At 48.6% G+C, this 70,958-nt stretch overlaps 1 protein-coding gene across 4 annotated transcripts; it reads right to left on the bottom strand.

Annotated features, from left to right (window-relative positions):
* Positions 1-15,754: 15,754 nt before the first annotated feature.
* PHB1 (prohibitin 1) lies at positions 15,755-27,236 on the bottom strand. Of its 4 annotated transcripts, none has more exons than XR_011247084.1 (8): positions 27,131-27,231; positions 25,782-25,896; positions 24,164-24,325; positions 20,737-20,879; positions 20,485-20,601; positions 18,250-18,345; positions 16,133-16,903; positions 15,755-16,049 (listed from the first exon to the last, which is right to left on the bottom strand). XR_011247084.1 is itself a non-coding variant. In XM_069543175.1 (7 exons), exons 2-7 carry the CDS (start codon positions 25,867-25,869, stop codon positions 16,691-16,693), a joined length of 819 nt encoding a protein of 272 aa, XP_069399276.1. In that variant the 5' UTR covers positions 25,870-25,896; positions 27,131-27,236; the 3' UTR covers positions 15,755-16,690. The 4 variants fall into 4 exon arrangements, 2 of the variants coding, with proteins under 2 accessions (XP_069399276.1, XP_069399277.1); XR_011247085.1 differs by having other exon boundaries at positions 26,966-27,173; XM_069543175.1 differs by having other exon boundaries at positions 15,755-16,903; positions 27,131-27,236.
* Positions 27,237-70,958: the final 43,722 nt, after the last annotated feature.

The raw sequence follows: 70,958 nt of genomic DNA, 5'->3' as shown, positions 1-70,958 counted from the left end.
GGTATCAGCCCTCTGGTGTCAGTCCCTCCGGTATCAGCCCCTTTGGTGTCAGCTCTTCTGGTATCAGCCCTCTGGTGTCAGCCCCTCTGGTATCAGCCCTCTGGTGTCAGCCCCTCTGGTGTCAGCCCCTCTGGTATCAGCCCCTCCGGTATCAGCCCTCTGGTATCAGCCCTCTGGTGTCAGCCCCTCTGGTGTAGACCTCTCTGGTATCAGCCCCTCTGGTACCATCCCCTCTGGTGTCAGCCCCTCTGGTGTAGACCTCTCTGGTATCAGCCCCTCTGGTACCATCCCCTCTGGTACCATCCCCTCTGGTGTCAGTCCCTCCGGTATCAGCCCCTCTGGTATTAGCTCCTCTGGTATCACCCCTCTGGTGTAAACCCCTCTGGTATCAGCCCCTCTGGTGTAGACCCCTCCGGTATCAGCCCCTTTGGTATCAGCTCTTCTGGTATCAGCCCTCTGGTGTAGACCCCTCTGGTATCAGCCCCTCTGTGTCAGCCCTCTGGTGTCAGCCCTCTGGTGTCAGTCCCGCTGACATGCCTCCGCGCCTCTCCCAGCAGCCCCCTGGTGTCTACCGTGGCCTCTGGCTTCCTGTCCCAGCTTGCTTGATTCAGGCTGAAGGGAGTCTTCTGCAACCGCACCTCATTTCCATCACTGAACTACCTTTTCTTCCATCTCCAAGCCCCTCCTGGCTATCTCAGCCACCTCAAGCTCACCCTTTTCTTTTCCTTTTTTAGAAAATTCTAGTTATTTATTTTTGGCTGCCCTCAGTCTTTATTGCTTCAGGTGGACATTTTCTAGCCGTAGCTCGTGGGCTCAGTAGGTGTGGCACACGGGCTTAGTTGCTCCACAGTTTGGGGCATCTTCACAGACTAGGAATCGAACCTGTGTCCTCTGCACTGGCAGGAAGAGTCTTAATCACTGGACCACCAGGGAAGGCTCTCTCTTTCTTTCTCTCTCTCTCTTTTTTTTTTTTGACTGTCCCATGGGGCTTTCAGGATCTTAGTTCCCAGACCAGGGATTGAACCTGGGCCCTCTGCAGTGAAAGCGCTGAGTCCTAACCCCTGGACTGCCAGGGAATTCCCTGAAGCTCACCCTTTCTAAACCTCCTCTGTCAAGCCTGCTTTGTTCCCTTTCTTCCCCATCTCTGATAAGGACACCACTAAACACTCAGACTAGAAACTACAGGGGCGTTTCTTCTCTTTCCTCCTTGCCATCCTTCCAAACTAGTCCACTTTCTTTCGTTTTCTTGAGCAGTATTTTTATTTTATTATTATAATTGTATAGTTGTTGTACAATACTATATTGGGTTGGCCCAAAAGTTTGTTCAGGTCTTTCTGCAACATATTACCTAGTATGTTGTTGTTCACTCACTTAGCCATATCTGACTCTTTGCGGCCCCATGGACCGTAGCACGCCAGGATTCCGTGTCCTTTACCATCTCCCAGAGCTTGCTCAAACTCACGTCTGCTGAGTCGATGATGACATCCAACCGTCTCGTCCTCTGTCGTCCCCTTCTCCTTCTGCCTTCAATCTTTCCCAGCATCAGGATCTTTTCTAATGAGTCAGCTCTACATCAGGTGGCCAAAGTATTGGAGCTTTAGCTTCAACATCAGTCCTTCCGATGAATATTTAGGATTGATTTCCTTTAGGATTGACTGGTTTGATCTCCTTGTATGTTATAGGTGTGCAATATAGTGAGTCACAGTTTCTAAAGGCTATTCTCCATTTATAGTTATTACACAATATTGCTGTATTCCCCATGCTGTACTATATTTTTTATTTTCTACGTTTTTACATTTATTTTTTATTTTATATTGGAATAGAGTTGATTTACAATGTGTTAGTTTCGGGGGTACAGCAACGTGATCCAGGTATATATATACCTATATCCATTCTTTTCCATATTATTTTCCCATATAGGTTATTACAGAGTATTGAGTAGAGTTCCCTGTGCTCTACAGTAGGTCCTTGTTTTTTCTCTATTTTGCATATAGCTGTGTGTATGTGTTAATCCAAAACTCCTAATTTATCCCTCCCCACATTAGCCCACTTTGCAAGGGTCCTCCTTTTGGTGTCTCTGGCCCTTACCATTGCTGGGCCAATAAACCAATTGGCCTCCCTGCCACTGATCTGGTCCTTTTCATTTCCCCTCCACTTTTCTGCCAGAGACTTCCTTCAAATACATGAGTCTGATTTGGATCTCTCCCTTCCTAGCCTCTCCACATGCCTCAGACTTAAAGGATGAAGTTCCACCTCTCAGCAGAGGATTGTATGGCTGGGCCCTACTGACCCTTCTAAGCTGGTCACTCCCAGCTACTTTCTCTGCTCCCGACCCCCAGGCATTCACCCAGGAGCCACACCTTGAATACCATGCTCCCTTCTCAGCCTGCTAATTTACTCTACTTGACCTCTAAGACCAGTATACCCAGCACCTTCCAAACACTGAAAGCAGGGAAGTCACTCCATCTTTGTGCACTCTAGCACTTGGTACGAAATACTTTTGTTTTATGCTGAAATGTGATTGGCTGTCTGTATCCTCTGTTGGTTCCTGAACGCTTAGGTTACATCTATCTTAGTTCTATCCCCTGCTTCCTCCCCTTCCTGCCTAGCCTGGGGTGGTGCGGGCTCTCTGCGAAGCGCTGTCTGCTGGACAGGAGGCATTGGGAACTCCTTCCCATTCGTCAGCTGCACCATCTCCTACTTTAGTCCCCAGTGGCTAATGCTGAAAAAGCAATACTCGCTACCAGGTACTGTTCTAGAAACCTTGGGCAAACTAGCTCACTTAATCCTTCCCACAACAGCATGATGTTGTCCCTTTTGGCATCTCCATTTACCGATGAGGAAGTTGAAGCACAGAAAAGTTATTTGTCAGTCCCAGGTGGTGGGGCTAGTAAGCGGTTGAGTTAGGAGTCAGACTCACATCCTGGATACAAGGGCTGATGGTCACCTCTGGCCAGTGGCGTGCCACCTCACTCAGCCCTCTCGCTGTTCTCCCTCCCCTGCACAAGAGTGGGTGCTGTTCCCAAGGCCAGCTGAACCCCCTTACACCCTGTCCAGGGGTAGACTGAGGGTTTGTTGGCTCAGCTGGCTCTCTCCCCACAGCGGGAAGGACCGACATGACAGTCTCCCGCTGGTCACCCCTGCCCCACTGTCCCTGGGGGCACTGCTTTCCTGGGCCAAGGCTCTTTGCAGGGGATTTGAGCCCTGGTCTCAGTGGATCCAAATCATTTCTCTGGGAATGTCTGCCTGAACCCTGCCCACAAGCCTCTCGGGCACCTGGGGAGCTTTCCCCACCTGCTTTACCTGATCAACTTCTGGCCATTACTAACATCTCATTCTTCTTCTCTGGGGCTTTTTTTCTATTCTGCCTTGCTTCCCCACACTTCCTTCCTGTTCTTCTTTCTCTTTACAAGAAGACCGTGTATTTTTAACCTGAGGTTTCCACTCACCTCTTGCTGTCCGGTTGGGGCTAGGTGGGGCTGCTGGCATGGTTTGCCAACCATGGGGGTTACAGTCTGTGGCCTCCCTGCTGAGCCCAGCTTCAGCCCTCACCCTTAGCCGTCTCCCTAAGCTCTCCCTTCTCCACTTACAGAGGAAACACCCTGAATGGGCTGTTCATCAAAGCTTTGGAAATTGTGCAGGTCAGGTAGGGAGCTGACTCCCCCCACCTCCTGCAATGCTGGGAGGCTGCTGTGGAACCAGGCAAGGATCACTCACACTGGAGCCTCACCAGGCCTCCAGGGTCAGCTCTCGGTCCACCCGTGTGGCCCTCACTAGGAAGCATCAGGGGACTGCTGGTCCCTGGTCTGTGTTGTCTGCGCATTTTCAGAGAGGCAGCTCTGACTCCCTCTCTGCCCTCCTGTGCTGTCTGACATCTCTGCCTCCTGGCAATGCTTCCTGCTTCACCTTCTGCCTCAGCCCCAGCCTGGTCCCCCATCGCTCTGTCCTCACCAGCCTCCAGCCAACCCCCCGCCCAGGCTTCCCTCCCCTGCCTGTGCTTAAAAGAGAGACTTTTATTTGAAGACCAAACAACCGCAAAGGGAAGATAACTGGGCTTTTAGAGTTTCCCAGTTATTGTTGTTTATTTTCAAGTTTGGTTTCTGCTTTCTTAAGTAAGAGAATAGTGGCAACTAAATGAGTTGATAGCTGAGATTCTCTTGTAAGCAACTGACAGTGACTCACTGCAGGCTGCTGGGCCCACGGCTAATGTTCTCTAAATAATTGATAGGCGTAAGGACCGCCCCGGGCAGCGCAGTATCCCACTGTGCCCTCTGAGTCACCACGAAGGATTAAAAGTATATTCAGCATTGTTTTTATGTTGTGCATGTGTGCGTGCTGAGTCGCTATTAGTCGTCTCCGACTCTTTGCAACACTATAGACTGTAGCCCGGCAGGTTCCTCTGTCCATGGCATTTTCCAGGCCAGAATACTGCAGTGGGTTGCCATGCCCTTCTCCAGGGGCTCTATGTGACCCAGGGATCAAATCTGCCTCTTTTTTTTTTTTTTACCACTACCGCCACCTGGGAAGCCTGTTTTTATGTTGACTGTGCTTTAAAAATTTGAATTCCTTAAAAAACAGGCACTCTAGCCCCCCAACCCCCACCCCGCCCCATATAACCTATATAGTAACTAGCTGATTACTGATTGGAGATGGGCTTTCGGGCCTTGTAGACCTGACAGAGTGCAGCCCTCATCCCTGGCCTCGGCCCCAACCGCTTCTCTGCTTCGCACTCTCTTAACTGACCCCCTGGTCAGCTGCCCCAAGGTCCACTCCAAAGCAGTGATGCCTTCAGGCTCCACCATGATCTGGGACTGCAACCCTGTCCTGCGTCCCCTGTTCCCTGGCATCCCTTTTGGAGTTGGTCAGTCATTCAGTCTACAGACACTTATTGGGCATCCCCCATGAGCAGAGTGCCATGCTGGGTATGTGCTGGGAAGAGACAGAAGAGGTTGGTGCCACCTTCAAGGGGAAAGCACTCCCACCACAAACACCCAGAGAGCTGCTTACTGCAAGTTCACAAGAACTCTGTCTCACAGTCAAAGGAGAAGGGGGAGTCAAACAGGGGTGGGCTTTATCAGAAAAGGCTTCTTGAAAGGGAGAAGCTGGAGTCTAACTTTGATTCTCAGTAGGGCTGTCCCAGCTAGGTGAGTAGATGCACAGGGCTGCAAAGCTCATCTGGGAGTGGGACCAGAATTCCCTACCACCCCTGCCCAGCAACTAGCTGCCTTGTGAATCCTGGGCTGCCCCTTCCCCCTGGGCCAACTGGGTGATAAGGACGGGGGACCAGCCCCAGCAAGGAGGAAGTGGCCTGGCTTCCTGTTTGTTTGTAAATCTCAGAGCAGCACCATGGAGCCATGAACCTCAGCTAAGCAGAGCAACCCCAGCCTGAGCCAAGAGCTCTGGGAGCTCGCCAACCAATCCAGCAAGCCCTCAGCCAGCTGGGACTCCAGAGCAGGGACCCATCCAGGGCAGCCGCGCTTGGATGGCCAGCCTGGTAGCAGCCATGCCAGCTTGGCAGGGACAGGAGGTGGAGTAGTGAATTCTCCAAAGAAGTTAGAGTCACACACTCACAAAATGAAGCCTCTGGGCAACTCCAAGGGCTCAAGTAATACCATCTCCCCACCCCAAAGATTATTTCCTAGGACCCTGGGCACTTTCTTTTGCCTGAGAGGGAAATTTTGCGCAAAGATCATTGGACCCTTTGAAAAAATGGAGATGCGTGCATTGTGGTTTTGTTTGCAACAGCAAAATACATGAAAAACCACCACCAAGTCATACAAAAGCCAACTGGTGACAACCAAATATGATAGATTCAGGGGAAACGCTGCAGCCATTCAAAAGAATGGGGTGGATTTGTTTGTGCTACTGTGGTGAGATGTCCAAGATAAGTTCAGTAAATGAAAGCAGTCAGATACGGAAGAGCATGATCCCTTTTCTGTAAATAATCACAGAGGACATGTTCATATAGGCATAGAGATGGATGTGCTCCTGAATGCTTGACTTTTTGTTTTCTGAAAGGAAATTTAATGACCTAACTGATTATTTTGGGAAAAGCAACTGTGGGAGAAAAGTGGTGGAAAGGTATTCAGTGTTCACTATTTATTTTCCTGTGCTATTTTCATTTTTAAGTGATATATATACAATATTAAATATAATATTTTAAAAACACTACCTGTGGGCACTGGGGTTGTGGTTTACTCTGTTTAATTCTTTATACTTCTCTGTATCATTTAAAATAAAAAATATTTGGCTTCCCTGGCAGTCCAGTGGTTAGGACTCTGTGATTCCACGACAGGACCCCTGATGGGGGAAGATCCCACATTCCATGTAGCCAAAAAAAATAAACAAAAGAAATTAAAAGATCAAAACAATAAGTATTATTTTTAAGCCAATTTAAGGAGTCAGGCAGTGTGTATTTGCAAGATTAAACAGAGTAGAGCTAGGATCACACATTCTCCAGAAAAATTGACCAGAGGAGATGGGGAGAATGTTTTGCTTTAAGATCTGTACACATCGGTAAGAGTGGAGCCAATTCAATGCTTCACTTTATGGATTCCTACTTTGACTGTGTGGATCACAATAAACTGTGGAAAATTCTGAAAGAGATGGGAATACCAGACCACCTGACCTGCCTCTTGAGAAACCTATATGCAGGTCAGGAAGCAACAGTTAGAACTGGACATGGAACAACAGACTGGTTCCAAATAGGAAATGGAGTACGTCGAGGCTGTATATAGTCACCCTGCTTATTTAACTTCTATGCAGAGTACATCATGAGAAATGCTGGGCTGGAAGAAACACAAGCTGGAATCAAGATTGCCAGGAAAAATATCAATAACCTCAGATAGGCAGATGACACCACCCTTATGGCAGAAAGTGAAGAGGAACTAAAAAGCCTCTTGATGAAAGTGAAAGAGGAGAGTGAAAAAGTTGGCTTAAAGCTCAACATTCAGAAAACGAAGATCGTGGCATCTGGTCCCACCACTTCATGGGAAATAGACGGGGAAACAGTGGAAACAGTGTCAGACTTTATTTTGGGGGGCTCCAAAATCACTGCAAATGGTGATTGCAGCCATGAAATTAAAAGACGCTTACTCCTTGGAAGAAAAGTTATGACCAACCTAGATAGCATATTCAAAAGCAGAGACATTACTTTGCCAACCAAGGTCCATCTAGTCAAGGCTATGGTTTTTCCAGTGGTCATGTATGGATGTGAGAGTTGGACTGTGAAGAAAGCTGAGTGCCAAAGAATTGATGCTTTTGAACTGTGGTGTTGGAGAAGACTCTTGAGAGTCCCTTGGACTGCAAGGAGATCCAACCAGTCCATTCTAAAGGAGATCAGCCCTGGGATTTCTTTGAAAGGAATGATGCTGAAGCTGAAACTCCAGTACTTTGGCCACCTCATGAGAAGAGTTGACTCATTAGAAAAGACTCTGATGCTGTGAGGGATTGGGGGCAGGAGGAGAAGAGGACGACAGAGGATGAGATGGCTGGATGGCATCACTGACTCGACGGATGTGAGTCTGAGTGAACTCCGGGAGTTGGTGATGGACAGGGAGGCCTGGCGTGCTGCAATTCATGGGGTCGCAACGGACACCACTGAGCAACTGAACTGAACTGAACTGATGGCAAATGTTTGAACTGTCTCTGTTTTCCTTTTAACCATTCCATTTCCCTGTTTCTCCTCCCATTTCATGGCCTCATCATTTAACTTTTTACCTGAAACAAACAATAAGAAACAGAAATCTGAAGGGAGAAGAAGATACACAATATGACTTCAATACACACGACCCGATCACTTGTCATTTGACTTAGTTGTATTCACTTCTTTATAAAAGATCTGTGTTTGACTCATCTTTTGGTCCCCTGAAGCATCTAACCCAGGACTGTACCCAGTAGGCACTCAGTAATCATTGTTGGATGAGTAGATGGACCAGCTTGTGTATATGACACTTGTCCTTTTCAGGTCTACTCATTCACGGAGCATCCACGCAGTGGAAGTCCAAACTGTCCCTAAGACTATCAGATTTTATTTTGCTTTTCCTCATGAGTGTTTGGGGAGTTGGAGGGAAACTCTTGGTTTCCCAGAAGGAAATGTCTCAGAAGGAGAATGTAATGTCCCCTCTGTGTCTCACTAATTCATTAAAAACTGGTTAATTCCCCCAAACTGACCTCAGGCTGCCAAAGCCTGAGTATCCAACACAGTAAGAGCCTGTCTGGTTTTAGAAAGAGTTAAAGCTGAATTAATGGCGATCTCCCACCTGGCGAAGAGAGGGGTAGCACCAGTTTGGCTGGTGGTTGAGGCAGAACATTTGGTATATTTACAGTCACAGATGCCCAGGGGGTTCTATATCAGGAAGTTGACTGCAGAGGGTCACCTCTATCTATTTACTTACCCTCTGGTTAAGGCTAATGTTAGCTGGTGCTAACATCCTCCTGGTCCTTTCCCTGGGATCTTTTTCTGAACATTTTGTACTTGTCAACACAGCCTGGCACCTGCAGCAGCAGGCAGGTTGCTGCCACCTGGTGGAGAAGAGAGGCCACAGCCTTGCAGGGCTGGGCCTGAAACAGACTTGAGAGATGGAAGTGAGTGAAGTCGCTCAGTCGTGTACGACTCTTTGCGACCCCATGGACACCAGGCTTCTCCATCCATGGGATTTTCTAGGCAATAGTACTGGAGTGGGCTGCCATTTCAAACAGCTTCCACAGGATAGTGGATTTCAAAATTTTGTAGCCATGGATCTCTTCCTTTAAGACCACTAAGTGACTGAGGCCTTCCTGTAAGACTGCTAAACTCAACACTGCTGTGGCTGTATGTAGCAGGGAAAGGAGGGACTCAGAGCCCCAGGGGACACGTTCCACACTCCCCTGAGCTCAGCTGGCAAACAGCTGTTTACTCCCTCATTGCAAGGATGGGGAAATGGAGACTTGGCGATATAATGAGATTTGTGCAAATCCTTTGTATGAAACACATTTTGGAATATGTGCAGCCAGCTTGTACCCCCAATCTCAAATAAGGAAGGTCTGAACGCAGCTTTCTGAGTGCTAGATCAAGCCTCCTACCTCAAGACATCTGGGCTCTGAGGAGGAGGAGCCTGGAACTCAACTCCTCCAACATCTTCTTGTTTGAATCAATCCAGGGGCAGACCCATGATGGTCCCTATGCCCCCTCTTCAATAACTGGCCTCGAATCAGGGGCCTGTAGATGCCCAAATAAGTTTTTTGATATCTGATATTAGGGAGAGGCAGGCAGCACCTTCAAACACAAATAGGGATAGGAACGAGGAGATTTGGGGCATCTCCTGTGTGCTGAGCATTTTCACATCTGTCATCTCACTTATTCCTCAACAACCCTGCAATGTGGATATTTGTGTCCTTAGTTTTAATGAGACAAAAAGGATGGTTAAAGTTGTTGAGTAATTTACCCAAGGTCTCCCAAACTAGTAAGTGGCAGAGTCAGAATCCCAACACGAATCTTTCTGATTCTAGAACTCATATTCTTTTACAAACGTAGTTGTCTTCTGGGGTGAGAAACCTGGGACTTCCAGGCCAGCTCAGAGTTTCAGTGTCAGCAAGGCTGAACGTAGTGCCCTGGCATGAGGGCCTTAGAAGGCATAAGTGCTGTCTCTGCCTCCTAAGTGCTGAGGTCTAGCTGGGGATGGAAGTGCGCCCACAAAGGGAATGAGGACCCCACACGCACTTGCACACCCACGAGTGCCAAGGATTTACAGGACAGGGGCTCCTGGGTATAGAATCCTGGAAGCTGAGAGATGGGATGGAAACAGTACTAGATGGAGGGTGGACGCCGGATTCCACCCTTGGCCCTACCACCTGCATCCTGTGGGATGTTGGGCAAGTCTCCTCCCCTCCTCCCCCAAATGAAGGGGCTGTTCCTGAGGCCCTGAAAACCTTCTGCTCAATTCTGTGCTGTTGTGACTGCAGTGGAAATTCCCGAAGGAAGTGAGTGAGCTGGAGGGTTGTGGACGTGGGAGAGGGAAATAGCATTTCCCACTGAGAGGCCGGCGGAGGCAAGTAAGACAAAGAAGCCATCGTCAGCCAGAGACGGCAAGCTCCTCTGCTCTTGAATGTTTGGTGGAGAACAGGGTTGGCACAATCTACAGTGAGGAACATCTGTGGGTTCTTTTGGGGTCTCTGATTGTCCAGGATAGACACCGTCTTAACCAAGAGACTCTCCCACCCACTGGCTAAGTGTCCCAGAGGCCCCATCTCTGAAGTCATTGCTGCACCAGGCTCCCTTCCTTGGCTGTGGCCTCGCCTGGCTTGGAAAGGACAGTCCAGCGGCAAACCCTCCTGGAGGGCAGACAAATGGAAAAGAAGTGGTTTTACCCCAGGCCTGGAGATCCTCAGACCCCTCAGTGGCTATGGGGTCACCTAATTCCCATCTGTCTCCTACCCCATTCCCACTCTGCCTATTCCAGAACCATGTGCGGCCACGGAGACAGCTGGTGTTATAAGTCTGTGTGCCAGGGCCTCAATGTTACTTTTCTTCCCAGTTCACTGTAGCCTCGGACACAGTCAGGGACTTGGGTGACAATTACATTGTATCTGACATAAAGCCCTCAGGCCTGAGACTTCCAAATTTCAGGGTTCACCCCATATTTAAGGCTATCTAATCTCCTTAAGTCAGAGGTCAGCAAACATTTCCTATAAAAGGGCAGAGAGTAAATACTTTAGGCTTTGCAGGCCATATAATCTCAGCTATAAATATGCAAGTCTGCTACTCTAGTGGCAAACATGCATAGTTATTTTCCAACAAAACTCTTACTTATGAACACTGAAGGTTGATTTTCATATCTTTTTCATGTGTCACAAAATAGTATTCTTTTGATTTTTTCCAACCATTGAAAACCAGTGAAAACCACTGTTAGCTCATGTGATGTACAAAAACAAGCCGTGGGCTGCATGTGGCCTGCATGCCAGACTTTGCCAGCCCCTGACCCAAATGTTTACAGCTCATTCAGGCAAATTTAGATGGTCCAAGCCTGTCATCAATAAAAGGCTTTTCTGGCTAATCCAAGTGGTTTGTCTGATCTTCCCTGGATGACAACAGCTTCCAGTTCCTTCAAAGCAACATTGCCCTGTTAGTTGTACTCTCTCTTCCAACGTAGCTTGATTGGAGGATGCTGGAAATACACCCTCCTCCTTCTCCACACAGCGTCCTGGGCAAAGTCGTCCTCTTTCAAATCTAAACTAGCTTCCCCAGGCCAGTACATTTCCATTCTCTCTTCCAGCCGTGTGCATCTGGGCCTTGCCAAAGCATCCCAGCCTCTACCAGCTGGGACAGGCCTCTTCACTCCTTTTTTGTTCAGTCCTCAACCCCTCTGTTGCCAGAGTTCCAGAGCTAAAGTCTTTTGAATAAAAGGAGACCTTCTGTGTAAAGAAGGGTGGGAAGAGGTCAGCCACAGGCAAATTCCTGGAGAAGAAGGATTTTAAGTTGGGCTTGAGACAAAAAGGGACTGGGATTGAAAGAGGGAGGTGAGAGAGGAGAGGTGCTCCAGAGAGAAGCAAGGGAGGGCAGAGGAAAGCGAGAGGAGAGTCCGCACATGCAGGCCGCAGGAAGTGAGAGGGTGGTGGCACCTTTGTGGGTGGATCGGTCTGCAGGACTGTGAGCCCTGCTTCAGAGCAGCCTGAGGCGACCTAGAGAAAAACGCTCACCTCGCCTCTAACCTCAGTCCTGTACGTCTATTCTTCATCTCATCTGACAAACATTCAGTAACTCCCACCGAGAGGCAGGCATGTTTGACTTGGGGGGAAAAGGTCACGGGGGTTGGGGGAAAGAAGAGGAAGGGGAAATGTTGACTCACAGAAACATAGGGCTGGAGGGAGGACACACACACCTGCAGCCCAAATGAGCACAGAGTGCCTCCCGGGACTGTGGATCGGGGAAGTTTTGTGTGTGTTAGAGAAAGAAGCTGAGCTAGCACTCAGAGGACGTGAAGGAGGAAACAGAACAGGCTGCATCTTGAAAGCAGGACTCCATCTTGGGCTGGACTCTGGACTTTGAGCTCTATGCCCAGTATCTATGGAAATGACATACCAACTGGAAAACCAGACCCCCTGGATGGAAGGGCCCCAGGGGCTCGTACCTAGACTCTCTGTTGCCTGAAAGAATATCCTAATTATCTGTGTAACCGAATAGAATCATACATTCTCTTGTGCTTATTGGGGTATGACCACAGGCCTATTGATAATTGTCCACTGTTAACTACCTAGGCTTAAGGCATATGAATCACGGGTTAACTTTGATTGTATCTTTCCTTTCCTTTGTTCAGGCTAGTTTCAGGGAATTTGGGGAGGTGGGTTTGGGCATGTACACTTAGGGTATATAAGGTTTTCACAAGAACTGGTCAGGGTCCTTGGCTAAGAGAAGACTCTGCCTTGAGCCTGCCGGTGTAATAAACTGCACTCCACTATCTGCTTTGTCCTTCTGAGTGAGTTTGTTTCCCAAACACGTGGCTACAACAGATGGGGGGCATCTGGACTTGTGAAATGTGGGGGAAGGGCTGACTGGAGGAAGTGACTCTGTGAGCAGAGGGGTTCAGCCAAAGTGGGGGGTATGCCGACAGGAGCAAGGAACTCAGTTTGGCGTGTGTTTTCAAAGGGGGGTTTCACTGGCATTACATTTTGAACAGCTTTTGTCGTGTGAGTCTGTCCCATACGAGGTAGGCCTCCTAGTGTCCCCGCCATCTCCACTCGCCATCACCTGAAGCTAGTAGCAGCTGCCCCTCTCCACTTGCATTTTCAAACAGCACTCCCCATCCCATGGGAGCCACTAGGTAGGTATGCGATAGTAAGCAGTCAAGTATGTTGGACTAGAAAGGCAGCGAGGGCCTTGAATGCCAGAATAAGGTATTTGTACTTTATTAACCAAGGGAGGCCTCCCTGGTAGCTCTGCTGGTAAAAGAATCCGCCTGCACTGCAGGAGACCCCGGTTCGATTCCTGGGTCGGGAAGATACCCTGGAGAAGGGATAGGCTACCCACTCCAGTATTCTTGGGCTTCCCTCGTGGCTTAGCTGGTAAAGAATCCGCCTGCGATGCGGGAGACCTAGGATCGATCCTTGGGTAGGGAAGATCCCCTGGAGAAGGGAAAGGCTACCCATTTCAGTATTCTGGCTTGGAGAATTCCATGGACTGTGTAGTCTGTGGGTTGCAGAGAGTCGGACACAACTGAGCGACTTTCACTTCACTTCAATCAAGGGAGGAGTAGCTGCTGAAGGTTTCTCAGGAGAAAGGGGAAGAGATCTACTTAGAAAAATGAAGTTTGTTGACATATACTCATTACTAAGTATAAAATAGAAAACTGATGAGAACCTGCAGTATAGAACAGGGAACTCTATTCAATGCTCTGTGGTGACCTAAACGGGAAGGAAATCCAAAAAAAGAGGGGATATATGTATATATATATACACACACACTTATGCATGCTAAGTCACTTCAGTCGTGTTCGACTGTTTGTGACTTTATGGACTGTAGCCCACCAGGTCCCTCTGTCCATAGGATTCTCCAAGCAAGGATACTGGAGTGGGTTGCCAGGCCCTCCTCCAGGGATCTTCCCAACCCAGGGATTGAAGCCATGTCTCATTATGTCTCCTGCATTGCAGGAGGTTTCTTTACCACTAGCGCCACCTGGGATGTGTATACATATAGCTGATTCATTTTGCTATATAGCAGAAACTAATACAACATTGTAAAGCAACTATACTCCAATAAAAATTAATAATGAAAAATGAAGCTTGGAACAGTGTGCAGGATGAACAGGAGGCCAAGAAAAGGCAGGGACATCAATTACAGCTTCCTGTGACTGTCTCACCCACGTTATTTTCAGTCAGGATGGGCTGCTTTGCCCACAGTATTGGCAGATGGGAAAGGTCCAGGGACGGCCTAAACACTCTTCCCTGCTGATGGCTGGACCACTGGCTCATTAGAAGAGCATCTGCTACACCAAGCTTGGACAATATTCCATTCTCTCTCTCTTTCAATTTGACCCACCTGGGGATGGGAGGAGCGGCACAGCTCCTCCCACTTCGGTCCACACCAGCAGAACGCATATAAAATACAGCAACCTTTGAGGGTCTTCTTTCCTGGCTCCCCCAGTTCAGGGCCCAAACAAGGGAACTATTCAGCCTGACCAAAGGAGGCAGGGATGGAGACACTCCTGCTTGGCCCCTCCCTGGGCAGGACAGGACAGGGCTTCTGATCCAAGGCCAAGAGAATCCCGAGCTGATAAAAGCCCATTGTGGCAGTGTCTGGAGAAACCCGCAGGCCTTCAGGGGACGCTGGGGCTAAGCAGTCAGTTAACAGCCCTTGAACATTTGTGAAAAGAATTACTTGGCGGAAGTCAAGGCAGAATGAGGCCCCGGGTTACCACTGGCACCATTCATGGCAGGGAGGCTACAGACAAAATCAGCAGGAACTGGCCTGCCTGCTGCTGAAGGGCTGACCTGGAGGCAGAAAGAACCCAGAAGCTGGGGAGGGCTCCCCTCACACACCTGGGTGGGAAATCCAATCTCCTGCCAAATGCAAGAAACAAGCTGCTCTTTTAAAAAGGGCCTGGGGAAGAGAGGCGCCTCCTGCACCGCGGCCCCCCCGCACCCCCCACACCCGCCAGGGTGTCCGGAGCAATAAACAGCAGGAAAGGAGGAAGGCCGCTGAGTAGAAGCAGGTCTGGAACCTATTTAGCAGTCAAGCTCTTTCTGCTCCAGTCTTCCATGCATTTTGAGTTCAGGCACCTCCCCACTTGCAGGCCTCGCTATTCTATCAGCAAAAAACACAAGTAGGAAGAGTTATTCTGAGATAACTGATGCCAGGGAGGTGGTGAGGTGACGGGCTGAACGAGGCTCGCTCAGCATCAGAATGAAGCTTTGGTGGGAAGTTCAGCTCAGGGTCACGAGCCCATCACACTCCTGTTGGCACGTTCACAGTGGTGGGAAGGGACGTGATCCCCGCGGAGGGGCCCTGGAAGGGGAGCAGGGTGTAGTGCCGGCAGAAGTCAGGCCCCAGCCCACCCTGAATCAGTGCATCTGTCCCCTTTCCCAGCTGACAGCTGGCCCTATCACTCTGGGAGAGGAAATGCAGAATCCAGGTCACAGACCAGCCTGCTGAGTCCTCTTAAGAGGCTGCTCTCCTTGGCCAGGTGGTGAGCCTGGGATTAAACCAAGAGCAGAGGTTAAAGCACAGTCAACGTGGGTGCTGACTGCATTGTTTTTCCCGTTCTGTTCCTGAAAGGATCTGAGGTGGGTGATCAGCACAGCTCATTTCTCAATCCTATCCCCTCTCCCCCCGCCCTTCAAAGACCAAGGCCTTTCCACAGCAGAGTAAAGCGGAATAAGCAATACAACCCCATGACAGGCAAGGCACCTGAAGCCGTCTACTGTGTGTCAGTCTAACCAGAGCACACTGCGGGCTTGGCACAGTGTATTTCACGTCAATCCCTCTCTCAGTAAATGCGCCTACAACTCCCAACTCAAAGACAACAAAGGAAGTTAACAAGCCTCCATCCAACCTTACCTCCTAAGTACCCATGTCATGATAAACCTCACTTGACACCACTGATTAATTTCAGGCTGGGGATGGATCTGGACGGCAACCCAGTGTTTTCTGAAACCAAAGCATTTCCTGCCCTGCTGGAGAGTCTGTCCTCTCTGGTGATACAACTGTGCACACAAAGACTACTGGAATGTTCTGTCCTGAGCCCATGGCTCCCACAAACAAAACAAACCCACAAGACTGAGCTGGAAGGTCTGGGTGTCATTTATTGATAGTTTACACACATTTGTCGTCTTCTCATGGTCATTTCCTTCAAGGCACAGGCACAGAGCCCTCTAGAAGGGCAGTCTCTGAACCAGGGAGCCAGGAACACGGGATGCACACGTCTTTGGCAGGCCTGTACAGCTCTGGCCGGATGCAATCCTTCAAGCTGGAAATCCGCCGGGTATTTGAGACGCGAAGGTGGGAGGTGGAGAGGAAGGCCACAGGACTCTCATCTCAGTCCAGGCCTGCTCTCTCTATTCAAATCCATTCCAGAACTCTGAGGCGGGGGGAGAGCAAATCAAATCAGGCCCACCCACCTTCACGGAGGCAGATTCTTCAATCCGTGCCGCTTGTACACACCTGCTTCCGCTGGTCCCGCAGTTAAAGAGCATCAGCTTTCTGGTAAGAGATGGATCACTTCCTCTCTGACCCTCCCCAGTACCTCTCTTCAGCTGGGTCTGTGCAGGAGCCACTGGAGAAATCCAAGGCCTGTGTTCACCATTCATCTGCGTGTGCCATCTTCCTCAAATCCTGAATGAAGGGTTGGTTGGAGGCTACAAGTTTACTCAGGCCTCCCACTGACTCCCAGCTCATTACACACAAGGCCCTGCCTTTCTTCTGCCAATTCTCAGTGCCTGGGCAGGAGTGCCAGCCGGCCCCAAAGACCGGAACCAAGCTGTCTGTGTAGGCACTTAGCAATTTTGGGTAGGAAGGTAAATTAAAAAAAAGGGGATGGAAATGAGAAGAATCAAAGAGCTCCATCTGATTGAGTAATTAAGAGATCTGAAGTGATTTTACTTTTATTTCCTTCACTTTAAGCCAATCATGAAGTTTCACAGTGATTTCTGGGGCAGGAGAAGGAAGGTGGTGCTGAGCAACTTCGGGGCTGTGGTCCAGCTGGCCCAGGAGGTGTAGGCCTCACTGGGGCAGCTGGAGGAGCACCGACTGCCCGGCAGGCAGGTAGGTGATGTTCCGCGAGCGCGACAGCTGGTACGCGATGTCTTCTGCGGCCTCCAGCTTGCGCAGCTCGATCAGGCCATCGCCTGCAGTGGCGAGCGAGTTGGCGATTAACTCGGCCGCCTTGGAGTCGCCCTCGGCGGAGATGATGGCTGCCTTCTTCTGCTGCTCAGCCTGCGAGGGTGGAGGCAGAGACCAAGAGGACACCCTGGGGCGTGATGGCGGGTTACAGCCTCAAAAGCTCTGTGTTAGGCACCCTCTCTGGATCCTGAATGAGCTCTGGGATTTTACCTCTCCCTTCAGAAGGGCTCAACAAACACTATTCACTCAATTCTCCGTGCCCTCATCATGCCCACTGCTCACTACTATAGGGACATGTTTCTGTTGGCTGTATAGAGAGCTGTCTTATTTCAAAGTCCTCAATAACATTAACAGCAACTGAGGCCAGCCACCTACTCTGAGCCTGGAGGATCCCAGGCCAAGGAAAGCAAGAGAGAAAGAAAGGTAGACTCAACCTTCATCTTTCCCTTCAGGCCCAAGTCAAAGCGACTTTCATCAAAACCAGTGCAGCCAAGTAGGAGCAGCAGGCACAGGATGCTCCTTAGACTGTGGGCTGAAGGGGTTCCCAACCAGGAACTTGGGCACCCAGTACAAGACCTCCTGGCTTTCCCAGCTTGTATCAACAGGAAGACGTCTATCTACAATGTATGACCTTCAGAAGGGTGGAAGGAGAGCACGGCGCAGGGCCTCCCTGAGATTAACACACAGCTACTCAACTGAGGCTCTGGGGCTGTTCACTCAACAGATGTTTACGGATACCTAGTATCTACCTGAGGCATGGTTTTGGCTATGTTCTAGATGCTGGAGAGAGGAAGAAAAAAGAAAAAAAAAAAATCTCCACCCACATGGAGTCTATATTCTCTAAAGTTAAATGTCTACCCATATATCTTTCTTTGGTTGATTCTAAGGACGAAGGAATCTTGGATTAGGAATAAAAATCCAAGTGTATTAGTGGTGGGGAGAAGGAGATACATGAAATAAATACACCTTTGCAAAGACTGAAAGACCAGGCCCTGTGCAAATCCACTGCATCCCAGCACACTCTGACACATCTGGATGGATTTAGTGCTTGAAAAAAAATCGTGACAATAGTGTATCTGGTGCAACGTTTGATCCTTTAGGCTTTCAGCTTTCACTGTGTAACTAAGGTTAAAAACAACTTCTCAGTGAAGCTGAAAATATTCCAGAAGAAACATTTTTATTTGTGGGAGAGTGTTTTTGATCTTAGGGATGTGGAAAAGAAATTACTCTTCAATGATTTAGGAACATAACCTCACATATCCCTGACTAGACCCTAAAGACTCTGGAACCAATTGCAGGAGTACAGTCTTTTCAATCCCCTTCCGATGATCCCGGAAGAAGAGATGACAGATGATGAATTTCCAGGCCACCCAGCAAACGGGGCGGCTGAGCAGAGGAGAAAGGGGAGAGAGACTCCTGCCATCTGGTTGAGCACTCACCTTTTCCACCACAAATCTGGCCCTCTCTGCTTCCTGCTGAGCCACCTGTTTGGCTTCCACCGCTTCTGTGAACTCCTTCCCAAAGGTCAGATGCGTCTAAGGGGAGAGAGTGAGAGCAAGATGAGGCACTGTAATTGCTTCGACAGGGCTGCTGCAGAGCCCCTATGGCGGCTGGAGGAAGAGGCCAGGAATGGCTCTAGCAGCTGGAGATAACATGAGGCCAGAACACCCTTCCACCTCCACATCTGTGTCCAAACTGAGTTCGCAGCCCAGAATCCTCAGCTGCCCAACGTGCTCCTGTTCATCACTGTCCTCAGGTAGGAAACAGCCATGGGGACCAGAAGGTGTCTACTCAACTGACCACCTCCCCAGGGGAGGAGAACGGTGGGTTCCAGGACCCCCAGCACCGACAAGTGCTCTTCCAAGGCCCTTTGATGGCCTGTTCAAAGCCCCCAGAGAGACCAGATGGAAAACTGAGCCCCTGAGAGTGAGGCACGCAGCTGGTTCTCAGGGATTCAAGAGTGTGAGGCTCTCTGCTCATGGATTAACCAGTCCACTGCTTTCTCACAGCATCTCCATCGCAAAACAGGAAGAGGATGAGTGAGACTTCCAAATCATGATTGTGCAAATCACAGTATTCCTATGAGCAAGTCCTTCTGGTAAAGGGTTTAAAAGAAAGAGAAAGCAAGTAAAGATTATTGCTTAGGGTGAAGGTTTAAAATTCTGATTATGCACAGGCCTTCCCTAGTAACATAAGTGACCAAGTGCAAACAATGGGAACAGAGCTCAGCACTCCTAAAGCCTAATTTATTTATCTAACTTTTTATTAAACGGGAAGAATAAAGGGGAGAATAGTATGGGTTTTGCTATCAAATTCTACTTGTTTCATTCCACCCCCACACTCCCAATCTCTGCTTTAAAAAAAACTGGCAGCTCAAAACCTCTTCTGGAGAGTAAACCGCAGTCCATTGTCTTTTCAGAATTTTTAACACTCCTAACTCTTATACTGCGGCTGTTTTACCTTGCTTGCTCCATTTCTGGACTCCTGTTCAAAGTTTGGGGAAGAAAATACGACCCTGAGAAATGAAAATGAAATGTGCAATTAAGGAATAAAATTTCTTTCCAGAAGGGCCAGCTGAAGGCAGCAAACTCCCCATGAAACCTAATTTTCTCCTCACACCTCTTAGATACTGTTTCTTGTGGTCAACCCGCATTTCCCCAGAATGGACTATGTGGTTAAAATTTAGCAAAATGCCAAGGTTCTCCTTAGGTTTTTACTTACTATGTTCTCATGACCAAGGTGTTTAGATGAACGCTAAGTGGGAGGGCCTGAGAAACTGCTCTGGTCGCAAGGGCCAAGTGGCTGCAGCCTGGCGTCTTGCCAGTAGAGGGAACCCAAAAGCCTTCCGCGGAGGCAGTGCCCTGGGGTGAGCAATGGGTGTGCACAGGGCGACTGTTTAAACAGCTGCACAGATGCTGAGTGGGAAACGGTGCCTTTCCCCAGTGACGCGCAGGAGAACGGAACAGGAAACACCCTACCTCACTACCCGAACAAATCACTCCAAATGATTTTTCCCAGAGAATCAGAAACACGACCCCTTTCCCTCACCCTCCCTGATCTGAAATGCTATCCTGCCTGTATTGCTTTCTGTCTGCACTGCGGCATTCAATGTCGTATAAATACACAGACCACACAGTCTCAAGTGGGTAACTCATGCCTCAGAGATGCCCCCATACCAGGCTTTGGGGGACAGAGCCATTCATTTACACTCTATCACCTTTCACGGGGAGTTCTCAGAGTTCACGTCACTGCACTTCAAACCCTAGGTGTTAGGAAATTCCCAGGAGTCAGGCTGGGAGGTCTGTGCACGGGAGAAAAGACTATGCAAGCCGCTCCCTAGTCTCTATCAGGCAGTTTCTGCATCAAACGAGGTAAACATGACAACGCTTCCTGGGGAGCCGTGAGCAACACTCAGTCTGGGGAGGGAAAAAACCTAGTGGCTAGGGACCACCTGGGTAGGACCAAAAATCAAAACAGAAACGTCTATGGTACAGGGGCAGTAAAAGAACCCTCATCTGAAAATAAACCCAAGGAGACTGTCTCATACCACTAAGAAGGTTCCATGTTTTCCAGTCTTCATCAAGGAAAGCGGAAGGTAGGACCTCACAGTATCTACCCAGAAATGGAGCCAGGCACCCCCTACCCCCACTCCTCTGGCTCCCCAAGACCCTTACCAAGGATACGTCATCCAGGATGAGCCCAAAGGTCGCTGCTCGCTCTGTGAGGTCATCGCTCACCTGTCTGGAGACCAGCTCTCTCTGGGTGATCAGTTCTCCAGCATCAAAGCGAGCCTGGTTCCAAGGGAAGGCAGAGGAGCCAGTCATGATTGCAAAGAAGCAGAATCCCAATCAGTCATCACCAAGCTCTTCCTGCCACCGAGTGCGCTCTTGGGGGCTGGGCTCGAGGACGAGGCCCTGCTCACTCACCACCACGGACTTGAGGATCTCTGTAGTGATGGACGGCAGCACACGCTCATCGTAGTCCTCTCCAATGCTGGTGAAGATGCGAGGAAGCTGACTGGCAACTGGCCGGAAGAGGATGCGCAGGGTGATGTTGACATTCTGCAAATCTGAGGGCAGGGCACAAATGCTGGAGTTAAAAACACAAATCACATGGCCTCCTGTGACCTCCCCTAGGCCAAATCTGCTACAATTTACAAGTAAAGTTGCTGATTAACAAACCCTTCAAGGTGAGGTGCACAGGTTCATGGTTTCTTTGGTAGAGAACCCAGCAGAGCACCAGCGCTAATAACTTCTCAAAGGATTCTGGTGATGACAGCTTTTCCATGTCCTGAATGCCCTCTGACATGAGCAAATTCAGATTATAGGTCTAGTAGGTGCCGTGGAATCTCTGGAATAATGAATATGTTAAGCAAAGAGATAAGCCAATGCCAAGAATACTAGGATAAGGCCTCTCCAAGGCCAGGTAAACGTGGCTCAAGGCAGGAGTGTGCCTCGGAGAGATGACTGTGAGTCCAGTGGACTGACAGTCCAGGGCCTGGCTGTGCCTTAACTCTAATGTTTACTTATTACACAGCCTCACTAAACCTTAGCCTCTCTCAGCTTATTTCCTCATCTGTAAGAACAGGGATGATATAATCTGCCTTCCAGGCACGTTGGGGGAAACTGAAGCAGACAATATAAACGCACTCTGTCAAATATGCAACAGAGGTGAGGGGTTATCAGACTCCCTGAGAGGCCGCTTCTCATTACCAGTCAAAGGACCAAGGAATTACAACTTCCCCTGACAATCCAGCTGTGCTTGGAGCCGAGGCACTGCTTGCAGTCATCAACAATATGGACCAAGTGCCCAGGAGATGAGTTCTTAACCAGGCACTAGAGTGGGAAATGGTTATATACGTACTTGTTAAGGCCTTTAAGATAAATTATTTAACTTATATGCAGAGTACATCACGAGAAACACTGGGCTGGATGAAGCACAAGCTGGAATCAAGATTGCCGGGAGAAATATCAATAACCTCACATATGCAGATGACACCACCCTTATGGCAGAAAGTGAAGAGGAACTAAAAAGCCTCTTGATGAAAGTGAAAGAGGAGAGTGAAAAAGTTGGCTTAAAGCTCAACATTCAGAAAACGAAGATCATGGCATCTGGTCCCATCACTTCATGGGAAATAGATGGGGAAACAGTGGAAACAGTGTCAGACTTTATTTTGGGGGGCTCCAAAATCATTGCAGATGGTGACTACAGCCATGAAATTAAAAGATGCTTATTCCTTGGAAGAAAAGTTATGACCAACCTAGATAGCATATGCAAAAGCAGAGACATTACTTTGCTAGCAAAGGTCTGTCTAGTCAAGGCTATAGTTTTTCCAGTGGTCCTGTATGGATGTGAGAGTTGGACTGTGAAGAAAGCTGAGTGCCAAAGAATTGATGCTTTTGAACTGTGGTGTTGGAGAAGACTCTTGAGAGTCCCTTGGACTGCAAGGAGATCCAACCAGTCCATTCTAAAGGAGATCAGCCCTGGGTGTTCACTGGAAGGACTGATGCTAAAGCTGAAACTCCAGTACTGTGGCCACCTCATGCAAAGAGTTGACTCATTGGAAAAGACTCTGATGCTGGGAGAGACTGGGGGCAGGAGGAGAAAGGGATGACAGAGGATGAGATGGCTGGATGGCATCACTGATTCGATGGACGTGAGTTTGAGTGAACTCCAAGAGATGGTGATGGACAGGGAGGCCTGGTGTGCTGCGATTCATGGGGTCACAAAGAGTTGGACACAACTGAGCAACTGAACTGAAGATGTTTCTTAATGAACCCCACCCCACTGTTGATTTCCTCTGATATAATAGGTAGGCCAGACCCTTTACAGGAGGCTAGTCCTCTCCCTCGTTGGGAGAAACAGGACAGATTAGAGAATACCCTGTCCCCTACCCTGTCCAACACACTTCTCCCTCTCAAGCACCACCACAGACGCCTGTTCCTCATAGCTCCTCTCTGCTCCCCTCCATGCTGCATACCACACCCCACTCCTAACGCCTGTCCACGCCTGTCTCCCTTGCTAGATTGAACTCCTAAAGGCTCCCGCTTTACTCATTGCTGAAGTACCCCACCCTCTGAACCAGCACAAAGCCTGACACTACCATAGAAAGCAAACATCTGCCAAGGACCAGCAACATCCACGCGATCCCCTCTTCCTGCACAGAAAGGCTGCAGCCGAGCCAGCACCTGCCGCTCCATTTACTGCCGTGCACCTCTGCGTGCACGATGGGGAGGGGAGAACCGTGACAATAATTCATTTCAGGCTCCAACCAAGGAGTTGGTGGCATGTCAGACACCAAGTTGCTCAGGGTGTGGGTCCCGGCCCAGGAGGTAACAGTGTGGGGCCAGCACTGCTGGAAACACAGGTCTAGAAGCAAGGCCAAGGGCAAGCCAGCTGAGAAGGCAACACAACAGCTGGATCAGCGTACAGTCACCCCGGGGGCAAGAGCTGATGGGAAGGGCCAACCGCGAGAGCAGAGGCACACTCAGATTTCTTTAAAGCTGGATTGCGATGTGACTACTGATATACATCCGCCCATTTCTCTAAATTCATACAGTTGTGTGTGTATCTTGAATATACAGGCACAGCTCATTTATTTGTGCTTCGCATACACTGTATTTCCTACAAATTGAAGGTCTGGGGCAACACTTTATCAAGCAAGTTTATTACCATCATTTTTCTAACAGCACCTGCTCACTTCATGTCTGTATCACATTTTTAAAGATACTTACTTAGCTGCTTTGGGTCTTAGTTGTGGCACATGGGATCTTTTGCTGCAATACGGGGACTCTCTAGCCTTAGTTGCATAGGCTCTAGTTCACTGACTGGGGATCGAACGGGTATCCCCTGCATTGCAAGGCAGATTCTAAACTACCAAGAAAGTCTCTCTGAGTCACATTTTGGCAACTCTTAACAATATTCCAAACTTTCCAATATTATTACATTCACTATGGTGATCTGTGATGTTACTATTATAATTCACTGAAGGCTCAGATGATGGTTAGCATCTTTTAGCCATAAGGTATTTTTTAATCATGGTATGTACACTGTTTCTTTAGAGATAGAGCTGTTGCACCTGTAACAGGATACAGTATGGGATAAACATAACTTCTATTCTATATGCACTGGGAAACAAAAATATTTGTGTGACTCACTTTATTACAACATTTGCTTTGTTGCAGGGGTCTGGAACTGAATTCATAATGTCTCTTCAGGCATCCTTGTATACTTCTTTTTCTGTAGCCACATAAAACTCTTCAGGAAAAATATTTAGGGAAGTTCAACCCATTCTGGATCCCACAGCACCTGTTCCACACACTCCACTTTACCTGACCCACAGATGAGACTTACCTTTGCTACCAGTGATTACTGGCACATTACGTGGTCGAGAGCGGCAGTCAAAGATAATTGGTTTCTGTACCCAAGGGATGAGGAAGTGAGTCCCTTCTCCTACGACAATGTCCTGCACTCCCCGGAACCGGTCAAAGATGACAGCTCTGTGCCCAGCATCCACTGGGAATGAAGGATAACAATGGGTCACAAAAATCCCCTCACCCTTAACCAAAAGGATCGTGTCTGAAAGGCCCCTGGTGTTTTCTGATTATATAGTAAGTCTCTTGCTCTGTCTTCCCACACTTCAGGACTCCAGAGGCTTCTTAACAGCTATGAAACAAAGCAATCACTTTCTGTCCTGTGTCCTCCTAAGGACTTTGGTAACAGGATCTATTCTCAGCATTCTTCCTCCTTGAAACAACTGGCTGCTGATTTTCTGATTAACCACTCCACCCGTGAACTCCCACCAACACATTCCTAGGAACCAGCTCCCAAAACTTCCTTCTAAAACTCAGTCCATCCTGGTTCCAATTTAACCCAGTATTCCCAGAAGTAGCACCCTTCCTATGGCAATCCTAAAATTTGGAAGTCCTCATTTTTTTCTTTCCAACAGCTTGGTTTCTCTAAAATCTGAAGGGGTTATAGAGCTGTCTTGCTAATTTTAGACAGAAATTAATGATGGTGATTACAGTCTAGCCATGCAGGGTGGCCAAAAAGATCAGAGTATAAAGCTGGGCCACAGAAGCAGAGCAGGCTTTTCTGATCAGCCACTTTCTGTCTCTGCCTTTTTGGGCTTTATAGTTGGTCCAGTATCTTCACTCTGAAAGTAATCCTCCTGCTGTCAGAGTCTCGCGTGAGATGGGTCAATCTACTGCTGCTTTCCAACAGTGAAAAGTTAAGAGAATATCAAAGCAGGAAGTGTCTTAGACATAAACTAGTTCAATCCTGCTGCTTGACCAATGAGAAACCTGCGTCCTATGGAGGGGAAGGTGACTTGCCTAAGGTCACATAGGAAAGTGGAAGAAAACCTAGCTGTTTTTATTTTTTAAATTTTTGGCCACACCGCTCCACCTACAGGATCTTAATTCGCCAACCAGAGAGCAAATCTGCACTCCCTGCAATGGAAGGACAGAGTCTTAACCACTGGACTGCCAGGGACGTCCTCAAAAGACAGCTTAAAGCCTGGTTACACTGTTAAAACCTGGGCAATGCATCTCAAAGATATTTTCTTGGGAACAACTCAACTAGAGCAGAACAAAAGTTTTTGCTCAGATCAAGGTCACCAAAGGTCTAAAGCCCTTGCTGAGTTACTCCCCACATAGGCAGAAGAGAACAGACTCTCCATTTCAACTGGCCAGCAAAATCCTGACATACTGATACTTTAACAAGAGAAAGTGGAAACACCCAACTAGGTTGGGAGGCTCTTTGTAAAGAAAGGTTCTGAGAGAACCTAAGGCTCCAAGGACAGAGGTTCTGATGACAAAGCCATCATATGGTGCAGGATGGCAGCAGGTGAGCCTTCTTGGTCAAATATATTCACAGCAAGTGGTTGCCAACAGGAGTGTCACATGGGCTAGGCAGACCAATGAAAATCCTCTGGCGAAGGTCAGTGACCCACCACCCCTCAGTGCCTCACCATTATACAAGGCAGAGTTCACCACGCCTCCTGCAACGGCTAAGGCAAGCCCAAACTTGCCAATGGACTCAAACACTTTGGCAGCCATGTCTCCTGGGGCTGGACCCACTCACACCTAAGGGGGTAAAAACAAAACAAACAAAACAACTCAATCCCCAGTCCTCAGAGGAAGCCCTCTCTGAGGCATCACATGCATTTCTCAAGCTAGCTATTTATCTCCCCACTCCTGAGAGCTCTAAATCTTCAACTGAAAGACATTTCATAAATAACATTCTGCAGCTTGTAAAAGTGTATAATCAATTCCTCTGATCTTCTTTTTCCGCTGCTTTCTTCTTTTTCTACTACTTAAGAAATGGCATCTGGGGTATTGGTTCCAAATGGGAAGGAGGCATGGGCTGGATTACCCATAGAAAACTTAGCACCATACCAAAAGAGCCTCTCATCTCCTGGACCTGCAGGCCCCAGAAGAGAGGCTGTGGGGTTGGTTCTGTGTGATTTTGATTCAGAAAAGAACGTGATTCCAACAACAAAACAACAGTAGCAGCTAACCTTTACACTAGGCAGTCTTCTAACAGCAATTGGTGTATTTAATCTTCACATCAACCCCTATGAAGTAGAGGACTACACAGATGAGGAAACTGAAGCACAAAGAGAGGTTAAGTTACAAGAAAAGCCTAAGATCACGCAGCTATGAAGGAGGCAAAGAGGATTAGAACCTGGAAGTCTAATTCTAGAAGACACAGCTTAACTCCTCACCACGGTTTCTCAACATCAGGTACGAAGAATGAATAACCTGTTATTATGGAAGCAGGCTCTGGATGACGTTCTGGGGTCAACAAATCACGAGAATAACAGGGCCCAAAATGTACTAAACAGCTGCACCGCGAGCAACAGCCCTGGAACAGGTGGGGGTGGGGGCAGAAGCGGGGTGGACGGGAGCGCGGCGGACCTCTCTACAATCTGCTCTCGCACTGAAACTTTGTCTTTCCCCGCCCCATCGTCGTCGGCCACTTCAGCCTCTACCCCTCCTTCTCAGGCCTCAACTTCTGAGTATCTTCATCTCTATCCGTGCACTTAACTATTCCATTCCCGTGATCAGGACGCCTAGTCCTGACCCCTCGGCCTTTCCATTCCTAATATCTTCTGGATTATTCCTCACCCTGCCCCCATACACACCTACCTACCTCTACGTAACTCCTGGCTCGTCCCAGGCTCACCCCCTTCCCCTCCGACACGAGGCGGACCCAGGCACACACTCCGCCCGCCCAAACTTGAGGAGAATGGGAACGCAGAGGGGGGACTGCAGAGACGCCAGAACGCGGACCACAGCCGCTCCCCAGCTTTCTCACCTGCTTCCACTCTGACCTCCACATGAATTCCCCAGCCACAGACAGCGCGTGCGCCGGACAGCTCCTCCATGTCCCCGCCCTACTTCCAAGATCCGCGCTTCGGATTGGTGAGGACGAGCGCGATGCACTCTGGGAAGGGTGGCTTGCTGCCTTACTGTTGTTCCCAGACTCTTCGCAGATGAACTACAATTCCCAAAAAGCCATGCGGGGGTTGACCCGCGCTGAAAAACCTTTTGTCTTTGGTAGTACTGAAGGCCCAGAGATTGCCGCAAAGCATTTGGGGGGCTGTAGTTTCTTGGGGGATAAATGCACGTGCCTGTTGTGAACTGAAGCTGGAGGCTACCAGAAGATGAGCCCTAAGGCCCTCAGAAAGAGTAGCTGGGCCTGCTGGCTGGTGGACGAGATGGGCAAGGGCAAGTTTATGGCTGATGAAAGAGGGCGGGTGTGCATGGGGGATAAAGTTGTGAAGTAACTGGTGGACTGAGAGACAGAGGAGATATCTTCTTTCCAAAGCCCTGTCTAGAAGCGACCTGAGTTGTGGGACATTGATTGCCAGAGTCAGAGAGAACCTTAGAAACCATCTGGACTAGAAAATGAGGTCCAGAGAGAGGAAGGGAGTCATTCAGGGTCATGCAACAATTTAAAAAAGGGATTGGGCTTAAAGTCTGGGTTCGGGGGACACATTTGTAAAAGTCTTATTTGGAGAATTTGCAAAGATAGTGCAAAGAAGATGTGTAATCTTTACTCAAATTCACCTACTGCTAACAATTTGCTCCATTTACTTTTTTGATCTAAAGCAATAAAATAGCCAGTTATTTTATCAGCAAATTGGGTTTACTTGAGAACAGCAAAGAATTGCAATTCTGGCTGAGCAATCTATGTGGGTTACACGCAAGTCTGCAGAACAAAGCAGAGGACTTTTCTTTTTTAGTGGAGAAGGGTGACTTAGAAGGGACTGTCATAAACAAAGAGTTAGAGGGAACTGGGAATCAAAAAGTGTGGCTTTTCGTTGTCTCAGTTGTGACAGTCTCTTTCTTACTGGCTGGGCTGTTTCTGAGCAAGGAGAAAATTTTCCTTCCTTCTGCTGGAAACTAAAGTAGTAACCTTTCTATTGGAGATGCAAAGCTGTCTCTTCCTGTTGAGTCTCTACCTGTTGGTAGGTTGTGAGAGTTCCCCTTTCTGTTCTCCTGACTCAATTTAAAATGAGGTTTCTGCTTATTAATTTTCACATCTTATCATTTGTTCCCTCCTCTCTCTCTGCCTCCTTTTTTCTCTCTCTTTGTATTTTCACAGAATAAGGATATCCTATTACATAACTTGAATAAATTTAATATACCTTCTACATTCCATTTTTTCGATTGACCCAGTAATGAACTTTATAGCAGTCTTCTCCTCTCAGCCTCCAATATAGAAGGCAGTCAAGATTTGGTACTGTATTTATTTTTCCTGTCTCTTTAGTCTTCTTAGTTTGTCCTCAGGCTTCCTTGCCTTTTGTTATATTAAAATAGAAAAAAAGAATGTTCTGGTATTGGGTTTCTCTAATGTTTCCTCATAATTAGATTTGTTGTTTTGCATTCTTAACTGAGGTAGCTAAGTGGTGTATGGACACTTAATTTTAACGAAACCAGGCCCGTTTCTGGATTCTAGTATGATTGGATTCTTTCAACTTCTTTTTCCTGCATTCCTCTCCTCTCTGTCTCTCTTTTTTGTCCCCGCTTGGCACCAGTGGGGTAACAAAGGGCCAGAGATATGCATGGGCAGCACTCTGCAGGTGGTAGGTATTTACCCTCAGGGCCCACAGGCTTCTCCTCTGCCTACCAGAATACAAGCTCTATGAGAGCTGAATATTTAGTCTACTGTCTTCGTTGTTCTGTTCCCAGAATGTACAACAGTGCTTGGCACACAGTGGGCACTCAATAAGTATTTATTGAATGAATGAATAATGAAGAGCATTGACGTGGCTGGCTAGGCAGACTGTGGCCAGGAAACGCAAAGCAGGATGCTCCAGAATCCTGCAAGAATAGCCTTAGTATTGTCTGCTTCTATTCTCATCTCACTAGCAGGAATGCTGAAAATACGAAACAACAACAACAACGACAATTTTTGTATGTTTTATAACTTTCAAGTCTGTGTATCTACAACATCCCACATGAGCATCATTACAACCCCTTATGTTCTGCAGATAAAGTCAAAGTTCAGAGGTTAAATCACTTGTTTGGGGTCACTCATCTAGTCAGAGCCAGACTGAACTGGATCACACATCTTCCAGGTCTAAGCCCTGTTTCCACTTCCCCTCTATGTCCTGGGAAGCAAAGGGAAAGCTTTTCCTGTGTCACAGGAAAGCTCATGTGACATGAGGGCACTGTGTGGGACTGGCCTGGTTGTAGGTGGAGAGATGGGAAGGATAAAGGATAATCATACTGAGGGGGTTATCTGGGAAGAATTTAATTGGGCTGAGGCAAAAGTTAAGGAAGAGCAGCATTGGGGCAGTGTGGAGATTCCTTAAAAAGCTGGAAATAGAATTGCCATACGACCCAGCAATCCCACTGCTGGGCATACACACCAAGGAAACCAGAACTGAAAGAGGCACATGTACACCAATTTTCATTGCAGCACTCTTTACGATAGCTAGGACATGGAAGCAACCTAGATGTCCATCAGCAGACGAATGGACAACAAACCTGTGGTACATATGCACAGTGGAATATTACTCAGCTATTAAAAAGAATGCATTTGAATCAGTTCTAATGAGGTGAATGAAACTGGAGCCTATTATACAGAGCGAAGTAAGTCAGAAAGAAAAACACCAATATAGTATATTAATGCATATATATGGAATTTAGAAAGATGGTAAGGATGACCCTATATGCGAGACAGCAAGAGACACATATATAAAGAACAGATTTTTGGACTCTGTGGGAGAGGGCGAGGGTGGGATGATTTGAGAGAGTAGCATTGAAACATGTATATTACCGTATGTGAAATAGACAACCGGTCCAAGTTCAACGCATGAAACAGGGCACTCATAGCCGGTGCACTGGGACAACCCAGAGGAATGGGATGGGGAGGGAGAGGGGAGGAAGGCTTAGGATGGGGGATACATGTACATCCACGGCTGATTCATGTCAATGTTTGGCAAAAAACAAACAAACAAACACTACAATGTTGTAAAGTAATTAGCCTCTAATTAAAATAAATTAATATTTTAAAAATTTAGGGAAGAGCAGATTTGGGGCACCAGCTTCAGGGGTAGATCCAATTTATTGCTACACAAGGCATTTACCCTTCAGCTCTTCTTCCAGCCAGGTGTGCACGTTGGTGTTAAGAAGAAATAATCTTGAACACTGACTGTGAACCACTTGCTTCATAAATACACAGTCTTATTTCAATTCAGTTCAGTTCAGTTGCTCAGTGGTGTCCAAGTCTTTGCCACCCCATGGACTGTAGCACACCAGGCCTCCCTGCCCATCACCAACTCCTGGAGTTTACTCAGACTAATGTCCATTGAATGGGTGATGCCATTCAACCATCTCATCCTTTGTTGTCCCCTTCTTCTCCCACCTTCAATCTTTCCCAGCATCAGGATCTTTGCAAATGAATTGGTTCTTTGCATCAGGTGGCCAAAGTATTGGAGTTTCAGTGTCAGCATCAGTCCTTCCAATGAATATTCATGACTGATTTCCTTTAGGATGGACTGGTTGGATCTCCTTGCTGTCCAAGGGATTCTCAAGAGTCTTCTGCAACACCACAGTTCAAAAGCATCAATTCTTTGGCACTCAGCTTTCTTTATAGTCCAACTCTCACATCCATACATGAGTACTGGAAAAACCATAGTTTTGACTACACGAATGTTTGTTGGCAAAGTAATGTCTATGCCTTTTAGTATGCTGTCTAGGTTGGTCATAACTTTTCTTCCAAGGAACAAGCTTTATTCAATTTCATGGCTTCAGTCATCATCTGCAGTGATTTTGAAGCCCAAATAATAAAATCTGTCACTGTTTCCACTGTTTCCCCACCTATTTGCCATAAAGTGATGAGACCAGATGCCATGATCATAGTTTTCTGAATGTTGACTTTTAAGCCAACATTTTCACTCTCCTCTTTCACTTTCATCAAGAGGCTCTTTAGTTTTTCTTCAGTTTCTTCCATAAGAGTGGTGTCATCTGTATATCTGAGGTTATTGATATTTCTCCCAGCAATCTTGATTCCAGCTTGTTATTCTTCCTGCCCAGAGTTTCTCATGAGGTACCCTGCATATAAGTTAAATAAGCAGGATGACGATATACAGCCTTGACGTAGTCCTTTCCCTATTTGGAACCAGTCTGTTGTTTCACGTCCAGTTCTAACTGTTCCTTCCTGACCTGCATACAGCTTTCTCAAGAGGAGGTCAGGTGGTCTGGTATTCCCATTCAGAATTTTCCACAGTTTGTTGTGATCCACAGTCAAAGGCTTTGGCATAATCAGTGAAGCAGAAGTAGATGTTTTCTGGAACTCTCTTGATCCAGTGGATGTTGGCAATTTGATCTGTGGTTCCTCTGCCTTTTCTAAATCCAGCCAGAACATCTGGCAGTTCACGGTTCACATACTGTTGAAGCCTGGCTTGTAGAATTTTGAGCATTACTTTGCTAGTGTGTGAGATGAGTGCAATTGTGATAGTTTGAGCATTCTTTGGCATTACCTTACTTTGGGATTGGAATGAAAACTGACCTTTTCCAGTCCTGTGGCCACTGCTAGGTTTTCCAAATTTGCTGGCATATTGAGTGCAGCACTTTTACAGCATCATCTTTCAGGATTTGAAATAGCTCAACTGGAGTTTCATCACCTCCACTAGCTTTGTTTGTAGTGATGCTTCCTAAGGCCCACTTGACTTCCTATTTCAGGATATCTGGCTCTAGGTGAGTGATCACACCATCGTGATTATCTGGGTCGTGAAGATCTTTTTTGTATAGTTCTGTGTATTCTTGCCACCTTTTTAAAAATATCTTCTGCTTCTGTTAAGTCCATACCATTTCTGTCCTTCATTGTGCCCATCTTTGCATGAAATGTTCCCTTGGTATCTCTAATTTTCTTGAAGAGGTCTCTAGTCTTTCCTATTCTATTGTTTTCCTCTGTTTCTTTGCATTGATCACTGAGGAAGGCTTTCTTATTTCTCCTTGCTATTCTCTGGAACTCTGTATTCAAATGGGTATATCTTTCCTTTTATCCTTTGCCTTTCACTTCTCTTCTTTTCACAGCTATTTGTAAGGCCTCCTCAGACAACCATTTTGCCTTTTTGCATTCCTTTTTCTTGGGGATGGTCTTGATCACTGCCTCCTGTACAATGTCATGAACCTCCATCCATAGTTCTTCAGGCACTCTGTCTATCAGATCTAATCCCTTGAATCTATTTCTCACTTTCACTGTATAATCATAAGGGATTTGATTTAGGTCATACCTGAATGGTCTAGTGGTTTTCCCCACTTCTTCAATTCAAGTCTGAATTTGGCAATAAGGAGTTCATGATCTGCGCCACAGTCAGCTCTCAGTCTTGTTTTTGCTGACTGTATAGAGCTTCTCCATCTTTGGCTGCAAAGAATATAATCAATCTGATTTCAGTATTGACCATCTGGTAATGTCCATGTGTAGAGTCTTTTCTTGTGTTGTTGGAAGAGGGTGTTAGCTATGACCAATATGTTCTCTTGGCAAAACTCTATTAGCCTTTGCCTTGCCTCATTCTGTACTCCAAGCCAAATTTGCCTGTTACTCCAGGTATTTCTTGACTTTCTACTTTTGCATTCCATACCCTATAATGAAAAGGACATCTCTTTTGGGTGTTAGTTCTAGAAGGTCTTGTAGGTCTTCATAGAACTGTTCGACTTCAGCTTCTTCAGCATTACTGGTTGGGGCATAGACTTGGATTACTGTGATATTGAATGGTTTGCGTTGGAAATGAACAGAGATCATTCTGTTGTTTTTGAGATTGCTGAAAGAGATGGGAATACCAGATCACCTGACCTGCCTCTTGAGAAACCTATATGCAGGTCAGGAAGCAACAGTTAGAACTGGACATGGAACAACAGACTGGTTCCAAATAGGAAAAGGCTGCGTATTGTCACCCTGCTTATTTAACTTCTATGCAGAGTACATCATGAGAAATGCTGGGCTGGAAGAATAACAAGCTGGAATCAAGATTGCCGGGAGAAATATCAATAACCTCAGATATGCAGATGACACCACCCTTATGGCAGAAAGTGAAGAGGAACTAAAAGGCCTCTTGATGAAAGTGAAAGAGGAGGATGAAAAAGTTGGCTTAAAGCTCAACATTCAGAAAACTAAGATCATGGCAGTTGGTCCCACCACTTCATGGGAAATAGATGGGGAAACAGTGGAAACAGCGTCAGACTTTATTTTTGGGGGCTCCAGAATCACTGCAGATGGTGATTGCAGCCATGAATTAAAAGATGCTTACTCCTTGGAAGGAAAGTTATGACCAACCTAGATAGCATATTCAAAAGCAGAGATATTACTTTGCCAACATAGGTCCGTCTAGTCAAGGCTATGGTTTTTCCAGTGGTCCTGTATGGATGTGAGAGTTGGACTGTGAAGAAAGCTGAGTGCCGAAGAATTGATGCTTTTGAACTGTGGTGTTGGAGAAGACTCTTGAGAGTCCCTTGGACAGCAAGGAGATGCAACCAGTCCATTCTAAAGGAGTTCAGCCCTGGGTGTTCATTGGAAGGACTGATGCTAAAGCTGAAATTCCAATACTTTGGCCACCTCATGCGAAGAGTTGACTTATTGGAAAAGACCCTGATGCCGGGAGGGATTTGGGGCAGGAGGAGAAGGGGACAACAGAGGATGAGATGGCTGGATGGCATCACCGACTCGATGGACATGAGTTTGAGTGAACTCCGGGAGTTGGTGATGGACAGGGAGGCCTGGCATGCTGTGATTCATGGGGTCACAAAGAGTCAGACATGACTGAGCGACTGAACTGAACTGAACTGAACTGCATTTCAGACTCTTTTATTGACCATGATGGCTACTCCATTTCTTCTAAGGGATTCTTGCCCACAGTAGTAGATATAATGGTCATCTGAATGAAATTCACCCATTCCAGACCATTTTAGTTCGCTGATTCCTAAGATGTTGATGTTCACTCTTGCCGTCTCCTGTTTACCACTTCCAATTTGCGTTGATTCAAGGACATAACATTCCAGGTTCCTATGCAATATTGCTCTTTACAGCACAGACTTTACTTCCATCACCAGTCACATCTACAGCTGGGTGTTTTTGCTTTGGCTCCATCTCTTCATTCTTTCTAGAGTTATTTCTCCACTGATCTTCCATAGCATATGGGGCACCTACTGACCTGGGAAGTTCCTCTTTCAGTGTCCTATCTTTTTGCCTTTTCATACTGTTCATGGGGTCCTCAAGGCAAGAATACTGAAGTGATTTGCCATTCCCTTCTCCAGTGGACCACATTTTGTCAGAACTCTCCACCATCACCCGTCCATTTTGAGTGGCCCTACACGGCATGGCTCATAGTTTCACTGAGTTAGACAAGGCTGAAGAAATGGAGATTCAGAGAAGCCAGGTTACAGTCACATGGCTGGCAAGTGGCAGATATGTCTTAAACCATAGCCTGTGCTATTCCAAGCTGTGGGACTGTGCAATCTGTAATTAATATCCAAACAGAGGTTGATTCTACTTCCAGGATCAGTGCCATAATGGGAAGGATGGTAACTAAAGCAAGTAATCATAGAAAAACAACTCTTTCTTTATTCATCTGACACATGTTTATTGGAGGCCTCTTGTATCATACTGGACACTGGAGATAAGTGATGAAGAAGACGGAGAAGGCCCCTGCCCTCATAGAATTTACATTATGGAATGAAGGGAGAGTGTTGTATTCAGGCAAAAGATAAGTACACAAAGGAATAAATGATGGAATTTCGACTAGCTTCCTGAAGGAAATAAACAGACAATAAGACAATGATGAATCAGTAAGGAAGTACTGCAAGTAACAGAAGAGTGGGCTCAGTTGACTTAAACAGTAAAGAAATATATCAACTACCAAGTGCCAGGGGAGAGCTGGTCTGGTGCTGGTTACTTTAGTGGCTCACCAGACCCTCAGTGACTCAGAATGTTTCCATCTTTCAGCTTTGCCATCTTCAGGTATTGACTTTCATCCTCCTGCTTGTCCCCACAAGGACAAGAGATGACTGTAGAAGGTTCACGTTTAATGTTCTCACACAACCAAAGGCCAGAAGGCAGGGAAAGGGTATGCCACGTGTTTGGTCCCTTTAGATGAGTGAGGTAAAGCTTCTCAGGAGCACCCAGACTTCCACCCACGTGCTGTTGGGCCGAATTGTGTCATCTGTCCCTTCACAGAACAGTCACTGGCAAAGGAACAGCATTACAGTGTTGGAATTTGATGAGCCAAAAGTCAGCCTCTGGGACTGGGGAGGGCTGGCCTCTCTTCAACCACGTGACAGCCTAATAGGCTAAGAAATCAAAACGAGGCTGCTTGTTAGCAAGGAACAGGATGCAAGGGAGAATGGATGTTGGAACTGCGACCAACTGGGTCTGATACAGTGTGTCTGTTTTGAGTGAGCTAGTCAAGGAGGGCTCCATGAGGAAATAACATTTACAGCAAGAAGTAAAGAAGTTTGATGTGAAAGGTTGGGTGGGATGGGAAGAGAGAATAACATTACCATGTCCAGCCCAAGGAAAGGCACGGCAGAGAGATCTGGCTGGTAGAGAGACAAGGAGCCCTGTTTAGATTCAGACAGTTTATTACTTATAGGACACTAAAAGGAAGAGTAGCCAAAGAGGCTAACTCCTAATGACCTTTGAGTAGTACATCACAGAAACAAATGGGGCCAGAGGTTAGGATGCCCTGTTGCTGAGGAGCCCATGGCCTAACAGGGTGGTGGGGTGGGTGAGACAGAAAGCCTCAGACCTCACTAGAACCCAAAGGCTAGGAGAAACCATCTCCTGACAGCTTTAGATAAGGAAATGAGTAAAAAATGGCTTTGTAGCAGCTCCTCACCAGCCTCTCTTTTGTCATAGGAGGATCACATGGCATTCTTCAAGACAAATTTTGCTGAAGTTCCAGCATTGCTGATATAGACTCTGTTGAGACGTGTAAGGTTGCCAGGGTGCCACGACGGAGCTGTTTCCCTATACTGCAGAGACCTCCAGGCAGGCTGGACCTTGGTGCCCTGAAGGAACCCAGTGTGGTCGAACTATAGTGAGTGAATGGGACTGGGAGAGTTCCCCACCATGACAGTGATGAAATAAGCAAGCCCCAGATGCAGGCTTTCTAAAAATGTTCCAAGTGCAGTGAGAGGTCTCTGAGAGTTTCTAAGCAGGAGAAAACCCCACAGATCCTGACAGTTGGAAATCCCCACTCAGAGAACCCTGGCAGGTCATCCTTGAGCAATGGTTCTTAAACTTTTTGATCTTAGGAACTTCTGTGTTCTTCAGAGTTATTAAGTATTCCAATGAGCTTTTAAAAATGGATTATGGACGGGCCAGAAATTAGGAGTTTTGGGATTAACATATACATATTACTATATATAAAATAGGTAACCAACAAGCACCTACTGTGTAGCACAGGGAACTATACTCAATATTTTGTAATAACCTACAAGGGAAAAGCATCTGGAAAATATATATATTACTTATTTATATACAGATACTTTTTCAGATATATGTTAATCCCTGAGCTATACACCTGAACCTAACACAACATTGTAAAGCAACTATACTTCAATTTTAAAAAAGATGGATTATACATATTCAAGATTGAAATGAAAAAATTAAAGAATATTTACTTACTCATTTAAAAATAACAATAAACTGTGTTATTGTATTTTTATGAAAAATAACTGCAGTTTTCAAGTAAAAATATTTAGTGAGAAGAGTGGCATTATTTTACATTTTTGCAAATCTGAGGTTCTTCGTTCATTCTGTTAGGCTATCACAGGTCATGTAGTTTCTGGAAAACTCTGCTGACACTCAGGAGAGAATGAGAGTGAAAAAGGTAAATAATAGTTAAGTATTGTCATGAAAATAATTTTGACTTCCAGTACCCTCTGAAAAGGCCTCAAGAACCCCCAGGTTATCTGGACCACACCTGGAGAGCCACTGCCTTGGAGTGAAACTCACCCTTGGATGTTCACACCAGTGAAGCTTCCAGCCAGCTTTTCAGTGCTTGTATTAGCTGAAATATCAGAGCAGAGTTTGATTTGCTATACCAAGGAGACCCGCGTGCTGCGATTCATGGGGTCGCAAAGAGTCAGACACGACTGACCGACTGAACTGAACTGAAAGAAGATAGAATTTAGTTTCTCTTTGTTCCACAAGTCATTCACAGACCCAGTTTCCTTTCATTGGTTTGTCATCCCTTAAGAGATTGTCTTCATTTAATCACGGGCCATCTGTGTTCCAGCTTGCAGGAAGGAAAACAGAGGAAAATCAGGGCAGCAATTTTGTTGTAAGCATATGAGGCAGAAGCAGCACATAGAAATTCCACTTCAGTTTATTGGTGAAACTTGGCTGCATGACCTCATCTAATCACAGAAGAGGCTAGAAAATGTATCCTTTAGCTGGGCAGCCAAGTATCCGGGAAGAAAGGATTTGGGGACTAACCAGCAGTCCGCAGTACCTCACTTTCAAATATGAATAGACAGTGATGTAAGTCCATTTGAGAAAGCCATAAAATGAAAAAGACAAGCGAAACAAACAAAAACAGCCAAGCAAAACAAAAACAAAAAACTTGGCAGAATCAAAAACAAGGCAAAGAGCATCGAAAATCTAAACCAACAACCAACCAGCACTATAACTGATATCCTCAAGTAAAGGCAAAGAACCTTTGAAAGATGCATGAAATGAGAACAGATGCTATTAAGAAAAATAGGTAGAGATGAAAGGTGTTTTCCCTTAAAATCAAGATCAAGGTAAACAGGCCCACTTCCATCACTTCTATTCAATATTAGGAGGTCTTTGCCAGTACCAAGGTATAACAGGCACAGAAAAATAAATAGGAGGCATACAGATAGGAAAAGATACAGTATAACTGCTTTTATTTACTGTATATGAGGAAAATCCTAAACGATTAGAACCAATAAGTGAGGGTAGCAAGGATGCAAGATATAAGGCTGATAAACAAACTGAAAGATGGAAATTGAAAATTAAAAATACCCTTTACAATAGCATCAAAAAAATGAAATATTTAGGGATAAATTCAATACCACATGTCTGATAAAAACTGCAAATATTGCTAAGAAAAAATTTAAAAGACCCCCTAAAGAAATGGAGAGATCCACCATATTCATTGAATAAAAATTCAATATTATTAAAATACCAATTCTCCTCACATTAATCTATAGATTCAAAGCAATCCCAAACAAAATTCCAGCAAGCTGCTTTTGGATAAAAATTGACAAGTTAATTCTAAAATTTAAATAGAATTGCAAAGGACCTAGAATTAGCAAAACTATATTGAAAAAGAAAACAAAGAAGATTTAGTGTATATGGAGGATATTGTGTCCATTCATCCATAAAGCTACAGTAATCTAGAATATGTCTTGATTCTCAACAGAACAGAATAGAGGATCCAGAAATAAACCCACATCTGTAATCAGTTTTTTTTTTTTTTTACAAAGATGACAATGTAATTCAATGATCAATGGATTGTCTTTTCAAAAAATGACACAGGAGTAAGTGAATATCCATATGGAAAAATGAAAGTACTTTACCCTAATCCTTCTCCACACACACAAGTTAACCTGAATTGAATCATGGACTCAAACATAAAAGCTAAATTCATAGACCTTCTAGAAGAAAAGCAGGACAAAATCTTCAAGACTATGGTAAGAATTTCTTACATAGGACACAAAAGACACAAATCATAGAGAAAAATGGATAAATTAGACTCCATTAAACTTTTACTTTTTGAAACAGACTGTTAAGAAAAAAATTTAAGCTGCAAGCTGGGAGAAAATATCTGCAATGCATTTACGTGACAAAGGACTGTATTGAATACGTGTAAAAACTCTTAAATCAAGAGCAAGAATATAAACTCAGTTAAAAAAATTTTTTTTAAAGATTTGAATGGATCCTTCATCAAAGTTTCTTAGCACCAAAAAGCTAACAAACACATGAGAAGATTAGTCACCAAGGAAATGCAAATTAAAATGCAACAAGTTACTACTATACATCCTCTAAAATGATTGAAATGAAAAAGCCTAAAAATATCAACTCCTGGAAAGAATGTAGAATAATTGGAACTCTGTTGGTGGAACTCTAAAATAGTACAACCACTTTGGAAAACTGTTTGGCATTTTCTTATAAACTTCAACATGTAAGTTTGCAATTCAGCAATTTCATTCCTAGATATTTATTCCAAAGAAACAAAAACCTATGTCCGTACGAAGACTTGTGTACAAATGTTTATTTCAACTTTCTTCCTAATCTCAAACTGGGAGCAACCCCACTGTTGGTTGCAAGGTGAATGGATAGAAATCTGAGAGGTGCAGTGCAATGCTATCCAGCATTGAGACAAAATAACTGATACAGCAGCGATATAAAAGCCTGGAACCATTTTCTTCCTGAGAGAAGCCAGGTGCCAAAGAGTGAACATTTAAAATTCCATTTATATGAAACTCAAGAAGAGGTCAGCCTAATCTGTATTGTCATAAAGCAGATTGGTGGATGCTTGAGACCAGGATAAAGGGATGACCAAGAGCAAAGGGACTCAAGGGAACTTTCTGGTGTGGTGAGAATTTTCTATATCCTGATTGTGGTGGTGGTTACACATGGGTGTATTAACTTGACAAATTTTACCAAATTTTATCACACTTAAATAGGTTCCTTTTACTTCATGTAAACTACACCTCAATAGGGTTGCTGTTGTTTTTCAAAGAAGTAGAGTATAAACAGACCCAAAGGAACAGCGGTTTTTGTCTTTCTTCACTGTTAGATCCCTGTCACCTAGAAGAGTGCTCGATTCTCCAGAAATATTTGTTGAACGAGTTATTGAAAACATTAAAAGGCTCTTGGAGATTAACATTTTGAGATCAAATTTAACATAAAAAATTCAACAGAGGAACTGGGAGATAAATTACCCCCAGAAAACAGAACAAAAGATAGAGATGGGTAGTAGGAAAGAAGAGATTGGAGAACCAATTCAGGTCTGACATCTACTAATAAGATTTGCAGAAAATAAGAACAGAGGAAAAAAAGAAGATATGATAAGACAGACAACATAGTGAACTGAAGGATATGCTTTTCAGACTAAAAGATCACAGCAAATGAAAAAGAGTGCTTGACACCAGCACTCATCACGAACTTTCAGAACAATGAGGACAAAAGGGGGATTCTCAGCGCTCCCAGAGAGAAAAGAACCGGAATGGATGGCATGAAGATTTTACCAGTCCCACTGGAACTTAGGATATAACAGAGCAATGCTTTCAAATTCTAAGGGAAACTGATTTGCCACCTAGTATTCTATATGCAGCCTTCCAAACACGTGAGAAATCAAGACGTTTTCAGAATATAAAACCTTAAAATTGTTACCTTCTATGCACCATTTCTCAGGAAGCTACTTAGGGATGAGCTGCACTGCAGCAAAAGAAGGAGAAAAAAATTTCAAAGGACTTAGGAAATAGGAGATGTAACCACAAGAGAGGCAAATGGGGTCTCTAGAATGATGGTTAAAGGAGCAGAAGGAAGCAGGACTCCAGGAAGAATATTGTGAGGAAAAATATTTTGTCTGGGGCTACCCCGGTGGCTCAGATGATAAAGAATCCGCCTGCAATACAGGAGGCCCAAGTTTGATTCCTGGGACGGGAAGATCCCCTGGAGAAAGGAATGGCTCCCCACTCCAGTATTCTTGCCTGGAGAATTCCATGGACGAAGGAGCCTGGCAGGCTGTAGAATAGAATGGCTCCCCACTTCAGTATTCTTGCCTGGAGAATTCCATGGACCAAGGAGCCTGGAGGACTACATTCCATGGGGTCGCAAAGAGTCGGACATGACCGAACAACTAACACTCCCACTTTCCCTCAGTGGTAAAGCATCTGCCTGCAGAGGACACAGGTTGGATCCCTGGGCCGGATCAAACGTGCCGTGGAGCAAGTAGGTCCATTGCTACGATGCCTAAGCCAGAGCTTAGGCATGCCTAAGCTCCAGAGCCCAGAAGCCACAGCTGCTGAAGCCTGTGTTCCTTAGAGCCCATGCTCTGCAAGAAGAGAAGCCACTACAATGAGAAGCCCTTGCCCCACACCTAGAGAGGAGTCCACACAGCAGCTAAGATCCCGCACAGCCAAAAATAAATAAACAACACTGTAAAAGTCTGTTGGAAAATGCTGAGAGAGTTTAATTTCTGTCAAAGAGTGTGGGGATCAGCAATAAGCACATAGAAAATAAGCAACATTTCTAAAAAGACAAGTTTAATTCCAGAGAAAATGAAGTTTTTCAGGGGAGGAAATAGTATCATAGTACCCTAACTGGCTCAATGTGAATAACATTCTCATAGTCATAATAATACAAGCACTTAATGAGCTCATAAAAGGTGAGACAGCAGCTCTATTGGGAAAATGAGGAATGAAGATGATGTCTACGTGTATGAGCTAAATCTCCAACTTCCATAAGTAATACAACTAAACTTTCAGCAAATAGTTCTACAAGCGTGGGGTTTAAAAATGTGAGGGAAATACCAAAAGAAAAGATACAGGACTTCTATTTGTAAGGCTTCTGAAACTCTGAATTATTTAACTATGTACATATATATCTTTGACTAAAATGAAAACTAAAAGAATAAGAAAGAAAGATGGTAAAAAGGAGAAAGCATACACAACAATATATGACAAAAGTTGTCTCCCTAAACTTCTAAGAAATAATTACAGAAGCTAAAAAGCGGTGACGATTTGGCAGTACAAGAAGATATATATTCTACTTAGGGAGAGACACAACAGACTTTTAGTTAAAGAGAGGCTTCTATTCTCTCATATATATTTTACTTTTTTGGATTATAAAAAGGTAAAATGTGTTCACTGTAGAAAATAGGAAAAAAGAAAAGCATCCCAAGCAAACAAAAATCACCTCTAATCCCAACATTCACAAATGACCACCGTTAGAATTTTGCTCTTTCCTTCATTTTTAATGTATAAATAATTGGAATCAGACAGAATATGCAGCTTTATATCTGGCCTATATTCACTTTACATTCTCTTATGAGAATTTTCCTGTCATTAACTATTCTTTGTAAGCATGGGGGAAGAAAAACAGAACAGGAAGCAGGGAAGTGGAAACTGAGCGTGTCAACAATTCTTTGGGGAAGCAGAGAAGAGAAATGAGGTAGAAGCGGGAGAATGACGTGGGGAAAGGGGGAGTCCCCCACCCCTAGGAGTTACTCAGTCCTGTTTGTAGACTGACAGGAATTATCAGGTGGTAAGAAATGATGTTCAGTTCAGTCACTCAGTCGTGTCCGACTCTTCCAGGCCTCCCTGTCCATCACCAACTCCCGGAGTTCACTCAGACTCATGTCCATCGAGTCGGTGATGCCATCCAGCCATCTCATCCTCTGTCGTCCCCTTCTCCTTCTGCCCCCAATCCCTCCCAGCATCAGAGTCTTTTCCAATGAGTCAACTCTTCGCATGAGGTGGCCAAAGTATTGGAATTTCAGTTTTAGCATCAGTCCTTCCAAAGAAATCCCAGGGCTGATCTCCTTCAGGATGGACTGGTTGGATCTCCTTGCAGTCCAAGGGACTCTCAAGAGTCTTCTCCAACACCATAGTTCAAAAGCATCAATTCTTTGGTGCTCAGCTTTCTTCACAGTCCAAGTCTCACATCCATACAGGACCACTGGAAAAACCATAGCCTTGACTAGATGGACCTTAGTCGGCAAAGTAATATCTCTGCTTTTCAATATACTATCTAGGTTGGTCATAACTTTCCTTCCAAGGAGTAAGCGTCTTTTAATTTCATGGCTGCAATCACCATCTGCAGTGATTTTGGAGCCCCCCCCCCAAATAAAGTCTGACACTGTTTCCACTGTTTCTCCATCTATTTCCCATGAAGTGATGGGACCAGATGACATGATCTTCATTTTCTGAATGTTGAGCTTTAAGCCAACTTTTTCACTCTCCTCTTTCACTTTCATCAAGAGGCTTTTTAGTTCCTCTTCACTTTCTGCCATAAGGGTGGTGTCATCTGCATATCTGAGGTTATTGATATTTCTCCCGGCAATCTTGATTCCAGCTTGAGCTTCTTCCAGCCCAGCGTTTCTCATGATGTCCTCTGCATAGAAGGTAAATAAGCAGGGTGACAATATACAGCCTTGATGTACTCCTTTTCCTATTTGGAACCAGTCTGTTCTTCCATGTCCAGTTCTAACTGTTGCTTCCTGACCTGCATACAGGTTTCTCAAGAGGCAGGTCAGGTGGTCTGGTATTCCCATCTCTTTCAGAATTTTCCACAGTTTATTGTGATCCACACAGTCAAAGGCTTTGGCATAGTCAATAAAGCAGAAATAGATGTTTTTCTGGAACTCTCTTCCTTTTTCCATGATCCAGCGGATGTTGGCAATTTGATCTCTGGTTCCTCTGCCTTTTCTAAAACTAGCTTGAACATCTGGAAGTTCACGGTTCACGTATTGCTGAAGCCTGGCTTGGAGAATTTTGAGCATTGCTTTACTAGTGTGTGAGACGAGTGCAATTGTGCAGTAGTTTGAGCGTTCTTTGGCATTGCCTTTCTTTGGGATTGGAATGAAAACTGATCTTTTACAGTCCTGTGGCCACTGCTGAGAAATGATGATACCAGAGGCTAGTTCACTGAAGGAGCAATCTTTGGAAAGGCAAGGAATGTAAATGGAGGCATTGCAATCTCAAGCTGAGAGGAGGAGGAAGGATGGTGTGATGCAGGATGCAGGAAGTTTAGGGTCTGGTGGTGGGAAATGGCAGTCAGGTCAGATGGTTTCTCAGTTAAGTAATCACAACCATGTAGGGTCATTGGTTGAGAGGCGGGAGGAGGAGGAGGAAGCAATGAGATGTCTTGGGGAGTGAAAGCAAAGCTACCAGAGAAACACAGCAGGACGGCTGGGCAGAGTCAAGCCCACTGAGGTCTGTGAGCATTAGTACCCAGTGACTTGCTCAGCGTCGAGATTCTCTGCAGCCACGGCCAGCTACTCGCGCCAGGCTTGAGGAATGTGGATGGCTGACTGATTCCAGTGTTGGGATTTTGCCTCATGGGTTATGACAACAGAAAGAAGAGAAGGGTGGGTAGAGGGACTGACTGCCAGGGGTGGACCTCAGAATCCAGGCTGGGCTAAAACGAGGCGGGGCAAGTCAGGAAGGGCTTAATGGCTGGTGAGAAAGTGGTACCCGACAAGGAGGTCTCAATGAGCTTGAAGTGTGGGCACAGCAGGACCTGAGAAGCAAGTTGGAAGGACAGGAGGTGGTGTTTGGAGTTAAGAGATTTCAGAGGAGGCGTAGTTTCTGGATGAGGATGAGGTTCAGGGAGGTGGATTAAGGAACAGATAGTGACAAGCTGGGGAGAAGGTAGATGGATCGCAGGAGCTTCAATAAAGAAGGAAAAAAGAAGTTGGAAGCAAGGACTCTTGTCTCCCCTCCAAGCTGCAAGGTGTTCAGGGTGTGAGAGAAGAAAAGCCTTCAACTGAACAGGCTTCAGGAGGGGCTTCCACGTGGGACCAGTTGCTCCTGACAGAGGGGAAGATAGAAAGGAGTCTGCCCACCACAGGCAGGGGGCCCTATAGGAGGGCCGGGAGGACTGGGGGCCAGGGTGGGATTTGGGTCCATTGGAGGGATGCAGAGGGATGAAAGTCAGAGTGACCTGGGGTGACTTTTGGTGGAGATGGAGGTGAAAGAGGAGTGAGGCTGGGGACTGGTCTGGGGGTTTGGGGGTGGGAGTGGGTCGGGCTCTCTTCCTGTCCCGATGTTCCCTTCCCTCCATGGCTGGCCTTCCTCGGCAACAGCTCTCAGATCCTGCTGCTGGAAGTGCCCAGTCGTGGTCCCCTGCTCCTCTTCCTCTCATGGGTCTTCTGTGCTGCAGCAGGATCTGGAGGTGCCCTGTCTTCCCTGCAGAAGGGCGCCGCCTCAGCTCTGGATCGTTCATGTGTTGGGTTGTTGGTGTCTCTCGCCCTGAAACCTCTGGAGGCCACGCTGATTTCCCTTTGAGCGCGCTGTGCTTAGACCTCGCAGTGCTCCAGGCGGCGCTCCCCAGGCTCCTGCTTGATTAAACTGAACTCATTCAGGAGAGGAGGGGGGAGGGAGGCATGCTTAATAAGCGCCTTCTGCATCTAGGCGTTTGTTAGACCATTTTAAATCATGTTTGTGGTTTCTCTAGCGGAGCACTGGCACTCAGCAAATGTTAAGGGTTATTATTTAATCTTCCTAACACCTCACTGGATAGATATTAACTATTCTATTCTATGTAGTCACGTGTTTCTTGAGTGCCTGCTGTATATCAGGCACTACGTTAGACTCCTGTAATACTAAGTGTATACGAGTGTGCTGGTCCATCTTAGTTTAATCCCAGATCCATTCTGCCCTGCCTGTAGGTGGGGAGGCCAGTCATTTCATGTGCATCCACCCAGCTTGCCCACTACTTCCTGGTGAGTTAGGCCTGTGGGAGGCTCTGGTAGCAGACGGGGTGAGATAGAAATTGAAGTGGTTCCTCCTCGCTCCTCCCTTGCTTTGGGCTGGGTTTCTGGCAGTAGCACAACTACCACAGAGGGCCACCCCCTCCCTGCAGTTCTAGCTCTTAAGGGACTTTGGTAACAATATTCCCCTCCCTTCCTCTATCTCTGAAAGGTCACAGAGAGTGTAAAGGGGGCAACTCTGTTGGAGAGAAAAGACAGTGAATTTGAGAATCAGGAGACATAGATCCCAGCTTTGTCCCTCTTGCCAGTTCTATGACCTTGAGCAACATATTTGCCTCAGTTTCCTCCTCTGCTAAATAGACATGGGAGAACATACCTTTCATGTTCAAAAGTCTTGCACGGAATCCCCTCAGGATTTGTACAGATGTTAGCTGCTGTTATAATCACATCCAACCTTGTCCCCAGGGCAGGACGCCCCCATCACACAGGACCTTTTCTTCTCGCTTCCTCAGAAATGTAGGCACAGCCAGGAATGATGAAAACGATGCCACACACTACTGACTCTTTACATAAAAAAGGAGGAAAAAATAATGAAAATCACACCAGCTCCCCTCCCCCAGAATTTATTTTTTAATTTTTATGCTTTTTCCTTTTTTTTTTCAGGATTGTTGAATAAGCAAAAATCTTCAATTTTTAAACAACCATGTGGAAAAAAAGAGAAGGATGGGGTCTGGGAAGTGCTGACAAAGCCTTGATAAGGTCTCTGATTCACCTTCACTCTCTGAGGTGGAGTCAGGGAGGGGGGCAGAGAAGGCTGGAGCCTGGAGGGCTGGGGGCTTGGTACAGATCCGTTCAGACAGCTGAATGCAGTTCTGGGAGGCGCTTCTCCATTTCCCCTGAAGTCTGGAGGGACCTGGCACCAGCCAAGCAGAGTAATCTGGGTTTTTTGAAAGGGGGAGCTTCATGATGAGCTGAAACTGAGAGGAAGATGCTGGTCCTGGGCGTGTGTGCAAAGAGGAGGCAATCTGAGCCCACTGGGAGTTCACTGAGCACACAGTATGTGTGAGTCCCTGGGTCAGAATCTGAAGAAATAGAGGTGAAGTAAGCAGGATGCTTGCCCCGAGGAGCTTTCCGACTGGCGAAAGTATCTAGGTACAACAGGGTGGGATGTGGATTATAAGCCATGGAAACACATCAGTTATGGCCCAGGAGTCTGTCCTGGAATAGAGAGGGTCTTGCTGGGGTCAGGCCTCAGCTCTGGTGAGAGTGAACCTCCTACAGTTGCAGTCCTCTGTTGGGGGATGAGGAACAGGGAGTGGGCCCTTTCTGGAGATTGGTCAGAGGGAACTGGGGTCCTATGCCCCAGGGACTTGGAACTCCACGCAGACCTGGGACCAAGAGCAGTGTTCCTTGTGACCACTAGGAGGAGCCAGTGTCCTCGAGTGGACTGCAGGGTGGCGCTCTCTAGGGAGAGGAAGCATTCAGCAGGAGGGAAGGGAGAGCCCCAGAGGCCTGACAGAAACACCTCCCCTTTGACCTGGGCTCTGGCTGCCTCCTCTGTCACACTCAGGGTGGTGGGGGCAGTGGGGTACCAGGTTCTGCGGAAATGGGCAGATTGAGGGTAAATCAGAAGCAAACCTAATCACCCCCCCAACCCAGAGGAGGAGCAACTTGGGGGGGCAGTTTTAGCCAGGCCATTCTACCCACCTGAGCCTCAGTTTCTCCATCTGTAAGATGTGGGGATTCGATCAGCTGGATGATTTTTGAGGCCCTCTGCTACGGTTGAAGAAAGGGTTCCATAACCATGGGGCTCCTACCACCCGCGGTTCCCAGCAGCGCCCCTTCCCCTGGACCCCTGGCCTTCCCTCATTCCTGCAGGTGCACAGTGCAGAGCGTCCTGCCCCTACGTCCCCCTCCGTAGCCCCCAGTTCAGGGGCCGCTCCCTGCGGCGGGGACTGCTGTGAGAGGCAGCATCCCTGGGAGACTGGGGAACCTACGCTGAGATCCTCGCTACTCGGTCAGTATCTCATTTGCAAGCACAGCCTGCTTCCCAGCTGACAGCCAGACCCCCCTGCCTGCATCTGAGTGCACCCAGGCTGAACCCTCCACACCGAGTCTAAGCTGCTCTTGTTCTGTGCCGTTCCTCCCAGGGGCGGTCGTGCCACTCTGCCAATCACCCTGACCTGAGGCGTGGGTATCAGCATCAACCTGTCTCTTCTCACGCTTCACTTTCTCATATTCACCCAAAGTCCAGACAGTCTTACCTGGAATGTGCCCTCTTCTCACTCCCTGCCACCCCTGCCCTGGCTCAGCCTCTGTTGTTTCTTTCCGGAACTGGTCTGTCTCTCTGACTCCAGTCTGTCCTCTCTCTAATCTATCATCCATCTGTGTTGCTGCCAGAGAGCTCTTTCTAAAACACAAATCTGATTATGCACGTCTCTGCTTTAAAATCTTGGCTGTAGCCTTGTGGCCTAAAGATAAATCCAAAGTCCTAACGAGCTTCCAAGTCCATTCATGGTCTGACCCTTGCTTCTGCAGCCAAGTGCACTTCCCAGCATGCTCCTTGATCCATCCACACCACACTTTGCCCCACCAAGCAGCCCATGTTCTTTCAGGGTTATTGCCTTGGCAGACATCACCCCCTCAACCAAAAATTCTGACCCTGATTTTTGCTTGGTGAACTTGGGCTCCTCCTTGAAGTCTGATCTCAAAGCTGTGAAGCCTTTCCCAGTTTCCCAGGCATATCTCTACTATCTATCTGCCTCCCCCACTAGACTGTAAGCCCCTGTTTAGCTCTGTATCTCCATATCTAATCAATGCTTGATGTGTGGCAGCGATTCAATACCGGAGTCTGAATGAATGAATAAATATATGAATGGCCTGGGAAATCGCACGCTGGGTTGAAATCTTCTTTTTTCTCGGCTAGAGCCCATTGAAAAAAGGAAAGGCAAGAGCAGTAAGAAACGAGGTGGGGAAAGTTGGGGAGGCCATTCCAGCTGGGTCCTGTGGATCAAAATAAAAGAGTTTGGATTTCTTTTTTCCTTACTGGATCTCAGGTCCACAAATTTAATCATTCAACTCACACTCTTAGAGTGATCTAGTAGCATCATCCTCAGCCTTCTAATTTGACTGTTTTCTTGATGTCTTCCCTCACACTCAGTGAGAACCCACCAACATTTATCTCATGTGAATCTTCCATTCTCCCTGCTCCTGTTGGATTGACAAAAAAGCTCGTTTGGGTTTTTCCGTAACAGCTTATGGAAAAATCCCAAAGACCTTTTTGGCCAACCCAATAAAGAAGAATTTGAGTTTCATTCTCAAAGCAATAAGTCTTCAGAGATTTTTAAGCAAGGGTGTGACATGATCTAATTTTCACCTCATAAAGATTGCTCTGTCTCCTCTGTGGAAAATGCATCATAGGGGACACAGTGGAGCTGGAACACCAGATAGAGGCCACCAAAGTGGCCCAGATGCCCAGTGGTGTTAGCTGGAGAGTGATAGTGGAGGCAGACAAAGTGGGCAGGTCAGTGTAGGTTTGGGAGGGAGAGCAGATCACATGGGTGGGTTGGTGTGTGAGTCGTGAGGATTAAGAAAGAAAAAGAGGAGGGGGCGTAAATTAGGAGTTTTGAATTAACATATACACACTACTATATGTAAAAAAGGTAACCAACAAGGACATACTGTATAGTACTGGGAACCCTATACTCAGTATTCCATAATAACCTATATGGGAAAAGAATCTGAGAAAATAATATAACTGAATCATTTTGCTGTACACCTGAAACTGACGCAACATTGTAAATCATCTATATTCCAATAAACAAAAAGACTTCAGTAGTGAAGGTTCCAGAACTTCAATATAGAAGGGTTTTGGGAGCAGTCATGTTTTTGGAAGGGGAGCCAGGGACCATCTAGCAATTGTGTGCATAGCAAGCACTGTTCTTATTTAGACTGTTTATCTGGGGCAGGTGAAGAAGGATGCTTAGGGGTGTCATGGAGAGGGTAGTTTTGGCCCTCCAAATTACATCTGAATACCATCACAGGCCACAGGGCCTTTGCACCCCTCCCCCAGCTCAGCCAGCTGCTGGGGAGGGAATCTGGGGAGGAAGAAGGCCTGCTCACTCTAGCCTCACTGGAGAGAGGACCTCTGCACGCCTCTCCCACCATCACTCTGTCATGCCCTTTTACTTTCTTTGTAGCATTTATCAGCATGTTGGTGTCGTTCTTGGGTATAGCCCCTTTCTGGAGCTTTTGGTGCATTTTCAAGGCTCCTCTCTGTCAACTACAAACTGGCACTTGCCATGGGCACTTACCTCTACAAGGATTAAGTCACACGCTGCTGTAGTTGCTAACTGTCAACCCCTGAAAGGCGCTCAGGGTGGAGAGCAGAAAGGAGGCACTCTGTGCTGGGAGTTAGGTATTTTCGGGAGCCGATTTCAAGAGCCCAATTCTTGTATCTCTCATATCTAGAAAAGTACAAAAATCCTTCATGGTGACGACGGCTCCTCATGACTACCAGAAACTTTCTGGAAAAATATGTGCTTGATTGCAGGTATTCCCGCTTCACCAAAATGACAAATATACTGACCTTTCATTCCCAGCCTGTTTGGAACAGTTTCTCAGAGCTATCTGAACTGCTGTCTCCTGAGCTGCAGTCCTCATTTTGCCCCAAATTAAACTTAACTCGAGGCTCTCACGTTGTGCATTTTTGGTAAGTTGACATTCTCCCTGCTGGGGGACCCAGGCAGGTTGGACGGCAGCTGAGAACTGAGCAAAACTGGGCTTTGTGAGGAACTGGTGCCAGGGCCGCATCCAGGCACATCCAAGGCGGGAGGACAGTCCCGGCTTGGCAGTCAGGCTGGAGTAAGTCTAACCCCAGAAGGTGGTAACTGTCCCCTACCTCTACTGTCACCCCTCCCCCAGCTCAGCCAGCTGCTGGGGAGGGAATCTGGGGAGGAAGGAGGCCTGGTGATTAAGAGCTCCGGTTTTCAGGGCTGGGGCCAGGGGGCACGCCCCCTGGGTGACATTTTCTCGCATTGTGTCCTCAGAACAAAAACGAGTCTTATTTGAAGAGTTGGAGCGGGGCGGGGGCAAGGGGCCGAGTGGAATCGTGGCTCCAGGGAACGGCGATTACTCATCAAAGGCCAGGGCAGCCCGCGTCTTTGTGTGCCCTCCGCAGCCCGCCCGTGCCTGGCCACAGGCCCTCAGCCATCGACTCCCCCGCGTCCGACCTCCCAAGAGCCCGGCTGGGGATCGTGTGTGGGCAAAGAGCCGCTGCAGACACAGTGGGGGGAGGGGGTGTCCAGGCAGACTTCCTGGAGGAGGGGAGACAGCTAAAGAGAGAAAAATGGAGTGGGTCTCCCGAGATCAGAGGGTGAGTGCAGGGGGAGGGCGGGGCAGAACCTCTAAGGTGTCAATTCAGCCCCCGGATGGAGAGTCCTGGAGGGGTCAGGGGAGGGGGCTGCTTCCTGCTACAAGGGCTATTTTGGGGCCTGAAACAAATCAAATCCGCCGCAGCCCCCAGAGCCCCCAGCAGCTGCGCACAACAGCTGTCCCGCGGAGGGCGCTGAGGGGTGGAAGCTCGCTTCCTGCCCCCAACTGATCTCTCCGACGCCCGGGGGTGTGGGCTTCGGGGAAGGGGGAAGAGGATGTGAAAGGGTTGTAGCCTCGAGTCAGAAACCTGGGCGAAACGTGGGCCTTTCCTCCTGTGCTGGGCTGCCCCGGGGCTGAGACTGGCTATTCCATCCGTCTTTGAGACGCTTCTGATCATGGGAGGAGAGTCACCCCAGAAGCTCTTCCCTGCACCCCCCACCCTTCTTTGAGCCCCAACTGGGTGTCTGCCCAGGTCCAGACATTCCCTGCCCACAGTCCCTGCCCAGAAGCTCACCTACCTCTGGGAGAGGTAGGTGGGATGGGCCGGGTCCTTATCTAGCCCCTCCCGCCTCAAAAAGCCAGTCCCCACGCTCATCTCCCTGGGTCTCGGTTTCTGAACCGTGATGTGTGGGTGCGAACTGCCCCAGCAGACTGATCCTGCCTCCAGTGAGGGCTGGGGGCTCTGAGAGCAGGACGGGTCTTAGCAAGGAGAGGGCAGGAACCAAGTCCTTTGTTGGAGTAGAGGCTCCCTGGAGGCTGGGGACACATCTCCTTTCCCCAGGGCGGTGCCCAGCTGGGTGGTGTCTCTCCACCGAACTAGCTTCGATTCCTTCCTCTTGACCCACAGGGACTGGCATGTGGGAGCTCTGGGACATTGTCAGCCTCAGGGCAGGTGCTATTCAGGCTCCCCACTGCACCGAGCTGGGAGCCCCATGCATCCATCCCACCAGGCCCACCCACCAGAACCCCAGATGTGGGCCTGTCAAGGAGCTGAGGGGAGTATTGCCCCTTCTCCAGGGAGCCTTCTGGGACAGGCAGGAAGGAGAACCTCTCTTTCTCTTTGGTCCACCCTGGCTCAAGGCCAGTCAGTGTCCACAAGTGTGACCAAGGCTGGGATATGCCCTGGGGCAGCCCTGTCCCTCAGGTCACAAGTCCATGCCAGAGTCCCTCGTGCCCATCTTGTGCAGAAAGAGCCCCGTTGTCCTGGGGGCATAGCTGAGGGGTGAGTTCAGAGCCCAGAGATGTGGACCACTTGACTGGTCACAGGCTTTCTGACCGCAGTAGGAGGGAGTCAGGGAGAATCGCTGGACTGCTTGTTGGGGAAAGGGGCTGGTACACACAGCAGGGCACACGGAGGGGCTGGTGCACATGACATGCACACGAGCTGTAGCCCACATACTGCCATCTTCACTCACACGGGCCCACTTGCTCACTAGGCTCCCCAACATACACACACACACACACACACACACACACACACAGACACACACACACACAGAGTCTCCCTTCAGGACAGCCTCTCCTCGCCTCTTTCCACATTCCTGCCAGCAGATGCTCTATTCTTTCCTTCCGGGAGCTATTGAAGCAGAATCTCCCCACCTTCCGGGGGTGGGGGGGTGGGCTCCGGACGTGGCAACAACAAGGGGATTGTGGCACCTGTCCCTGGGGGCAGGGTCGTCCTCTGGAGCCCCACCCACACTGGGCCGAGAACCCAGGTGCTTTGATGTCCTGTCTGGGTGACTTATGATGGGCGCTGCCAGGGTTAACAGAGATACACTCTTTCGGCCAGTTCTGCGTTCCTAAGCTTGAGTCCACATCTAAGCCCGCATCTTCCTCCAGAGCCCTCTCCCCTGATGAAATCCTCTCCCTCTCACTGAGCACCTCACTGTGTGGAAACCCCTGTCCCCTCACTGAATTCTCTTAACTTACTGAATTCCTCTCCTTTCCCACCCACATCTGCATCCCCCTTTTCCGAGACAGCAGCATCCTTTCCTTCTAATGTCTGTGGCCCCAGAGGGCCTGGTCTACAGCACAGTCTCCATAGATGGTGCTGAGACAGTTGCACTGGTCTGCCCAGGCCCCGTCCCCCAGCCTACCCCCTGGGCCTGGACAGTGTGCAGCTTTGGTACCAGCCATTTCAGCAGGTTGGGCCTCCTGGCCCAGCAGGGCCCACCAGGCTTCAAGCAGACCAGGGCTGAAGAGAAGTAAATGGCTGAGGGATAGGTTGAACTTGATTCAGCTCTGAATCCTGGCCTCCTTGAAGGAACATTCCCAGAAATCACTATTCCCCCTCCCGCCCCCGCACCCCGCTGCCCTGCCAAGCTTCCAAAAGCAAGAAGGATTCCCCATTCCCACCCTCTCTCATCCCAGACAGCTCAGCCAACCGCCTTGGTCTTGGTGGCCAAGAAGTCACCATATCTGCCTGGTCCCAATCCTTCCTGCAGTGGTGGAGCCCCCACCCCCAAGAGAAGCAGGGCCTGTGGGATGTGGGGCTCAGGGAGGAGAGAGGGCGAGACCCAGGGAGCCAGAGGCAAGGACAGAGTCAGCGAGCCTGAGAGGAAGCGATGAAGACATGGGGGGCAAGAGGGAGGAGAAAAGAAAGGAAAAGAGAAAATGAGCAGACAAGCAGGGAGGGGGCAGAGGAGATTGAGAGAGTAGCCAAGTGCTGAGCCAAGAGATAGGAGGAAGCTATCGGCCTCCCTCCCTCGCACTCTGCTCCTTCCTCCAGCCTGGCCATGCCAGGCAAGCTCCAGACCTAAATGCAGCCTGCTGGGCATAGGCTCCAAACTGCTGCAAGGTCCTCCTGGGTTAACGTGGCCAAGGGTGTCAAATCATGCATCACCCATCACCCCACACCCCCTAGAAACACAGGCCATGACTTCCACTGGGAAGGTGATTCTGGGAATCAAAAAGAAGGCAAATCAGTTCAAGCCCCCGAAAAAGCTCAGCCCCTGCATGGCTGGAAATTCTCTCCTCCCCTATAACAGGGCTGCACTGACCACCAGGCGGCCAGGCCTGCTTGCAAGAACAGACACCACCCCCAACCTTCTGCTGTGCCTTGCCAGTGACTATTTGCTGACTGTCTCTTTCATGTCGCTAATCGCCCGGCCCCATCTAATTGGTAATTAGCCTTGAGAGCCCAGCCTGTGCTTGGCTAATTGCTGTTTGTCTCACCCTCATCTCCGGCAGCGGAGCCGTGCCAAGGCTGCTGCCTGGGCTCTATCTGGGCTGCTGGCATCCATGCCAAGGCTCCGTGGAGGTTTCTGCAGCCCCACCCTGCTGTATTCCAAGGGGGCTGCAGGGTGGAGCATCTCTCAGCAGTGGTCTCTGCCCCTAGAGGAGTGGTCGCCAACAGGTCTTCTGGGTCACTGCAGAGTGACCCCAGCCTTCAACCATGTTCCACACCCAGTTGCAGGAGACAGCCCTGAGTGAGCCATCCTGCTGGGGAATAGAGTCTGGGAGGGCTCCAGGGAGGGTGAGCTCTCTGAGACAGTTCCTTGAAACTTGTCTAGGATTTAGCCATCAGAGAAGGGAGAAAGGACATTCCAGGCAGAGGGTAAGGCAAGGGCTGCTTGTAAAGAGGGTTCCACAGCAGGGCTGTACAAAGGCTGTCCAGTACCTGGAGGTAGTTGGCCCAGTGTGACTGGAGGGTCTGGCATGTGGGTGGTAGGAGAGGAGGCTGGAAAGGCAGGCAGGGGCTGGATTGTGGAGGAGGGGCTTTGGGTGCCAGGCTAAGGAGTTGGGTTTCATTTTTCCCGGCAGTGGGAGCCATTGATGTTTTTTCAGCAGGCGGAAGGCCAGATCTGCTCTGCTCTGGAGGCCATGGGGAGGAGGAGGCTTGGTGAGGAGAGACCACTTAGACCAGGCTGCTGCTTTGGGGTTGGAAGCAAAGAAGAGGGAAGAGTGGAAAAATCATTTTAGAGGAATCCATGGGATTTGTTCACTGGTTAGAAGCAGGAGTCATCCATGGGGCCATGTGCTAAGGGTAGAACCCACCAAGAGTCATCTCTTCCCTTGATAGCCCTGTTGAGGGGCAGGGCAAGGGGCACCTCACATGTTTTCTGTGGCTCAGAGTAGCTTGGGGATCCGTTTCTGAGAACTAACCCTTCTGGTCTCTTTAGGAGCCTCTTAAGAAGTTGTTGCCATTGTCACAAGAACTGAACTGGCTGGGCCCTTACCGTGGGCCAGTCACTGAGTGCCCACTTGTATTGTGTTCAAAGAATCCTAGCTGGAAGCCCCTATTATTAACTTCATTTTTCAAATGACAAAACCAAAGCTGGAAGAGATTAAGTCACTTGCCCAAGAACACACAGCTAGTAAATGACTGAGGCTGGATGTAAACTCAGGTTTAAGTCCTCAGCCAGAACTGTAAACGTGCCTTCCACTCTCCTGTAACAATTGTGCTAGGCTAGGGTTTATTTTCGGAGAAGGCAATGGCACCCCACTCGAGTACTCTTGCCTGGAAAATCCCATGGACGGAGGAGCCTGGTAGGCTGCAGTCCATGGGCTCGCTAGGAGTTGGAGACGACTAAGTGACTTCACTTTCGCTTTTCACTTTCATGCCTTGGAGAAGGAAATGGCAACCCACTCCAGTGTTCTTGCCTGGAGAATCCCAGGGACGGGGAAGCCTGGTGGGCTGCCGTCTCTGGGGTCGCACAGAGTCGAACATGACTGAAGCTACTTAGCAGCAGCAGCAGCAGGGTTTATTTTATCTACTGATTTAGTTTAGCCAAAATGGCGCCAACCAGCTTGTCCCCTCTACCTGAAATCCCCTTCCTATTTAACTCTGTGTCGTGCTTAGTCGATCAGTCATGTCTGACTCTTTGCAACCCCATGGACTGTAGCCTGGCAAGCTCCTCTGTCCATGGGGATTCTCCAGGCAAGAACACTGGAGTGGCTTGCCACGCCCTCCTCCAGGGGATCTTTCTAACCCAGGATCGAACCCAAGTGTCCTGCATTGCAGGTGGATTCTTCACTGTCTGAGCCACCAGGGAAACCTAAGAATACTGGAATGAGTAGCCTATCCCTTCACCAGGGAATCTTCCCAACCCAGGAATCGCACCAGGGTCTTCTGCATTGCAGGCGGATTCTTTACCAGCTAAGCTACCAGGGAAGCCCTCTATCCAAATCCTATTTAACTCTATCAAAATCCTATTGATCCACTGAAGCTCAGGACAAAGCCTGCCCCTTCAGGAAGTGGTCCTGGATTCTGTAAACCCTTCTCCACATGCTGGAGATAATCTCTCAGGTGTGCTTGATTTTGAACCTCATGGCAGCACTTTCCCCACCTCCCCCCTTGTCCCGGAGCAGCCCCGCGCCCGTGCACGGAAGGCCTGCCCTACAGGAGGCCCGGCATGTGTTGTCCACGTTGCCCTGGGCTGCTAGGGGTCTTCTTCCCGCACTGGACAGCGAGTGTTCTGGACCTCTTGGTCTTCTTTGCTCCCCCACCCCCACCCCAGCCTGGCACCATGCCCCTGGTCTGTCCCTGCTCACCAGCTGTGTGCTGGCTGAGAGATGCTTGCCTGCCCGGATGGCAGCAGCACAGCTCACACACCATGCTGGGCTGCAGGGGCTCTTGGGTGGCCCCCCGACCTCAAGTTGAGCCCTCACAACTGAAATCTTTGACTTTGTCCTAAAGAGGCAGAAGCCTGAGCCCCAAACCTGGGGTGGGGGAGGGGTTCCTAGAAAGAGGGCTTTGAAAGGGACCACACGTGCTCTGATGAGTGACTCCTGTTGCTTTTATCAAAACCATCAGTGACATCTTGTGCTTTCCTTTCAGGGCCCCTGTTTCCTCCAGCAGTGCTGGCCTCAAGCCCCTGGAAAACATGCACTCGTACTTTCCACCCAGCCTGGAGGGCCTTCGGTAAAAGCTGGTGGAGCTGCAGTAAAGGTGGGCCGGTGGGCAGATGAGCCCATTGTTTTTTGCCCTTAAGTGGGTCCCAGACTAAAGCAATCTAAGACTCATCTAAGAGCCATGGGTTGGAGACCCCACTGAGGACAGGATCCTGGGGGAAGATTTAGAATAGTGTTTTCAGTTGTGATCGAGAAACCTGCAGGATCCTTTGAGGTGCCTCAGGGACTGCCTTGGGGTATGAAAGGGCATCATCTGGCCCTGGTTCCCATAGCCACTGCAGATGTGGGCTCTGCGACCAAGCTGCCTGGGTTCCACCTGCCCTGCCTGCGTAACCTCGGACAGTCGCCTGACATCTCCAGGTGGCATTCCTCATCTGCAATGCAAGGACACTGATAATCACATCCACTTCAAGGTGGGCTGTGATGGTTGTAAAACCCTGGTCCTCAGTAGGACTTTATAAAGTCAGCTTATATTTAGCCATCTGCTTGTTTTGTTTCTCTAATCCCCTCTAGCCTGTCTGCCAGACTAGGGAACAGCCTGGCACAAGGCTGACAAAGACCGAGGAGGCTCCCACCACTGTCTTACTTCTGGGCACCCTTCTTCCTGGCCAGCCAGGGCTTGGAGCCGAGGCAAGAAGAGCCAGGTGTCCCACAGCCTGGTCCTTCCGGGAGGCCCCTCGGCCTTCCCACCTCTGAGAACATTAGGCCTTTGAGACGTGCTCCCAGCCTGCCCCCAACCCCCCCGGCCTGACAATGGGGGCTTCAGAGGGGATGGGTGGCAGGACACAGCCCCCTCTGTGAACTGGAGCCGCCCGCCAAGCTGGTGCGCCTCTGAGGACACATTCCTCACGGGGCAGGGAAGGACGAGGGGAGGGGGCTGGGCATTGGCCCCTCGGCCTGGCTCTGACCCGAAGAGCTGTCATCTCTGGGGGACTGGACAAAGTCCCCTCTTCCTGCTCTCTGCCTCTTGGTGCCCACCCGGGAAATGGTGCCAACCGGGCCAAGAAGGAAGGCATGAGGCTGGGACAGGGTAGGGGTCACCTCCAGGTTTGAATATAGCAACCATAGCACTGTGGGGGAAAGGGGGGCAGGCAGCCAGGGGACAGAGTCTGCTGGAGTGTGTGGTGGGCCTGAGGGCATCCTTGCTGCCTTCTCTGCATCCCCATCCCCAGCCCCAGCCCCAGCCCTCTGAACCACCTCTTGGGCAACATCTCCATCATTCTCAAAATTCCCCTCTTCCTCTCGGGTCTTCTTGGATTAATGGGGGAGTGGGGATGGCTTCACTCAACCCCACTCAGTGTGAGGAAGGGAATTTCAACACCACTTGACAGCCCTCCTCCCTCATCAAGATCGGCGTCCGGACAGCCACGTCTCTTACCCCTGGCAGGAGGAAGGTGTCTGAACCAGGAAGCCCACCTTCCCTCAGCACCCCCATCTCCCCTCAGGACTTAGCTCAACCACTAAAGTGAACCGAGCCATCCCCACAGGCCGGACCTCTACAGCATCACCTCACTTAGTCCTCTCACAGCCGAGGACCATCACTGTTCCCAAGACGTGACCCAAGGTCATGTAGGTAGGAAATAGAAAAGCCAGGATTTGGACCCAAGCTGTGTGACCCCTGAGAGTCATTCACTTGAAGCAGAAGCTCAGGAATGATACCCTAATCCCTGTGCCAGGCCAGTGGTTCCAGAGCCAACGATTGCTTGACTCCTACAGAGGATTCTTGCTGGTGAAGGTTAACAAGGAGGCTAGAAAGATGAGATCGGTACTAATGAAGAATGTGTTGATGAAGAGGTTGGATTCCTAGAAATTCCTACATGGGAGTCATTAAGTTGTTCATTCATACACTCCATCATCCCTCTAAAGAGCTCTGTAGAGCGCAGTGGTGAAGAACGCGAGCCCTGGAGTCAGACAGTCCAAACCCCAGCTCTGCCGTGATTCACTGTGTGACGTTGGCAAGTTGCTTTGCCTCTCTGAGCCTCAGATTCCACATCAATAAAATGCAGATGATAAAAGTCCTTGTTTTGTAAGGTTGTTGTGAATAATACATGATATAATATATAGGAAGTGGTTTGTATGGTACCTAGTACAGAATGAACACTCAATAAATGTTAGCTATTACTTCTACTCCTTGCCAGGCACTGGGCTAAGATGCCAGAGTTACAAAGATGAATGAGACTGCTTCTTCCCTGGAAGAGACTAGTGGAAGAGATAGAGGTGGACAGACAAGATAATAGGTGCTGGGAGAAGGGCCTATACAAACAGCTACTAACTGTGCCTGGAATATTGAGGAAGGCTTCCTGGGGGAGGTGACCTTATCTGGGACTTGAAGGATAAATAGGAACCTGTCAGGGAGACAGGCAAGGAAAAGATAAAAGCCAGTCCAGCAAGGGAACAGCAAATGCAAAATGCTCTTGTACAAAAGGAGCATCATCAAGGGAGCAGGAGCAGTGTGCGCTTGGCAGGCAGGAGGCGCTGGGTCTGGCTCTAGTGTTGGGTGTAGGGTAGGTCAGCAGCAGGAGGTAAGTCTCTTACATGACTAGGACCATGATGCTTCTCCCAGACTTGGCTTCCTTAGTGGCTCAGCGGTAAAGACTCACGAGCAATGCAGGAGATGCAGGAGAACCAGGTTCAAGCCTTGGGTTGGAAAGATCTCCTGGAGAAGGAAATGGAAACCCACTCCAGTATTTTTGCATGGGAAATCCCACGGACAAAGGAGTCTGGCAGGCTGCAGTCCATGGGGTTGCAGAGTTGAACTTAGTCTGTTGAACTTAGCAACAGACTTTCTTACAGACAGGGATAACCAGTGAAGGGTTTTAGGTAAGGCAAGACATAAGACAATCTTAGTAAAGCTGATCCTGAGAAGATAGGTTGGACATGAGACAGACTTTCTGGTGATTGGGGACCCTTGGGATTTCTTACACAGGAAATATGGAGCCCTTTGCTGATGCTGAAGGAGAAGGTGGACAGCTCTTTTGTGGAAATGAGTCAAGACACATTTCTGGGGCTCTCCAAGCATGGACTGTGGCGATCTTGCCTGCCTTAGGGGTGTAGAGTGAGACCTGGAATGTATGTGTGTGCACATGTATGAGTGTGAGTGTGCACATGGGAGAGTGAAGGAAAGACCTAGAAACCATCCTGAATCATGGTTTGGACCTAGGAGAGGTGGACCCTCCCAAGAAGTCAGAACCCTCTCCTAAGAATAAAGCAGAGACAGGAAGAGTGAGCATCATAACCTCTTGCTGCTCAGCCTAACTGAAACCCTTCTCTATCTAAACAACTTAGAAGCACAGACCTGGAGTCTTGCCCACTTACAGTGGAAGGTTCTAGAACAGTGACTCTCAAACTTCAGCCTGCTTTAGAATCCCCTGGGAATCTTGTTAAAATACTGATTCTGATTCAGCAGGCTGGGGTGAGGACTAATAGTGTGCATTTCTAATAAGCCTCCCCTCCCCCTTGGTGCTGATGTTGCCAATCCAGAAACCACACTTGAAGCGGCCAGGGTGGTTTTTCTTTTGGTTGAACATTTACAGTCCCAGGGTCCCAGGTGGTGCTAGTGGTAAAGAACCCACCGACCAATGCAGGAGACATAAAAAGATGTGGGTTCGATCCCTGGGTCGGGAAGATTCCCTGCAGGAGGGCATGGCAACCCACTCCAGTGTTCTTGCCTGGAGAATCCCTTGGACAGTTACAATCCATAGAGTCACAAAGAGTCAGACACGACTGGAGTGATTTAGTACACACGGGGAGGTTTTTAAAAGAAAAAAAAGGATGCCAGGGACTCATCCCAGACCAATTATATCAGAATATTTAGGAGCAGGTTGTGGGCATCCATCCACTCCTGAAATGATTCTGATGCACCGTGAGGACATGAAAGGAAAATTGCTCCAGAACGTGCCCATTCAGACTGAAGCAAGGGGTTCAGAACTCCCTTTCCAGGGCAGAAACTAGAAATAGAAGGCAAGTCACACAAAGTCCCAGACTCTGATTCTGTGAACAGCATTCCTGGTAACTCCAGAAGGGCAACGGAGGGGTATCCATATCAGGAAGGGGAAGGGGCAGGAAGGGCAGCCCCCTCTCAACTCTGTCCCCACCAGCTCCTCGGAAAGTGGCTTTGTCCAGTGTTTGAGGCATGAGTCTAAATATAGCCTAGGCTGGGGGCTGAATTCAGTCTATTGAGGGGACAGGCCTGTTGCTGCCCTGCCCCAGGCCCAGGCCACAGAGAGCTGGTGCAGAAGAGGCTGGGAAAGAAGGGAGTAGGGGTGGGATCGGGAGTGTGGGCCTCCCAGAAGGTGGGGCGGGGTGAGAGAGTTGGAAGAGGAGATCCAAGCTAGATCATCCCCCTAAACGGGGACACAGTGTGGGAGAAAAAGGAAGAGAGACGCCTCACACTGTGCTGTGGACTGATTCGTGTCTCGCCTGGAAATTGGTATGTTGAAGGCCTAACCCTAAAGTCATCATATTTGGAGAATACATATATATGGCCTGGAATGAGATAACTGAGGTTAAATAGGGTTTCAGGGTGGGCCCCTGATTTGATAGGATTAGTGTCCTTATAAAAAGAGAAGCACCAGAGAATTCGTCACTTCCCTGGCCACCTGCATGCATGCACCAAAGAAAAGCCATCTGCAAGCCAGAAGAGAGGTCTCAGCAGAAACCAAAACGGCTAGAATCTTGGTCTTGGACTTCAAGCCCTCAGCACTGTGAGAAAATAAATTTCTGTTGTTTAAGCGCCCCAGTCTGTGGCATTTTGTTATGGTGGCTGGAGCTGGGACAAGAGTCAACTTCCCTTCCAGAAATTTTTTTTTTTTCCTCTTCCGGAAATTTAAGGATGGTTACTCTAGTCTCCCATTCAACACACATGAGGAAGTTCCTCTTGCAATCTAGCCACAATCTTTACAGCTGCAACTAGACATGTAGGAGAGAAGAATGATGCTCAAATTCTAACCTGCAAAAACCCACATTTCTTCGTTGAAGTGCCTACTAGAGGCTTATGGGAGGCACAGAGGTGTGGCTGCGAGTACAGCAGAGAAAGAGTCAAACCCACTCCTGGCCTCTGGCATACCCACTCCTCTCATACAAAACCATTGTAGCAGACAGGCACCTCCGTAACACACACAGCATCCCTGAATCTCAGCTTGCAGCAGTACCAAGCCCCACCCTGAGGCGTGTGAGCTCTGTGGCTCGTCCCCATCAGCCTGGAGTGTTTAAGTGGTGAATTTGCACAGCAGTGAGGCCAGAGGCACATTAAGGATTAACTTCCTGGCTGCAGCCAGCCTGGCTCAGTCTTCCTGTTAGAGGATTCTGTGGGCAGCCTCTGCCCAGAGACACAATTCTGCAAAACCACAGCCGCCTCCCTGGCCTGGGCCCCCACACATCCACCACAGCCCCCTCTGGCGCCGAGGCAGGAGCTGTTCCTGTGCCTCTTGCCAAGGCCTTCCAGATGTCTTTGAGCAGCCAGCCAGAGACTTGAGGGGTCTCAGGCTGGGGGGAGGTGTGCAGAGTTGTCTTGGCTTTGCTGTTTCAGCTCTTAGCAATCATGCTTAACAAAGTCCAAAGGTCTAATTGGCCTGACTACCTTATGGAGGGCACACTCCACTGTCTGCAGTCTGGATTTCAGGGTTTGGGGAGTCAGCTCCAGGCTTCCAGAGCACGTTCCCATAGAGAAGAATGTCTCTGCTGCTTAGGGTGTCCCAGACCAAGGGTAGAGACAGTCTGTGTGCTTAGGGCTCCTAATCTGACAACGGAGTATGGACACATCTGGAGATGGGTGAAATGAAGTTGGGAGGATCAGAATGGGGGAGGCTGGGAGGGGCATGCTGGGCTAGGCTGGGACAGTTATGGTGGGGGTGGTGGTGATGGCAGATGTCAGGGAGCAGAGGATGTGGTGACAGGGTATAAGTTGGTCTCACTGCATACCTCTTTAAACAGTCACCCGGAGAGCCCCATCTCAGGAGAGCTGCGCCAGTCACCCCATTGAGGGCAGAGCCCTCAGCCTTCTACACGGTGTCCTGTGTGCTGGATGGGGTCATTCCTCCTTTGCTCCCCAAATGACAAGAGGCTCCTGGGGTGTCTTGGGGCCCAGACTTGCTCAGACTGGTCCAGCCTGTCTCCAGGTAGCAATACCTCTGACTGGGCTCTGGGTGCTGCCTCCATCACCTCGCTCTTCTCCTTGAGCACCGGCTGCCTCACAGTCCCAAGCAAGCAAGGAACTGCTTGGGGTGGGGGTGGGGTGGGTAGTCAGTGTGTGGAGGGGAGGGGGAGCCATTAGGGAGGCGAGTTGCTGCAGGACTAGAGGATTCTAATCGATGAGCTCATGTTATATTTATCAGCCACAGTACTTAGGCGCTGCCCTGAGCAGGACTAATGGCCTCCCCATTGGAGACGCCATTACAGGAAGTGTAGGGGGAGGGCCGGGGTGCTGAGAGGAGATGAACGCCTGGCAAGGTCTACTTCCCCTGGCAACTACCCTCCACCTCACCCCCCCGACCCCTACCTCAGGGGCAACTGATCTGCAGGCTGCTGTCAGAGTGTACTCCAGACTTCCTCTCTTCCCCACTGACAGAGGAGGAATCACCCAGAATCCTCTGTCAGAGGTCACTCCAGCCATCCCTCTGCCTCCCTTTCACCTTTCCTTGACTGAAGCCACACCCCCTCTACCCTTGCCTGAATGACAGCCATGTGGGCCAATCAAGTGGTTCACACTTTTCTGGGGTGGAGCCAGCAGTGGTTGCCATGGTGATCTTTCAGGGTGGTGGCTGGAGGGGCCTGGATTCTTCCTGTAACAGCCTTAATTGCTCATTTATTTAGGGCAATTAGTCCCTGGTGACCCTCCCTTCCTTGACCCTAGCAGTGACTATTCTCAGCTCACACAACATTCCACCAAGATGGGGTGGGGCCTGGACAGGAATACCTGGAGTGAGGAGGGGCCAGGAGGCAGGGTGCTCCCAAAGTCTGAGAATCCTTCCCTTGTCCTGTCACTGACCCCTGCACCCAGCATGCTCTTGGCCCTCTCTGGGCTGTCTTTTCAGCCCCACGGGTGGATCCACCCCTCCACACTGCCAACGGTGGTGGTCTTTGGACAGCCACATTCTCCACTGATGGCACGAGGGTCTTCCCTGGCAGCATTCGCTGTGGTTGGCTCCTGCAGAGCTTTGCCCCTCCATCCCTGTGACAGCCTCTCCCATAGCTAAGGCTCTGGAGGGCACCTCCCTGCTCTGTCAGGTTGCACCATGTCTCATCTGATGACCACAAGGAGCCCCTTTGCCTGTGCCCCAGATCTGTACCTCCACACCCTGCTTCCTAGGACATCTTAGTTGGGACTGCTAGAACTTTGGTTCGGGAAGGGTCTTGTTGCACAGATGGGGAAAACTGACCCAGAGGAGTGGGGCAGCCTGGAGCTCTTGGGTGAGTTAGAGGCAGAGCCAGGACTAGAACCCAACACCTTTGATTCCCATCCTGGTGTCCAGTGACACCATGAGGATGCGCCCTCCAAATTCTTCATAGAAGCCCTCTTGTCCCTCTCATCCTCCTTACCCCTCCTGACAGTAGAGCCCCAGGAAGGCCTCCCATCTCAGCTTCTCCCATCTCAGTGCTTCAGACTCTGGCTCTGTTGCCCTTCCAGGCTGTGCACAAGCTCTCCTACCTTCTGCAGCCCCAGCTTTTCCTGTACTCTGGGCCCCAGACACGCTTTGCTTCATTCAAAGCCTCCTCTGACTGTGCCTGTGTGACTCCCTGATCACTCCCTCCCCAAAGGCCTCCTGATAGAAAGTTGAGGCAAGCTACTGGGGCCTTTCGGATCAGACCTCCTAGGTTTTCCTTTAGAGTTTGGAACTGTCTTTATAGATCAAGCCACTCTAGAGTCTGGAGATCCTTGTGAGGAAGTGTCACCCTGTAAGTTTGGGACTGTCCCTCAGCCCAAGGCCCTGAGTGTACCTGTGTCGAACCTTCTGCACCTCTGCCAGTGTCCCCTGCCTCCCTGCTTGTTAGTGCTCCTTCCTGTGTCCCGGGGAAAGCCTTTCTTGGGGTAGAGGGTTTTCCAGGGTTTTGAGGACAGAGGAAGGATGCCTGGATTTAGCCTTGGTGTCTCCTTGGCTCTAGGACAAAGAGAGCCATGTTGGGGGTGACCTCACCCTTTGGGCATCCTCCTGTTGGACAAAGGGCTCAGTTGTTCCCTGGTTTGGAAGCAGGAGGCAGGAGGATGACACTCCAATCCTCGGACCCTTTTTAAAGACCCTGCACTCTTAGCTGATGCGACTTCAGCAGTGCAGTGAGGCAGGTCCTGTGGAAGGAGGTTGACCCAATTTGGAGTCCAGAGCAAAGCATGGAATAACTGTGAAGTCCTTCCTAGGGTCTAACTGCAATCTTGGGACACTGTAGTCACTGCCTTGAAGTGAGAAGCAGACACTCTCAGCTTTCTTTAATTCCATCAGTGATCTCTGTTTGGACTTGGGGCGAGAGTAGGAATCTTATCTTCTATTCCCTGGGAAAGCAGTGGTTTTCAATATTTCTTTTCCAATAGTATTGGGAGCCTTCAAATGAAATCTTCCTAGAAGTCTGATTAAAATGAGAGTGGAAGCTATTTTGATTGAAGTGGTAGGATTGGTGGGGTGGGAAGCAGAGACTTCCTCAAGCCCCTTTTCCCATTCCCCATGGCAGCATCTTTGGGGTAGGGGCGTCCACAAAGCACAGTTCGAAAACAGCTGCTTTAGACTTCTTTGCTCCATGCTGTTCCCTGTGTATCCAGGAGCCAGGTCTCTGTAGATGCTTAAAACCTAGTGGTTAAGTAAAGAAATAGATGTCTCCATCCCCTTGCTTACAGGCTATAAAATTTTGTCCTCGGTTCTCTTAAGGGCCTGGCTTGAGGCCTCTCCCACTTCCCCCTGCTCTAGGCATAATTGGGATCCTGTCATGTCCATCCCCAGTTAGGGGCTCCCTCTTGATTGTGTAGAACTATCCAGTGTCCAGGCACTAACAGCCACAGCAAGGGATGCCAGGGGTGCCTGCTGAAGTAGCAAGCAGAGTGGGGGCGAGCATGCGGGCCCCCTGGACACTGGTTATTGCACAGAATCTTCCAACAGCCCAGACACAGATTGAGTCCCCAAGACAGAGCCTGAAGTGGGACAGAAAGTGAGGACCACCCTAACCTCATCCTCCTACGTGAGCCAGAGGCCCCCAATTCTAGCCCCACTTCTACCACGTACTGCCACACACTCATGGGCAGGTCACCTCCCTTCTCTGGGCCTCTGTTTCCTCCCCTATGAAACTGATGGAGTAGGACTAATCAGACACTCTAGGCTCCCGGTTCTGAGCTGTGCTCCTTCCCCCGTGGCTCAGTGGTAAAGAATCTGCCTGCAGTGCAGGAGACGCTGGAGATGTGAGTTCAGTCCCTGGGTTGGGAAGATCCCTTGGAGAAAGGAATGGCAACCCTCTCCAGTATTCTTGCCTGAAAACACTCCCATGGATAGAGGAGACTAGCGGGCTACAGTCCATGGGACTGCAAAGGAGTCAGACATAACTTAGTGACTACAATAACAAACCCAGGGTTGAGCAGGAGTGGGGACAAAGCCTGGGGTTAGTTGCCACGGGAGGCTACAGAAAAGGGGAGAGACATAATCCCTGCCCAGGAAAAGGTTCATCTGGAAGTTATAGAAGAGAAGGAAGGTGAGCAGAGCCTGGCCCCTTTCATGCCCTTGGCTGCACAGTTATGTCCTTGGTTTGGATTTCCTCCTGGAGCTGGGCCAAATTTCTTTGCCCTCTGCACCATTGTTCTTTGCCACTTTGCCCATTGATGTTCCTTATTCCCACCTCTCCCTGAATATAAGCCCCTCCTCCTACACATTCTTTCTCACCCATGTCTCTTTGTATTTTTATAGTCCCCCTCCTCCAGGAAGCTCTCTCTGGTCTCCATGTCCCTGTGCCCTGGCTTGAGTTCATAGCCCCTGAGCTGACTTCTGTCGAGGCCTTCCTCGTGTGTTGTCATCATCTTTTGGCTTAGAAGTTCTTGAGGATAGGGACGCTACCTTCCTTTTTTTTGGCCATGCTGCGTGGCATGTGGGATCTTAGTTTCTGGACTAGGACTGAACCTCTGCCTGCTCCAGTGGAATCTTAATCACGGGACTGTGAGGGAAGGCCCCAGGATATTCCATCTTTTCATCCCAGAATGCCCATTGCCTGGTTCACAGCAGGGGCTTGTGGAAGGCAAGACAGGAGTGACCCAGAGGGAAGCACTCGTGTGGGGATTTACGAGGCTGGGCTTGTGAGCAAGGCAAACACTCCAGACCATCAAACTCACCCCCATGTATACACAAATCCAGTCAGGCACAGACATATACACCCATGTATATATGGTATATGTCTGCGCCTGGTGTGAGCACCTCTCTCACACTGTGGCCCCATGTGGGGCGGGATGTGCTGTGGAGGAGGACGTGAAGGCGACCGCCCTCCAGATGTTGTTGGGAATCCAACACATTCCCCCCAGCCCTCCCTCTCCCGCTTCCCATTCCATTTCCCCTAAATATTTACTGATTTTTATTTATATTCTTTGCCCGAGGTGCCCAGCCCCTGTCAGGTCCCATTTGCTTGCTCTGTTCCCTCCTGCCAGTTCCCCTCCTCCTCCCTTGAATCTGGAGCCAGGAGTTGTGTGTGGTTGGCAGAAACCTCCTCCAGGCGCATGGGATGTTGGGGGCAGTGAAGCCGGTGGACCAGCAGCTCTGGGCAGGGCTGGGGCAGACAGGGGCGGCTTGCCTCCACACTGTGGCCTGTCCCCAATCTGGGATCGCTTTAGCGAAACCCTTTGTTTCACAGAGGCTTCTGGAAGGGACTGATGGATGCCAGATGCCAGGAGAACAATCACCCAGAGAAGACCCTGAAGGGCAGGAGGAGGGAGAGTGGGACAGACGTGACCGTGAGGGGGACAGGTCTGTTCCTGGCATGCTGGGTGACTACTCCAGCCACTCTGGGTCCCCTCAGCCCTGGCTGACCGAGGAGCCTGGAAAATTGAGTTTCCGCCCCATTTTCAGTCTCTCAGCGGCACTTATACCCTCTCCATAAGTTATTTAATCAGTGGGTATCGAGTACCTACTATGTGCCAGGCGCTGTCCCAGGTGCTGATAACATATCAGCAAACCAACAGATAATTTTTTCCTGCTCCATGGAGCTTGCTTTCTCTTGAGAGAGAATAAGTAAATTGTGGAGCAGTTAAAAGGTTGTAAGTGCATGGGGGAGGAAGAGAGAGCAAGGTAAAGGGGTGGGGCTGGGGAAGGAGTGCAAATTTCAATAACACTAGCAGAGGAGGGCCCACTGAGAAGTTGACACTTGAGCAGAGTCTTGCAGGTGAGGAAGTGAGCCATGGGGCTGAGGCAATGGTTTAGGGAGGAGACAACAGCCTAAGGAGGCTGGCCATGTGTTTGAGGAGCCTTCATGGAGGCTGCAGTCTCGTGGGAAGTAGACTTACAAATAGCCACACAAAGGCAGTCAGAATAACAAACATGGCCAGTGCAAAGAAAAGGCAGAACGTGATGCCCTGAGAATATATATGGAGTGTTTGATCAGCCAGGAAAACTAAGGGGCTTCTTCAAAGAGGTGATGCTCAAGCTGAGGGAGTGGAAAAATAGTCCAGGTACATGCAAAGACCCTGTGGTGGAAGGGAGTATAAAGGGGCTTCGAGAAGGTGGTTGTGTCTGGATTCCAAAGAGCAAAGGGTACAGATAGAGGGAGAAGTGGGCCAAAACTGACCATGCAAGTCAGTTTCAAACCTGGCTCATGTTTCAAACCTTGGTTCGAGAGCTGTAGCAGCTCTCCAACCAAGTGCTGGAGAGTGTTTTGGAGTTGTGTTGGTTAGGTAATCAGCATCACAGGTTGGCTGCAGATTGGGGGTAATGAGGATGGAGGTGAGGAGACTTAGAATGTGTTGGCAGTAGTTCAGGTAAGAACTGATGCCAGCTTGAACTAGGAGTTGGCAGGGAATTAGTAAGGCGAGGAGGGTGGTGACAAGGAAGTCTCCTGGATTTCTGTCTGCAGGGTTTTCCACCTGTGAAGAAGAGAGAAGCAGCTCTGCTTGGCGTTAAGTGAACTAACAGAGACCAAAATTCTCCTTCTCAGGAAGGCATGAGAGTAAACTCTGAGAATACCATGGCTTCCTCCCCACAAATGGATAGTTGTACCTTGGATCTGCCTCCAACCCTTCAAGCTATCCATACCCCTACAGAACCTGGAAGGTAAGAAGAGGTGCGCCTTACACCTCAGTGAGCATAGATTAGATGGCTCGCTGCCAGCAGGGCTAGAGCAAAGTTAGTAAGAAGCAGGGAAAGGGGATGAAGAGGAGACAGGATTCAGGTGGAGGGCTACATGCCAGGAGCACAGGACAGAGGCTGTAAACACCTGCAGAACAGTTAGGATCCGGCAGAGAGGAGGGGTGATCTCTGAACCTGGCACTGGCCTGGAACACAGCTTCAAAGGGGATCCCGTACTGTACACCAGCAGAAGAGATGTTCTCCAGAAATCTCCACAGCCTCACAGGCCACAGACATTGGCCCACCGCCTGGAGGCTGTGTTTAATGGAGACAGAGCACCCCGAGGAAACAGAGAGATGAAGGGTGTAGGCACAGGAGCTGGGCAGACATGCAGGGAACACTCTGGTGGGGCAGAGAGGATTTGAGAAGCCTTCCTGTAGGAGGTAGAGGAAGAGGGACACTCAGAAGGGGCTTTGGGACAGCTGGGTTTGTCAGCTCTCTCTGGCGCAGCTGGGATTTACTCATTTAAGTTGACAGCAAGTTGGGTGTTAGGTGATCCCCCGCCCCCCACTGCATGCAGTACTTCCCTCCAGGATCCCATCTTTCTGTCAGTTTCCAAACTCCCAGTAAAAGGATGGTGAGCTCATTCCTCTGGGCCCCCTCCTCCACTAATCTTTCCTCTTCTCTCACTCTGATCGCTAGCATCAGTGGCTTTGGAAGATCTGTACACTTGGCTCCCTGCTCTCACCCTGCTCCTCCCAGGACCCTGGGTAGGTGGTGCTCCCAGAGTGAGCACCGCTTGGCTGATGGTGTAGGGTGTGCTGTGCCTTCAGCTCACACCCTGGCATTTGGGAAGGAACGAAGATCCTGATCTTCCCTGAGCATTGCTCCACTCCAGTGAGGCCCCCAGGAGGAACCAGCCTTAACCTGTAGGATATGGAAGTCCAAGTTCAGGAAGGATTTCCTAGGCTGCAGTTTGAGGAACCAGCTCAAGTGTACTCTGCTGTGTGGAAAGTCCACAGCTGAGGGCTTGGCTGGGGGAGGGTCAGAATCTTGAGAGGATCAGGAACTACAATGCCACATAGGCAAACAGAGGCAGCCAGACTGGACATAGAACCACCCTGTGACACAGAGCAGGGCTTCCGTGAAGGCCTGTGGAGAGAAGAGGTTTTGATTCCCAGCTGAGGTTTCCAATAAGTCTTCCTGAATCTCTAGCTTTTTATCTGCAAAATGGGTCATAACCCATGTACTTTCTTTCTCATTAAGCTGAAATTCATGAGGAACATACAAAAGGATGATGGTGAAGGTCTTCTGTAAATGCAGTCAACACAGCACAGTGCTTGACACATGGTGATGGATAAATATGTGAAAGGTTGGGTCCCCAGCAGACTGAGCTCCATGAAGGCCGAGACCTGGCTTGTTCTTCCTGGTGGTGTTTCTCGCGTGCCAGCCACATAGGAAGAACCTGATAAATATTTGGATTGAATGAATGATGGATGAATGAATGATGAAACTTAATCCTACCCTTGAAAATGTCTAGAACCTTAGAGGTGATGACCCTTAAACCACAGGGCAATGAACCGAACAGGCTTTGGAGACATCACAATCTCCATTTGAATCATGACTCCCTTAAAACAGCTATTTCCCATTTTACAGGTGAAGAAAAAGGCTCAGAGAAATTGGGTGATTTATGCATGGCCTCACTGCTCCTAGTACGTGATGGGATCAGGATGGGAAGTCAGGATTCTGCCTCCAAAGCTTG

The sequence above is a fragment of the Ovis canadensis genome, chromosome 11 (genome assembly GCF_042477335.2).
Source record: "Ovis canadensis isolate MfBH-ARS-UI-01 breed Bighorn chromosome 11, ARS-UI_OviCan_v2, whole genome shotgun sequence".
In the NCBI taxonomy this organism is placed as follows: domain Eukaryota; kingdom Metazoa; phylum Chordata; class Mammalia; order Artiodactyla; family Bovidae; genus Ovis; species Ovis canadensis.
The sequence above is the reverse complement of the archived record's forward strand: the minus strand, read 5'-3'. Positions and strand labels throughout refer to the sequence as shown.

Excerpts from the sequence above, each read along its gene's own strand:
- PHB1 (XM_069543175.1), bottom strand. The coding sequence starts at position 25,869 with ATGGCTGCCAAAGTGTTTGAGTCCATTGGCAAGTTTGGGCTTGCCTTA. Across the intron at positions 18,346-20,484 it reads TCCTGGATGACGTATCCTTG|ACGCATCTGACCTTTGGGAA; the intron begins GTAAGGGTCTTG and ends CTCTCCCCTTAG. Across the intron at positions 16,904-18,249 it reads CCAGATTTGTGGTGGAAAAG|GCTGAGCAGCAGAAGAAGGC; the intron begins GTGAGTGCTCAA and ends CCACCCTCGCAG.